Source organism: Pseudophryne corroboree, unplaced genomic scaffold (genome assembly GCF_028390025.1).
Source record: "Pseudophryne corroboree isolate aPseCor3 unplaced genomic scaffold, aPseCor3.hap2 scaffold_1325, whole genome shotgun sequence".
In the NCBI taxonomy this organism is placed as follows: domain Eukaryota; kingdom Metazoa; phylum Chordata; class Amphibia; order Anura; family Myobatrachidae; genus Pseudophryne; species Pseudophryne corroboree.
The window spans coordinates 14,454-86,542 of record NW_026967951.1 but is presented as its reverse complement, the minus strand read 5'-3'; the positions used below and the strand labels follow the sequence as shown (position 1 = coordinate 86,542).

Below are 72,089 nucleotides of genomic sequence, written 5' to 3'. Positions count from 1 at the left end.
CTCAGGAGCTGAAGATGGCGAGTGAGTCACTGTCCCCCCTTGCAAGCAGGGGGACAGTGTAAAGTGGGCAGCTAGAGGGTTAGGAGCGCGGAAGGCTCAGCGGTACCTTGGTGCTGCACTGGGAGGAGCAGGGGGTGAACATAATTTCATATCTGGACGATCTCCTGATCAAGGCGTCATCCAGGGAGAGGTTGTTGCGGTCCATCGCACTCACGACACAGCTGCTCAGGAAGCACGGTTGGATCCTGAATCTTCCGAAGTCTCATCTGGAGCCGACAAGGCGACTGTCTTTCCTGGGAATGATCCTCGACACGGAAGTGCAGAGGATTTTTCTCCTGGCAGAGAAAGCATTGGTGATTCAAACAATGATCCGGGATGTCCTACAGCCTACCCGGGTATCGGTTCATCAATGCATACGCCTTCTGGGGAAGATGGTTGCCGCCTACGAGGCTCTGCGGTACAGCAGGTTTCATGCTCGACCTTTTCAACTGGACCTCTTGGACCAGTGGTCGGGCTCTCACCTACACATGCACAAGAGGATACGCCTGTCTCTGAAAGCCAGGATTTCACTCACTTCCACACCTGGAAGGGAGAAGGTTCGGAATTCAAGACTGGATCCTGTTGACCACAGATGCAAGTCTAAAAGGTTGGGGAGCGGTCGCTCTGGGGGAAACCTTTCAAGGACAATGGTCGGTTCAAGAGTCACTTCTCCCAATAAACATCCTGGAACTCAGAACCGTTTACAATGCCCAAGTAGCACACCTTCTACAGGATCAGGCTGTTCAGGTGCAGTCTGACAACGTGACCACAGTGGCCTACATAAACCGACAAGACGGAACGAAGAGCAGAGCAGCCATGGCAGAGGTGTCAAAGTTCCTCGTCTGGGCAGAAAGGCACGTGGTGGCAATGTCTGCAATCTACACTCCGGGTGTAGACAACTGAGCAGACATGAACTCCATCCAGGGGAGTGAAGCCTCCATCCGAAGGTGTTCGAGGAAGTAACCAGTTGGTGGGGGGTTCCTCACATAGACATAGACATGATGGCCTCCCGCCTCAACAAGCTATGGAGGTACTGTTCCAGGTCAAGAGACCCACAGGCAGTGGCGGTGGACGCACTGGTGTCACCGTGGGTGTTCAAGTCAGTGTATGTGTTCCCTCCACTTCCTCTAATACCAAGAGATCTTCAACTTGTGAGAAGAAAGAAGGTTCTGGCAATCCTCATTGCTCCGGACTGGCCAAGGAGGGCTTGGTACACGGACATGCTGGATCTTCTGCTAGAAGATCCACGGCCTTTACCTCTTTGGGAGGATATACTTCTGCAGGGGCTGTTCGCTTATCAAGACTAACCGCGGCTTCGTTTGACGGCATGGCGGTTGAACGCCAGATCTTAGCTCAGAAGGGTATCCCAAGTGAGGTCATTCCTACCCTGATACAGGCCAGGAAGGGGGTAACGTCTAAGCATTACCATCGCATTTGGAAGAAATAGGTTTCTTGGTGTGAGGCCAAGAGGCGGTGGAGTTTCAACTTGGTAATTTTCTCCTTTTTCTGCAGGCAGGGGTGGATATGGGGCTGAGACTGGGCTCCATCAAGGTCCAGATCTCTGCTTTGTCCATCTTCTTCCAAAAACAGTTGGCTGTTCTCCTGAGGTTCAGACCTTTCTGAAAGGGGTTCTGCACATTCAGCCTCCCTTTGTGGCGCCTTCGGCTCCATTGGATCTGGATGTGGAGTTGCAGTTCCTACAATCTGCTTGGTTTGAGCCTCTACAGGAGGCTGATCTCAAGTTTCTCAAGTGGAAGGCGGTCACCTTGTTGGCCTTGGCTTCTGCGCGACGCATGTCGGAATTGGGGGCCTTATCTTGTAACAGCCCCTATCTGATCTTCCATGAAGACAGGGCGGAACTTAGGACTCGTCCACAGTTCCTGCCTAAGGTTGTGTCGACTTTCCACATCAACCAACCTATTGTGGTGCCAGTGGCTACTGACTCTTCAGCTAATTCAAAGGCTTTGGATGTAGTGAGGTCTTTGAAGATTTATGTGAAAAGGATGGCTCGTCATAGGAAAAGTGACTCGCTGTTTGTCCTCTATGATCCAAAGAAACTGGGATGTCCTTATTCTAAGCAGTCGATTTCACGCTGGATCAGGTTCACTATCCAGCATGCTTATTCCACGGCAGGATTGCCGTGTCCGAAATCCGTAAAGGACCACTCTACTCGTAGGGTGGGTTCTTCCTGGACGGCTGCCCGGGGTGTCTTGGCGATACAACTCTGCCGAGCAGCTACTTGGTCTGGGTCGAACACGTTTGTCAAGTTTTACAAGTTCGATACTTTGGCCTCTGATGACCTGAAGTTTGGTCAGGCAGTGTTGCAGGAGCCTCCGCGCTCTCCCTCCCGTACTGGGAGCTTTGGTACATCCCCATGGTACTAATATGGACCCCAGCATCCTCTAGGACGTTAGAGAAAATAGGATTTTGGTTACCTACCGGTAAATCCTTTTCTCGTAGCCTGTAAAGGATGCTGGGCGCCCGCCCAGCGCTTCGTTTCCTGCATTTGTTTTATAGTTCAGTGTTACCTGGTTCCTAGGTAAGTTCTCCATTATTTACTGTTTCAGATGTTGCTGAGTTGTTCCAGCATGTTGGCTGGATTTTCATGTTTGTTTGAGCTGGTGTGAATCTCGCAACTATCTGTGTAATTCCTTCTCTCGTCTCCTTGGGCACAGTTTCTAGACTGAGTCTGGTAGGAGGGGCATAGAGGGAGGAGCCAACCCACACTATTAAACTCTTAAAGTGCCAATGGCTCCTGGTGGACCCGTCTATACCCCATGGTACTAATATGGACCCCAGTATCCTCTACAGACTACGAGAAAAGGATTTACCGGTAGGTAACTAAAATCCTATTTTATATAATATATATATATGTATATATATATATATATACACACACACACACACACAGCAGAAGGGAATATGGAAATCAGAGGAAATCACATGATATAATTGCAGCTTCCTGCCAGGCCACTGCCCCCACTCCACATAAACGCACTGATATAAAATGTCTGCCACTATTTAGTTACACAGAGAGACCCCCCCCTGTAATGTCACCCACTATTCACATGAGCTGTCACAATCACACATAGCCACAATCACAAGTACATACAGTCACTATTGGTGGTTCTGGGCTCCGGACAGTTCAAGGGAAATCGCACAGTCACAATGGCAGCGTGTGTACCCACCTTTACACACCAGACGGGATATTTATACACAGTGACACTGATATTATGTGGACACAAAAGTAACAATACAATGACACAGTAACAGGAAATTGTTTCTGTCATCATAGCGACAATTATCTGGAAATAAGATAATACACAGACACATAAAAAGACTCAACGGAAATCTTTTGTTTTTACACGACTTTATTTCATATCTTTAATACACAGATTTTTCTCTATATTTTAAACTTACAAAATACTTTACTCTGCATAACAACCTATGGGGGTCATTCAGACCCAGCTGCAATAGCGTCCCGCAACAGTTTGCTGGTGGTGGTAAAATACACATGCACAGCGGCCACGCAGACACACACATTGCGGTCGCATCCCTGAGGGGTGAATGCGGGCGGGCCGGGACCATTTTCCAGGGGCTGCGTGATGTCACATCTGCGATCATCTCTGATTAGCCCCCTATAAGCTTCCAGAGTGCACCTCATATCTCATCTTTTCCAAGTTACTACAAATGATATGAGATCGGTAGCAGCACTACTTTCAGGATTATTACACAGAACACACATAAAGGCTGACACAGCAAATAACAGTAACACATACAAGGGATTAATTAGAAATAAGGAAACATATTCATCATTAAGTCTAATTATCAACTGGTTCTGTGTGGGACCCATACACCTCTTTACTGCCTCCAGCATCCCCTGGTACTGCACTGTGACCATCCACCCTGTCTCCCCCCACTACTGCCACCCGCCCCATATCACTCACTACTGCCACCCACCCCGTCTCCCCCCACTACTGCCACCACCCTGTCTCCTCCCACTACTGCCATCCGCCCCATCTTCCCCCATTACTGCCACCTGCCCTGTCTCCTTCTACTACTGTTACCGAACCTGTCTCCCCCCACTACTGCCAACAACCCTGTCTCCCCCTACTGCCACCTGCCCTGACTCCTACCACCCACCTGTCTCCCCCCTCTACTTCCACCGCCCTGTCTCCATCCACTATTGCCACCCACCCTGTCTCCCCCCACTACTGCCACCACCCTGTCTCTCCCTACTACTGCTACGTGCCATCCCCCCCACTACTGCCACCCACCCTGTTTCTCCCCTCACTACTGTGACCCACCATGTGTCCCCCATCTTTCACCTCAGCGCTGCTTGGGGACAATATTAGCCACAGTGCCTCCGGCATCCCCCCTTACAGCACTAGTGCCAACCACCCTGTCTACCCCCTGACATATCAGCACTGCTTGGGGATTTTTGGTATTGCTGGTAACAGACCTTCATCTGCAGATGGAAGTAACGAAGGCAGTAAGGAGGCAGAAGCTGTTTCTGGTACCATGGACCCTGGTCATGTAGGGCTGGGAGAGTCAGTAAGATTATGTAATACAGTCACCATCTTACAGGCAGCCGGTGGAGGGAGCAGAGAATGGGTGTTATGTGGCAGGAACGGGTTGGTTAGGTAACAGCCTGGCTGCTGCATTCTGTACATGCTGTAAGCGGTGCAATTCTTTTGCTGGGAGACCCAGGTAGAGGACATTGCAGTAGTCTATGTGTGATAATACAAGTGCATGTATGACTGTAGGTAGATCTTCTGAGGGAATAAAGTGCTGGAGTCTGGCTATGTTCCTCAGATGAGGATCTGATTGTGGCTGATACCTGATGTCTAAGTGTCACTCCACCATCCAGGACACCAAGATTCTGCACAGGATCAGCATTTTGTAACTCTGAATGCCCAAACGTAAGTCTGGTTGGTAACAAAGCTGAGCTGTAGCCCTGCCCTTTGTTGGTGAGCTACCATAAGGACCTGTTTCACCAGGACTGAGTCACAGCAAACTGGCATCACCCACACCTGGAGCTCAGCTAGACAACCATTTAGGATTGGTACAGGTTGAGTATCCCTTATCCAAAATGCTTGGGACCAGAGGTTTTTTGGATATCGGATTTTTCCGTATTTTAGAATAATTGCATACCATAATGAGATATCATGGTGATGGGACCTAAATATAAGCACAAAATGCATTTTGTTACATATACACCTTATACACAAAGCCTGAAGGTAATTTTAGACAATATTTTTTATAACATGCATTAAACAAAGTGTGTGTACATTGAGCCATCGAAAACAAAGGTTTCACTATATCAGTCTCACTCAAAAAAGTCTGTATTTGGGAAATATTTGGATATGGGATACTCAACCTGTATTAGGTTCTCAATACCCGGAGCAAAGGACAGGTCATCAGTATAACAGTGGTAGATGAGGGCATGACATCTGATTATTTCACCCAGTGGTAACATGTATATTGCAAAGCATAGGAGATAGGATAAGAACCTTGAAGAACAATGCATGGCAATGATAAGTATACTCCAGAAGATTAAAATGGTTTCTCACCTGAGTAATGTCTATTGTGTGCAACTTAGAGCTGATTTATTTGGCTTCTCACCTGTGTCTTTGCTGATGTATAACAAGATTTGATTTCTGTGTAAAACATTTCCCACACTCAGAACATGGAAATGGCTTCTCACCTGTATGACTTCTCTGATGTCTAACAAGATCTGATTTGTTTGCAAAACATTTCTCACACTCGGAACATGGAAATGGCTTCTCACCTCTGTGACTTCTCTGATGTATAACAAGTTGTGATTTTCGTGTAAAACATTTCCCACACTCAGAACATGGAAATGGCTTCTCACCTGTGTGACTTCTCTGATGTGTAAAAAGTTGTGATTTCTGTGAAAAACATTTCCCACACTCAGGACATGGAAATGGCTTCTCACCTGTGTGACTTCTCTGATGTCTAACAAGTTGTGATTTCTGTGTAAAATATTTCCAGCACTCAGCGCAAGAAAACTGCTTCTCACCTGTGTGACTTCTGTGATGTATAACAAGATCTGATTTCCATGTAAAATATTTCCCACATTTAGAGCATGGAAATGGCTTCGCACCTGTGTGACTTCTCAGATGTATAACAAGATCTGATTTATGTGCAAAACATTTCCCACACTCAGAACATGGAAATGGCTTCTCACCTGTGTGACTTCTCTGATGTGTAACAAGTTGTGATTTCCAGGTAAAACTTTTCCCACACTCAGAGCAAGAAAATGGCTTCGCACCTGTGTGACTTATCTGATGTATAACAAGATGTGATTTGTGTGCAAAACATTTCCCACACTCAGAACATGGAAATGGCTTCTCACCTGTGTGACTTCGCTGATGTGTAATAAGATGTGATTTCCGTGCAAAACATTTCCCACACTCAGAACAAGAAAATGGTCTCTCACCTGTATGACTTCTATGATGTATAACAAGATATGATTTGTGTGCAAAATATTTTCCACACTCAGAGCATGAATAAGACCTCTCACCTGTGTGACTTCTCTCATGTGTAACAAGATATGATTTTCCTGCAAAACATTTCCCACACTCGGAACATGGAAATGGTTTCTCACCTGTGTGACTTCTCAGATGTCTAACAAGTTCTGAATTGTATGTAAAACTTTTCTCACACTCAGAACATGGAAATGATCTCTCACCTGCCTTAGCTGGATGATGAGTAATAGGCTTTGTGTTCTGTGTAACACATTTGGCATCTATAGAACAGGGAAATACTGTATCTACTGTCAGAGCTGTAACAGATGCACCAATATCAGAGTGATCAGGAGAACATTTCTCAGGATCACAGGGATCAGCTGATAGAGCTGGATGTATAATTGGGGTAATGGGGTTAGCTCCTGGAGAATCCTGTCTACTGTCATTATCTTTTATGTCACAATCCGGGGATAACATTAGATGTCCTTCTGTGATATTCCTGCTTGTGTGTCCATCTGCTGGAAATAAAAACGAGATTTATGGTAAGAACTTACCGTTGTTAAATCTCTTTCTGCGAGGTACACTGGGCTCCACTAGGATAGACATTGGGGTGTAGAGTAGTATCTTGATCCGAAGCACCAACAGGCTCAAAAGCTTTGACCTTCTACCCAAGATGCATAGCGCTGCCTCCTCTATAACCCCGCCTCCGTGCACAGGAGCTCAGTTTTATTAACCAGCCCAATGCAGTAGCAAGTAAAAGAGACGACAACTGCAAGTTGCCACAAACACCAGAGTCTCCCGACAGGAGAAAGTGTCAGCGGCTATAGCCACACCAACCCAAAGCAGCTAAGTGCGTCAGGGTGGGCGCCTTGTGGAACCCAGTGTACCTCGCAGAAAGAGATTTAACAACGGTAAGTTCTTACCATAAATCTCATTTTCTGCTGCGGGGTACACTGGGCTCCACAAGGATAAACATTACGGATGTCCTAAAGCAGTTCCTTACGGGAGGGGATGCACTGTAGCGGGCACAAGAACCCCACGTCCAAAGGAAGCATTCTGGGAAGCGGCAGTATCGAAGGCAAAGAACCTTATGAACGAGTTCACTAAGGACCACGTAGCCGCCTTGCACAATTGTTCAAGGGTCGCACAACGGCGGGCCGCCCAAGAAGGTCCAACGGACCGAGTAGAATGGGCCGTAATGTGAGCAGAAGCTGACAGACCAGCCTTCACATAAGCATGTGCAATCACCATTCTAATCCATCTGGCCAAAGTCTGTTTGTGAGCAGGCCAGTCCCGTTTGTGAAATCCAAACAGAACAAAGAGAGAATCAGATTTCCTAATGGAAGCAGTTCTCTTCACACAGATATGGAGAGCCCGTACCACATCCAAAGACCGCTCTGTGGGAGACAGATCAGGAGAAACAAGTGCCGGAACCACAATCTCCTGGTTAAGGTGGAATGAAGAAACCACCGTAAGTAAATATCCGGGGCGAGTCCTAAGAACCGCCCGGTTACGGTGAAATATCAGATATGGGGAACTACAAGACAAGGCACCCAAATCCGACACTCTTCTAGCTGAGGCAATAGCCAGCAGAAACACCACCTTAAGGGAAAGCCACTTAAGATCAGCTGAACCAAGAGGTTCAAACGGAGACTCCTGCAATGCCTCCAAAACCACTGGCAAGTCCCAAGGAGCCACAGGCGGGACATAGGGAGGTTGGATACGCAACACGCCCTGAGTAAAGGTATGCACATCAGGTAAGGTCGCAATTTTTCTCTGAAACCACACCGACAAGGCAGAAATGTGAACCTTGAGGGAGGCCAGACGCAGGCCTAAATCCAGGCCCTGCTGAAGAAAAGCCAAAAACTTGGCTGTACTAAACTTGGAAGCATCATAATTGTTAGATGCGCACCAAAGTAAGAATGCCAGACGCTATGGTAAATCCGAGCAGAAGCCGGTTTCCGGGCCCGCAAGATAGTTTTAATGACTGCTTTAGAAAACCCCTTAGCCCTCAAGACGGGAGTCTCAAGAGCCACGCCGTCAAAGACAGCCGGGCCAGGTCCTGGTAGACACAGGAGCCCTGAACGAGGAGGTCTGGGCGTTATGGAAGTAGAATTGGACGCTCTGACGAGAGGCCCTGTAGGTCTGAAAACCAGTGCCGTCTGGGCCACGCTAGAGCTATGAGAAGCAAGAATCCTCCTTCCTGCTTGAACTTCCGAATTACCCTGGACAGGAGCGACAACGGAGGGAAAACGTCCGGCAGCCAAAACTTCCACGGCACCGCCAGCGCATCCACGAATGCTGCTTGAGGATCCCTTGTCCTTGCTCCGAAGACCGGAACCTTGTGATTGTGTCGAGATGCCATCAGATCTACGTCTGGAAGGCCCCACCTTTCCACTAGGAGTCAAAACACTTCTGGATGGAGGCCCCACTCTCCGGTGTGTACGTCCTGACGACTGAGAAAGTCCGCTTCCCAATTCAGGACTCCCGGAATGAATATCGCCGATATGGCCGGTAGATGGCGTTCTGCCCATTGAAGAATCTGTGAGACTTCCTTCATTGCCAAGCGGCTTCGAGTGCCGCCTTGATGATTTATGTAAGCCACCGTGGTGGCGTTGTCTGACTGTATTTGAACAGGACAGTTCTGAATTAAATGTTGGGCCAGGTACAATGAGTTGAAGACCACCCGCAATTCCAGAATGTTGATCGGGAGGAGAGACTCCTCCTTGGTCCACCTACCCTGAAGGGAGTGTTGCTCCAACACTGCACCCCAACCCCTTAGACTGGCATCTGTCGTCAACAGGACCCAGTCGGATATCCAGAAGGGACAGCCCCTGCACAATCGTTGGTCATGGAGCCACCAGTACAGCGACAGATGGACCTCCGGAGTCAATGAGATCATGTGAGACCTGATCCGGTGAGGCAGGCCGTCCCACTTGGCCAAATCAGCCTCTGGAGGGGGCGAGAATGGAATTGAGCATACTTCACCATGTCGAATGCTGACACCATGAGGCCCAGCACCTGCATCGACACTTGCGGACGAGAAAGGAAGCAACGAATCCTGTCCTGAAGCTTCAGGACTTTCTCCTGAGACAAGAACAACCGTTGGTTGTGAGTGTCCAATAGTGCTCCCAGGTGCACCATGCACTGAGCAGGGACCAGGGAGGATTTCTTCCAGTTAGTGAGCCACCCGTGGGCTTGCAGAAACCGGACAGTCAGATCTAGGTGACGTAGGAGAATTTTTGGGGAATTTGCCAGGATCAACAAGTCGTCCAGATACGGTAGGATCCTGACCCCTTGACAACGGAGTACCGTCGTCATTACCGCCATAACCTTGTTGAAGACTCGCAGAGCCATGGTTAAACCAAAAGGTAAAGCCCAAACTGATAATGGAGGTTACCAACCGCAAACCTCAGGTATTGCTGATGCGACACTGCTATAGGGATATGCAGGTAAGCATCCTGTATGGCCAGGGAGACCATATAATCCCCAGGTTCCAAGGCCCTCAATGAGGAGGACCCATTCGGTTTCGGGACTAGAAACAGCGGAGAATAATACCCCTGGCCCCTCTGAGCAAGAGGCACCTGTACTACCACTCATGTGTCCAGGAGGGTCTGTAACACCGAATGGTCTTTGCCTTTGTCTGGTCCGAAGGGACATCTGTAAGGCAAAATCGATGAGGGGGCGGTTTTTGAAGGTTATGGCGTAACCTTGAATGACGGCTTCCCGTTCCCAGGCATCTGAAGTGGTATTCAACCATTCCTGGGTATACCCTAGAAGCCGGCCCCCCACCCTGGGGTCCCCCAGGGGGAGGCCCGTCCCGTCATGCGGCAGGCTTATTGGTCTTGTAAGCTGGCTGACGGGCAGCCCAGGCTCTTTTGGGCTTTGGCTTACCAGGTTTGGAAGTGCGGGCCTGTTTGTGGTACGCCTGACCTTTTGCTTTACCTGAAGGACGAAAGGAAGTACTTTTAGCCTTCATCACAGTAGGAGCAGTACTTGGCAGACAGACTGTTTTGGCAGTAGCCAAATCAGCCACTATCTTATTTAAGTCCTCTCCGAACGGGATATTTCCCTTAAAAGGGAGTACCTCCAGGGTTCTTCTAGAATCCAGATCCACAGACCAGGATCTCAGCCACAATATCTGGCGAGCCAGGACTGACGTAGTAGAGGCCTTGGCTGCTAGGATACTGGCATCAGAAGCCGCCTCTTTAATATAGTGAGAAGCTGTGATAATATATGACAAGCATTGTCTAGCATGGTCAGACTAGATTTTAGCTTCCAACTCCTGTGCCCACGCTTCAATAGCTTCTGCAGCCCATGTTGCTGCAATAGTGGGCCTATGCGTAGCACCCGTGAGGGTGTAAATCGCTTTCAGACAACCCTCCACACGTTTATCCGTAGGCTCTTTCAGAGACGTGACGGTAGTGACAGGCAGAGCTGAGGAAACCACCATCCGTGCCACATGCGAGTCCACTGGAGGTGTCTCACAATTTTTAGACAGCTCTGGCGCGAGGGAATAGCGAGCAAGCAGCTTCTTGTGAGGTACAAACTTCTTACCTGGATTTTTCCCAGGATTCCTGACGTATATCAACCAGGTGATCAGAGTGAGGTAAAACTTGTTTAACCACCTTCTGACGCTTGAATCTATCTGGTTTCTTAGGAGGAACGGATGGCTTGGGATCATCCGTAATAGCCTCCAATAGATCAGGAACATCCACTTGTGAACTACTATCCCCATCAGTATTATCAGTGTCAGAATTTGTGGGGTCAGTGTAAACGCCATCCTCATCAGACGAGGTGTCAGTGACAGCAGTGGATTGTGAGGAAGTAATGGCCCGCTTAGAGGACTCCTTGGTCTTAGGAGGTCGAGGGTTAGACTTTTTAGTAGTCAGGGACTGGTTCATAACTAAGTAAACAATCTGCCGCGGGGACCATATACGGTTGGACCGGCATAGGAGGTCCCATAGGAGGCGTTAGGTTAGTAACTAGCGTATTCAGTAGCGTAGAGACGGTAGCCCACGGCAGGTCATTCTGGACCCCCGTTGCTATAGACCCCCAGAACCAGAGCCCTCAGCTGCTGTAATTTCCTCAAAAGTATCTGTGGCCTCAGCACCACTACCAGAGTGTTCAGCCCCAGAACCGTTACCCTCATAAGCAGACATGTTATAACGTGCAGTATAAGGTAACACAGTACAATATATCAGCAGCACAATACCTGACCCAAACCCCTGCGCAGTGTAGTCAGCACAAACAGGGATTCAGGAGAGATATGGAGATAAGGTGACTAAAATCACAGAGAAAAATACAATTACAGTATATCCTGTGAATATCCTATATTACAAAATTATAAACCTGACGTACCTATTATAGAATATAGGGATAGCAAGCTGAGTGAGAGACACGAAATGGAGGTCACACAGCAGGACAGTGCACACACAGATAGTCACCGTTTGTACAATGCAGAAGTTATGACAAGCAATAATACTGCACTGGACTAGCTTATATATATATATAGCTATGTAATCAATAGATATAACACTGCACAGTAAGAACTGGATGTATATCACAGGGTACTTGTAACAGATAGCCCTGACTAAATGCACTTTTTCTTAACACTGTCTAAGGCTGGGGAAATGGCGCCCAAACACTGACAGGGAGTGAAGGAGAGAGAGATATGCAGCTCCAGGGCGGGAACATTTACTGTAAATGGCAGCCTGGGGCTGGGGGAGGGGCTCCAGGTCTAAGCATTATCCCCTCTGCTGGCAAAACCACCTGGTACTGCGGGCTACTTGTAAAAAGGTTTAGAGAGAAAAACCTGACCTGCATCCATGCCCTGGTAATCTAGTGGGATAGCCTGTATGCCACAGTGTCCACCACCAGCGCGCGCGGCCCACCTACCACCGGCCGCGCCGGATCGCGATAAAGTGCGGGCCCCGCGAGCGGGACCTACTTACCTACTCCCGAAGTGCGGCCACTCAATCCTGGAGAACCCCAGCCCTGTGTGACTGACTTGGAAGAAAACCGGAGCCTCCTGCTGTAGGTACCCGGCAACCAGGGCGCGGGAGTGTACAGCGCCGCTGGGGGAGAGATGAAGCTGCAGCAGGCAATGTCTACTGACATCTAACACAATCTGTGCCTCTGCTGCAGCCCTTGTAGTCTTCTTTTTTTCTCAGAAAAAGCTTTTATAGAGCTGCTGTGAGCAACTCTTCCTGTTACAGGCTTGCACTGCAAGCACCAACTACAAACTGAGCTCCTGTGCACGGAGGCGGGGTGATATAGGAGGCGGCGCTATGCATCTTGGGAAGAAGGTCAAAGCTTTTGAGCCTGTTGGTGTTTCGGATCAAGATCCTACTCTAAACCCCAATGTCTATCCTTGTGGAGCCCAGTGTACCCCGCATCAGAAATACATTATGGAAATGTGACATTTTCTGTAACAATATTAATCTTGTAAACAATAGGAGAAGACGACTCTCTGGGACACTTAATTGTAAATGTGTGTATATAATAAAACATAACTTTTAATGAAGGGTTTATAATATTGTGTCTCAGACTATCATTGTGTCCACCCTGTGGTGTAGCCATCCTTTCTAATAGATCCTGCCCCTTTCACCTGGAAAGCAAGTGGGTGGATTGCAATGGTAGATATTTGATTCCAGTTGGGAAAATTCATTATAAATATGAATAGAAAAATAGCTAGCGAGCGAACAGATCGGAATTAGACCCATAATCCTCTAATTCAGAATTGGAGACCGAATCTGGTAAACCACAAATTTTAATATTGTTCCGCCTGGACCTGTCCTCCAAATCCGCAAACTTGTTTTTAAATGCGTCGAACTCAGTTTGTTGAAGATCATGGGAAGTTATGAGGTCATTATGTGAGGACACCAACTCCTCCATTTTCCTTTCCAAATGATCGGTACAGTCCCCAATAACTACCAGTTCAGTCTTAATATCCCGAAAAGCAGCTGTTAAATCTTTAGATAGGTCCTCTTTAAAGACCGAGAGAATATGGCAGAGTGATTTAACTGTGAGAGGAGCGTCCGAATCACAATCAACTCCCCTAACCGAAAGAGGACTTTTAGAGCTACTCAATGACGCACTTGCAGGTGAGGACGCACCAGATGGAGAAGAGGACGTACGTTTCATCTGCTGAGTAGGAGAAGACACACGAGGGGGAAGCACCCCTTTGGCTTTCTTAGGAGGCATGGTAACAACAGACAATTTCCAAACAAACTTCACCGCCTTGATGAGTAGAATGAAAAAACAGGCAACTATTAAAAAGGCGCATGCGATATGTTACATGGGTGGTGTATCTAGAATCATGACGTTACATTGCGTGCACAATGGAAAGGGTCCCCTTCACAGATGTGTCTTCAGCTGCCACACAGCCCATACCAGGGAGGCAGCCGCCAGATCCAAGATAGACGAGTGACACTTTGGCCACGTGTGTAAATTGCAGACACCCCAAATACGGTAACTAGGAATCTGCTGACTGTAACAATTGTGAACAGGAGGAGTAAGTGGAAACAGTAGCCAAGTAGTGGCATAGTGACAGGAGCTGGCCACAAGAGGGAGCCCCACCATCTAAAACATGGAGTGAGGACTTGGGTTGTAAAGAGCACACTGTAAATTCTAAGCTGACCCCATGTTACTGACAGTGCCTGGGAACACTAACAGGGGGGCGCCCTATCAGCTGAACAATGTGGGGAGAAATAAACAGGGAGAGCATGATCACAGCGGAGCGCTCAGGGGAGACTCACCACCGTCCTGCAGATATATACAGTGCGCCCGGTCAGAGGACAGGCGCGTGGACCAGCCTGCACGCTGCGTCTCAGGAGCCGGCCGGGGCTCAGAGGCAGCAGCCGCTGTAGACAGAGACCCGTAGAAGGAGAGAGGAGACAGCTATCTTCGGGTGCAGCACTTCTGGCCGCTGGCGCCGGGGATCGACGCCGCACCACTGCAGCAGCAGACAGTCGGGTCCACAGTCCAGTAGCCGAGGCAGCAGGTAAGAGAAGGCAGCGGCAGGTCCTCAGGGCAGGGGGAACGCCAGACTCCCGTGGTTAAGGGACACAGGAAACACCAAACACCAACACAAATCTAGCCCCCGGCGTCAACAGAGTGTACAGACCTCAACCTGCAGAGATGCAGGAGGCATCTCCCGGCTCCGAGAGCTGAAACACCTAATACGGGCAGGCTGTTTTGAAAAAAATATATAGGCGAACTGGAGTCTGCAACAACTCGTGCCCAGTGCAGAAAAAAAAAAAAATACATATATATATATATATATATATATCTCCCAAGATCCGGCACTCCACAAGATCAAATTTGTAGCTTTACCGGGTGCCCTCCAGAGAACATGTCAAATGGCATGTCTCATATAAACTCCCAACGGCGGCACTCCGGACAGGTGAAATAATTTCAAATAAACTGCATTTCTTTGCAACTTTTCAGCTCCTTTATTGAGCTTTTTTCAAGCAGGTAACATACAAAACTGTGGTGCATCTCAGTTAAATACCCTCCACCTGAGCACAAAAATGACGTCCAAAAGATTGGAGTAAAATAGTAATATCCTATATAGTCTATGTCAGTGTTGTTGTTTTAAAGTTTAGTTTGTATTTTTTGTTTTTCTTTCTGTATATTTTTTTATATGTATGTACAATGATTTAGCTATCCCAGGTGTTTGGGGCGGACTCAGGTACTGATTTTGAGGTATTTGGAGGCCGGAACCATTGTACTGACGTCATGTTTGTGCTCAGGTGGAGGGTATTTAACTGAGATGCACCACAGTTTTGTATGTTACCTGCTTGAAAAAAGCTCAATAAATGAGCTGAAACATTGCAAAGAAATGCAGTTTATTCGAAATTATTTCACCTGTCCGGAGTGCCGCCGTTGGGAGTATATATATATATATACACACACACATATATGCCGGCCGGCCGGGAGCTCTGAAAAAGCACGTCTGCACAAGTTGTCGTTAAGCCACGCCCCCATGGGGGTCATATTTTTAAGTACTTTTTAGATGCCATTTTGTCCACGGCTAACTCCATTTTGTATATGTATGACCTCATTGCTTTACATATGTACATTTTATTAGGATTTGTGCTTTAGGCACCAGTTAGAAATATAGTTTCATGCTAAGCTCCACAGTGGTCTTTCACCTTTGACCGAGTGTGAAGGACATAGGGCGTCATTTCAACCCGATTGCATGCATGCTGTCGTTACCTCATATCCCAATGTATATCCTGTGGATACTACTGTGGACCCTGGAGAAAAGGAGTGGTTTATATATAGATCGGCGTGTGCTAATAGTGACACTCTCAGGGAATACCTGGCATGTAATACCATAGGCAGAGGCACTGCTAGCACACAGTATGGCTGCTGGTGACACACAGTGACATGATGTGAGGGGGAAAGCAGGAGTATAGTATGGGCTGATGGCTCCTGATGTATGAGATACACCAGAGAGTGTGGGGAGGAGACTGGTCAGATCTCTGGGCTGGTAACACAGCGACATGATGTGAGGAGGAGAGCAGGAGTATAATAGGGGCTGATGGCTCCTGATGTATGAGATACACCAGAGAGTATGGGGAGGAGACTGGTCAGATCTCTGGGCTGGTAACACACAGTGACATGATGTGAGGGGGAGAGCAGGAGTATAATAGGGGCTGATGGCTCCTGAAGTATATGATACACCAGAGAGTGTGGGGAGGAGACTGGTCAGATATCTGGGCTGGTAACACAGTGACATGATGTGAGGGGGAGAGCAGGAGTATAGTATGGGCTGATGGCTCCTGATGTATGAGATACACCAGAGAGTGTGGGGAGGAGACTGGTCAGATCTCTGGGCTGGTAACACACAGTGACATGATGTGAGGGGGAGAGCAGGAGTATAATAGGGGCTGATGGATCCTGATGTATGAGATACACCAGAGAGTGTGGGGAGGAGACTGGTCAGATCTCTGGGATGGTAACACAGTGACATGATGTGAGGGGGGGAGAGCAGGAGTATAATAGTGGCTGATGGTTCCTGATGTATGAGATACACCAGAGAGTGTGGGGAGGAGACTGGTCAGAGCTCTGGGATGGTAACACAGTGACATGATGTGAGGGGGGGAGAGCAGGAGTATAATAGTGGCTGATGGCTGCTGATGTATGAGATATACCAGAGAGTGTGAGGAGGAGACTGGTCAGACCTCTGGGCTGGTATCACACAGTGACATGATGTGAGGGGAAGAGTAGGAGTATAATAGGTGCTGATGGCTCCTGATGTTTGAGATACACCAGAGAGTGTGGGAAGGAGACTGGTCAGATCTCTGGGCTGGTAATACACAGTGACCTGATGTGAGGGGAGAGCAGGAGTATAATAGGGGCTGATGGCTCCTGATGTATGAGATACACCAGAGAGTGTGGGGAGGAGACTGGTCAGAGCTCTGGGCTGGTAACACACAGTGACATGATGTGAGGGGAGAGCAGGAGTATAATAGGGGATGATGGCTGCGCAGTCCCTCACTGGGCAAATATATTTCCCTCATTAGTTTGTACTGACAGAGGAGGGTGTAGGATAAGAGATTGCTGTAACGAGTAACGAGAATATGTGACTCTTTTCTGTAATAAGTGTTTTTTACTCACCTGTGCTGGTATCTGTAGGGATTTCCTCCTCCTTACACTGCTGATCACCCCTCACATACGTCTCTTCTTCTCCCTCTATATCTTCTGCATTTATATCAATCACATATGTCTCTTCTTCTCCCTCTACATCTTCTGCTTTTATATCAGTCACATACGTCTCTTCTTCTCCCTTTATATCTTCTGCCTTTATATCAGTCACATACGTCTCTTCTTCTCCCGCTGTATCTTCTGCCTTCATATCAGTCACATATGTCTCTTCTCCCTCTGTATCTTCTGCCTTTATATCAGTCACATACGTCTCTTCTTCTCCCTCTATATCTTCTGCCTTTATATCAGTCACATACGTCTCTTCTTCTCCCGCTGTATCTTCTGCCTTTATATCAGTCACATATGTCTCTTCTTCTCCCTCTATATCTTCTGCCTTTATATCAGTCACATACGTCTCTTCTTCTCCCTCTGTATCGTCTTCCTTTATATCAGTCACTTCTTCTCCTTCTATGTCTTCTGTTTTAATATCAGACAGATGTTCTACCTAAAAACACAAAAAAAACCCACTATAATGACATTTGCATACAGTCAGATTAAACTGAGGTGAAAAATAATAGTTATGGATGCCTTACATATCTGTTTAGCTGAAGCACCACACTTTGTTGCCCATGATGGATCTACCTTACGAGTAGGGTGAGCAGAGACATTAGCCGGAATACGGTGATCAGCTTGAATATATGCTTGTGAAATCATCATCCGAAGCCACCTCGCCAGTGTCTGCTTGTCAGCAGGCCATCCTCTCTTGTAAAATCCGTACAGAACAAAGAGTGTGTCTGTCTTTCTGATGGCACTGATATGATCCACGTAGATCCTTAAGGCAAGCACTATGTCCAATAATGCATCTTTTGCAGAAAGGTCCGGCCCTTGGAAGGCTGGGACAACAATTTCTTCATTAAGGTGGAATTTAGACTCCACCTTAGGAAGATAACAAGATTTGGTTCTAAGATCCGCTGTATCTGGATGAAAAATCAGAATAAAAATGCCCTTATCTGAAACTCTTCTAGCTGAAGCAATAGCCAGTAGAAAGAGAGCTTTAGCTGTCCACCATTTAAAAACCACCTGCATTAGTGGTTCAAATGGAGCAACTTGAAGGTCCTTTAGGACTAAACTTAAATCCCAAGGCACTGCAGGGAGGTTGGATGTGAAGCGTTTCCTGGAAGAAAGTGCAAACATCCTGTAGGTTAGCAATTTTCTTTTGGAACCATACAGACAATGCTGACACCTGAACTCTCAAGGAAGCCACCCGTAGACCTTTATCCATTCCTGCCTAAAGGAATGTTAGGACTCTGGAAACTCTGAAAGACCTAGGGTCAAATTTCCGGTCACTGCACCATTGAATATAGACTTGCCATATTCGTTGATAAATACGAGCTGAGGAAGGTTTCCTTGCTTTAAGCATTGTTTGAATTAGCAGTTTTGAGAATCCTCTTGCTTTCAGAATGGAAGTCTCAAGAGCCACGCCGTCAAAGACAGTTGATCCAGGTGCTTGTAATAGCAAGGACCCTGAGACAGTAGATCTGGATGTTGAGGAAGTAGAAATGGAGCATCCATCGACATCCTCTGCAGATCTGTGTAGCAATGTCTTCTGTGCCAAGCAGGAGCTATTAGTATCATGGCGCCCTTTCCCTGTTTTGCCTATCGCATCACCCTAGGTAACAGGGCGATTGGTGGAAACACATAGGTCAGACAAAATTCCCATTTCACTGACATCCACAAAGGTCGTCCTGGGATCCTTTGTTCTTGACCCGTACGCGTGAACTTTATTCTTCTGACGGGATGCCATGAGATCTATCTCCGGTAACATCCACTTGTCTACCAGAATCTGGAACACCTCGGGGTGTAAGGCCCATTCGTTTGCATGAATGGCGTGTCGACTGAGAAAATCTGCTTCCCAATTTAGGACTCCCGGAAAAAACACTGCAGACAAGGCTGGATGATGAAGTTCTGCCCACCTTAACGTGCGGCTTACATCCTTCACTGCTTTTTGGCTACGACTTCCTCCTTGATGATTGTGGTACGCTACTATTGTTGCACTGTCCGAGCGAATTTCAACTGGTTTCCCTTAAAGAATGTCCTTTGCCTGAATGAGTGCTATACAAATGGCCCGAAGTTCCAATATATTTATTGTCAGGCAACTGTCTTTCTTGGTCCACTGCCCTTGGAAGCAACTTCTTCCTGACACTGCTCCCCAACCCTGAAGACAGGCATCTGTTGTCAGAATTTCCCAATATGATATCCAAAAGGGTCTCCCTTTGTCCAGATGGGTTGTCTGTAGCCACCGCGCTAATGACCTCCTTAATTCCAGAGGAAGGACCATAGTCTGAGTTTTTATTGTCTGATGAAAACCATTCCATTTGGAAAGGATCAGACGTTGTAGAGGCCTCAAATGGAACTGAGCATACTTCACCATGTCGAATGTCAACACCATCAAACCAATCACACGCATTGCTGCGTGAGTGGATACCCTTTGACTGTGTAGTAGCTCCTGAATCCTTTACTGAATTTTGTACATTTTGTTCAGAGGTAAAATTATTCTCTGAAGACCTGAATCCAACACAGCCCCCAAGTGAGTCATCTGCTGTGACGGAACCAGGGACGACTTTGCCCAATTTATGAGCCAACCGTGTCTCTGTAAACAAGCTATCGTCTGTTGCAGATGACACTGAAGCAATTCCTCAGATTGTGCCAGGATTAATAGGTTGTAGAGGTATGGAAAACTCCTTATCCCTTGTCGACGGAGATAAGCCGCCATTACCACCATAATTTTGCTGAATACTCTGGGAGCTGTGTCCAGTCCAAATGGCAGGGCCTGAAACTGAAAATATTGCTGGAGGATGGTAAACCTGAGATAGCACTGATAGGACAGTGCTATAGGAACATGCAGGTAATCATCCTGGATATCTAGAGATACCATAAATCCTTCAGCTCCATGGTCAAAATAATGGAACGTAAAGTTTCCATATGAAACCGAAGCACCCAAATGTACTTGTTCAGCATCTTGAGATTGAGTATGGTCAATCTCAATTTTCTGTTTCTGAACTAGAAACAGGTTGAAATAAAAAACTTGTCCTCGTTGTGCAGGGGAACTGGAATTATCACTCCCAGTCTTCCCAGATTTGTCAGATTGGGACTGTTTGCCATAACCCTTTCCTTTTCCTTGAGTCCAAAAGGGCAGAAAAGCTGGAAACCTAGGTTTGGATTTGTGTGTGGAAGGAAACTTCACTTTCTTGGAGTCTGCCTCTGACTACAAAATAATGTTTAATTCTTTACCAAAAAGAATATCTCCAGTAAAAGGCAAAGACTCTAGAACCTCCTTGGACTCTGAGACAGCTTCCCATGTACGTAGCCAGACCGCTCTGCGAGCTGCTACTGCTGAGGCTGATGCTTGAGAGACAATAGTACCCATGTCTAAGGCTGCTTCTTCCATAAACATAGCCGCCTGTTTAATATGTGCAATATGGGATTTTTGCTCTCTAGATGCCAATGAGAGATCATCCTCCAATGCATCAGCCCAGGCCGCCACGGCTTTTGCCATCCAGGCTGAAGCCATGGCTGGTCTTATGACTGCCTCAGACAGGAAGAAAATGGTTTTAAAAAAACCCATCTATTTTCCTATCCATGACATCATTTAATGATGTTGAAGGCAGAGGTCATGTAGATTTTCGCACCAGTTGAACGACGTGTATCAACTTTGAGAGCCACCTCTCTCTTTTAAACAGTCCCCACCTGGAAGAGGATAATGAGAATTCCTTTTCTTTGGAATTCTAAACTTCTTACTGGGTGTTACCCAAGCCTCTTGCATAATTTCCATCAGCTGCTCTGACCCAGGAAATTCGGTCCTGTTTTGGGACGTTTAAACACAGGTGCCTTGAATTTTAACAAAGGCTCTGCTGCTTCTTCTAAGGATAGAAAGGCCTTCATAGCAATAATTAGCTCAGGTTTGTACACTGAGCTGAGACCTTTATCCTCATCTCTGTATGCAGACCCGGAGTGCGATGAGTTCTCATCCTCCGAAGTATCCCCATCTGAAACATGTGTAGACTGTGAAGATGTTGTTTCATGTCTATGTGATTTACTTTCCATCAGCGTTTCAGCCTGTTTTTGTTGAAAGGCTGCAAATACCTGTACTGATATGATAAACCCCAGGTGGAATGTTGCATGTAAGGGTTAATAGGATAACCTAACCCTGGTATGGGAGATGGCATTATCTTCTCAGCTATACTGGGTAATGACTGTGCAAACAAAACACATGGGGGTTCCATTTCAACCTGTGCCTGCCTCGGATTATTTAAGAAGCTTTGGTGAGAGCTAAAACAATTTGCACATAATCCATTTTGAACCAAATCCTGAGAGGTTAACACAGCTTTACAAGACAAACATGAAATTAGTGTTGGTGCTGCTGTGGAGAGTGTATCCTCCTCACCCTTGCCTCTTTTAGACATGATAAACAAATCACACACCTGTACAGTGTTATCTACACAATTTGTGACTGAAGTCACTTTCAAACTTATTAAAGAGACATGCAATCCGATCCCTCCCTGCATTGCACCAGCATTGAGGATTGAAATACACAGAAAACTGACAGAATTATAGTAAAGTCAGCAATCATACAAGCAATCAGTCACAGGTTATACATTGGTATAGTAAGCAATATGAGCACATATTCAACTACAGATACATTTCAGGTATATAGGAGAAACATTACTGCATTACCTTATATAGGACTTTAAATGTATTCTAGAACAGCGAAAGAAACAGCAGCAATAATTTACAGACTCATATGCATCAATCACTTACAGTATCCAAATATTCGTACTCAAAGGTAGATAGAGACTCAGTGCTGTATCACCTGGCTCAGGAGAGTGGGATACAGGGAGACTTCACCCCGCTTCCAGGATCGATCAGTACGTTAGTGAACGCTAAGTGGATCTAGACGCTATTAGTGACCTACAGTGAACACAGACGCCCAAATGAACACCGACGCACAAGTCACACAGCCGCCTAAGCTGCAACTGGGTCCTTTAGATACACAGCGTCTCAGACGGAAGCAGGAAATCAATTCATGGTGGGAAACTCGGAGGAAACTGGTCATGAACCGGGGGAGCGTCTTACTCCCCACTGCTGACATCAACCCCAGGGATCCCGGCCTCATACTACTCCTGGAGCCTATAATCCCTGAGGCATAGCGCTGGTGCACCCAGGGTGGCAGCCGCGTCAGAGACTGCTTGGTAGTCTCCTCCCAAAACAGTGCGTCTGTGTCTCGCGTTTCCCCGCTTAACAGAACCGATGCCTTACCTTTTCCCTGTGCTCCGGCCACAGCCTGGTAACGCTCGTACATCCTACACAGACGCCCGCCAAAACAGCACTGTACTCACGGGTAAGTGTTCGTACATCCTACACAGACGCCCGCCAAAACAGCACTGTACTCACGGGTAAGTGTTTTTGCGACCCGGCGGGAATAGTTGGAGCGACTCTTTCTAAGGTACGAATCACTCAAAAAAGAGTAAGACTCTAAAAATAAAAAAACAGAAGCCCTCTGACCATGGTCCGGCTCCTGCCGCACCAAACAAAAAACTGATTTGCCTGAGCCAGGAGGCGGGGATATAGGAGATAGAATAGGATATAGGCCCATTGCATTTTGGAAGGCCAAAAGCTTTGATCATTGGTGCCAATCCGCTGTCACTACCTCATGTCCCAAAGTTATACTGTGGATAACCTGTGGACCCTGCTGGAGAAAGTATAACATCAGCGCATAATACACACACAGCGTCTTTACAGATCAGAGGGACAGTAACTTTGGTATATGGGTGAGACCCTAAATCCCACCTACCTGATCCTCCTGTGGGGTCCTGTGATTCTCCTCTGTACAATCCTGGGAATACAGAGGACGGGGACATCTCTCTGGGGTATCTCTGTTACTGGGCCCATCTGTAGGAGACACACAGTGACTGAGTACAGTATATATATATATATATATATATATATATATATATATATATATATATATATATATATATATATATACACACACAATACAATTTACCCGGCACTCCACCTGTGATAAAGCTGGTTCTGGTGCCCTCATAGAAAGAATGTAAACAGGCAAAGATGCGGCACTCACGAACTCTTGTGAAAATAAGTCACAGACCCAGTTCAGGTATGATCAACGTTTCAATCCTCTTTATGGATTTTCGTCAGGAACAAGCATAAAACATGTATAACAAAACTCACCTTATATCCCCATTCACCAATGACCCCCAGGTGGACGGCTGCTCGCTCCAGCGCGGGAGTCCGCAAGCATTGTCGCCGAGTGGTGACGTCATCGCGTATCCACGCGACGCACGTCCAAATGCTGCCATGGCAACTAGGCGGCTGTAAACAAAAGGGGAACGATAATAACCGCTGCCCCGCTGTGGTCTGTCAGCAAACTGCTAAAGAGAGCAATGTTGCCATGATAGCATGTGCAGATACATCAACAATATTCAATGAAGCTAAACAAATAATGCATCCCACTGTAATACGATGTAATAATCACTATATGGAAGTCTTAATCATACATAACAATGCTAAATACAGCATAAATACATCGTTATCGTGCAAGTTGATCGTTGCTATGGTAACGCAACACAACTCAGTAATACTAAGAAGAAACATCAGATAATAATAATAAAGATGGTAATAAAAATTCGGTAATAAAGAAAAAGCAAATACATAATCAGTATGAGCATCACTGACACCATAACCACCAAATTAATGTAGTGGTATCACATATTCCAACCTAACACATAAATAAACAAACAGATTCAAATGAATGTAGAAAAAGTGATGGCATCATTTAAACCCTTGGGACTGATCACATCAAGGCGAAAAATCCATTCAGCCTCACGTCTAAGTAGCATTGCATTACGATCGCCCCCCCTACGTGACGGGGGGATGTGATCGATCATTCTATATCTGAGGCTGTTTAAAGGGTGCTTGGCTAATAAAAAGTGTCGTGCCACTGGTTGCTCGCTAGAGCCATTATTAATGGCTAGACGGATGGCAGAGCGATGTGCCCCCATCCTTTCTTTGAATTTTCTCTGGGTTTTCCCAATATAGGACAAACCACAGGGACACAATAGTTGGTAAACAACATAGGAATTTTCGCACGTTAGATGAAAGCGGATCTTATATTTTGTACCCAGATGAGGGTGACAGAAGGTGCAAAGAAAGGATGGGGGCACATCGCTCTGCCATCCGTCTAGCCATTAATAATGGCTCTAGCGAGCAACCAGTGGCACGACACTTTTTATTAGCCAAGCACCCTTTAAACAGCCTCAGATATAGAATGATCGATCACATCCCCCCGTCACGTAGGGGGGGCGATCGTAATGCAATGCTACTTAGACGTGAGGCTGAATGGATTTTTCGCCTTGATGTGATCAGTCCCAAGGGTTTAAATGATGCCATCACTTTTTCTACATTCATTTGAATCTGTTTGTTTATTTATGTGTTAGGTTGGAATATGTGATACCACTACATTAATTTGGTGGTTATGGTGTCAGTGATGCTCATACTGATTATGTATTTGCTTTTTCTTTATTACCGAATTTTTATTACCATCTTTATTATTATTATCTGATGTTTCTTCTCAGTATTACTGAGTTGTGTTGCGTTACCATAGCAACGATCAACTTGCACGATAACGATGTATTTATGCTGTATTTAGCATTGTTATGTATGATTAAGACTTCCATATAGTGATTATTACATCGTATTACAGTGGGATGCATTATTTGTTTAGCTTCATTGAATATTGTTGATGTATCTGCACATGCTATCATGGCAACATTGCTCTCTTTAGCAGTTTGCTGACAGACCACAGCGGGGCAGCGGTTATTATCGTTCCCCTTTTGTTTACAGCCGCCTAGTTGCCATGGCAGCATTTGGACGTGCGTCGCGCGGATACGCGATGACGTCACCACTCGGCGACAATGCTTGCGGACTCCCGCGCTGGAGCGAGCAGCCGTCCACCTGGGGGTCATTGGTGAATGGGGATATAAGGTGAGTTTTGTTATACATGTTTTATGCTTGTTCCTGACGAAAATCCATAAAGAGGATTGAAACGTTGATCATACCTGAACTGGGTCTGTGACTTATTTTCACAAGAGTTCGTGAGTGCCGCATCTTTGCCTGTTTACATTCTTTCTATGAGGGCACCAGAACCAGCTTTATCACAGGTGGAGTGCCGGGTAAATTGTATTGTGAATATTGGTTTGTGTGTGATATATCATACAAACGAACCAGGGCACCCTCGCCATATATTTGTACTTGTATCCTTGGAACATTTGCTTTTGACTATTGACTTTCTTGAAAGGAGATAGGTGTGTGAGTCACACTGCACTTTATTTTGATTTGCACTACTTGCACGGATTGTGTAAATTTTTTTGGTTGGTGGAATTGACTGCAATTTGTGATTAAAATGGCAGAATCAGCCGACATTAATGAGGAACATTTTAACCCGCTGTTAGTTCCACTGCATGATACCTTTAGCTATTCTGAGACTGAAACAGAAGGTATTTTACATCAAGAACATATGGTGGATCAAACTGAGGGTTTACCCAATGAGATTATTTATCGGGAGCTATTAACACTTAAAAAGAAGGAGATTGACTTTCATCTCCATGCTGTTTCATTGAGTGACTATTTCCGTGCCAAACAGATTCCAAGGGGATTTAGAGTTCGGAATTGTCCCACAATAGGTCGCTTTGATCCCAGTTTCTGTAAGAAATGGATCAACATTTTGAATAAATGTTCATTCGACCTGATGCTACTAGTTGTGGAACAATCCAAGAAAGAACACTCTTATATCCAGAGTAAAATTGTGACCTTTGAGTCTAAACACTTACCTTGTCTGCAAACCGACCCGGATAATGACTGGTTAAACAAATTGGGTAATCAACTTGCCGTGTATAAGAGAGATGTGTTGAAATATAAACGTGAAAAACTATCTAAAGTTACCCTTGATTATGAACACCATCAGGTGTACAGATGGTTAACAGGGAACAACTCGAGGGGCCAGCAGAATACGGAACGCAGACCCTTCTTCCGCAGAAACCGGTACCCTAAAGGTAATTTAGATACAGAATCCTCACAAGAGGGAGGCAACAGCACGGCGAGTGAAGCTGATAAACCCAAATCATACCGCAGAAGAAATAAGGAATTCATCCCTTTAGCGGCAGCAACCAGGAACCGGGGAAGAAGAGAACCAGACGATTCAATAGGCGAGGGGGCCAAAACAGGAGACAAAAACCCTGGCACCAAACCACCTGTGCAACTCAAGAAGAAATAGTTTTTAATCTCTCATCGTACGATCTAAGTTCCAGTGAAACAAGCCTTCTCTCTAAAGGACTTTCTTTTATTCCATCTACTGGCTTTAATGCATTCGATTGGCAAATGGAGAAATATTGCCTTCAGAAACAATTAAAAGTCAAAGAATTCTTTCATAAAAAGGAGGCTCCTTCTATAACATCTATACAAAAGCCTATACCGCTACAACTCAAACGCCTACAAAAAGGCTCCAGTTTTGATCCACCCTCTAATAATGCATCCATAAAAACATTTATCAGGTTACTTGATCAAGATGTCATGTCACACTGTGACAAGGAGCAGAGTGAGCAGAATCTTCCACACTTAAATCTCACCAAATTAGAACGAGATGCCATCAAATCTCTCTCTTCCAACCAGCAATTGGTGATCCGTCCGGCGGATAAAGGGGGTGGCGTGGTCCTGCAGGACCTATATGATTATAAGTTGGAAATCTACCGCCAATTGGAGGACAGTCAAGTTTACCAACCACTTACCTATAATCCTACAACTGCCTATATGACGGAACTTCGGGAGGTGTTAATACATGCCAGAGATATCAAATTGATTGATGACAGGATCTTTGATATCTTATTGCCTAAATTTCCTATTACTCCGCTACTCTACACCTTGCCAAAGATCCACAAAGGTTTGACTCCTCCACCTGGTCGCCCTATTGTGTCGGCCAGGGGTTCCCTGTTCCAGCCCACGTCCATATTTCTGGACTCTGTTCTCCAACCGCTAGTTCAGCAGCACTGTAATTTTCTATTGGATACCACCTCTTTGCTGAACAAATTGGCAGCTGTGGGGTCTGTTCCACTGGGGGCTTGGCTTGTTACGGCTGATGTTTCCAGCCTCTACACAGTCATCCCCCATGTGGAAGGGATCGCTGCAGTGAGGGGCTTACTCCTGCAACATAATGTGCATCCTGACATCCATGTAGATTGTTTGCTGCAAATGCTAGAATTGGTGTTAAAGCGCAATTTTTTTATGTTTGACCATAAGTTTTTCCTTCAAATAACTGGGTGTGCCATGGGATCTTCCGTGGCCCCCAGTTATGCTAACACATACATGTTTGATGTAGAAAAATCATTATTCTTTGATAATCCGTCTGTGGCTGCTAAAATCTTGCTATATACCAGATTTATTGATGATCTGCTATTTATCTGGGTAGGCTCAGATACTGAGTTGAAATCATTACTGGAGGCTCACAATGCCTCTACTTCACCGGTTAAATTAACTTTTGAAATGAGCCAATCTAACATCAAGTTTCTGGATGTAAAAATTATGTTACAAGGGGATAATATTGTTACCACATTATTTTCTAAAGAGACAGATAGGAACTCACTCCTACATTTTCAGAGTTGTCATCCACTGAATTTAAAAATGGGGCTCCCCTTCTCTCAAATGGTACGCATTATTAGAATTAATAGTGACATATCCCAAGCATCCGACCAGATTGATTGGCTTATAGGTAAATTCCTTCATCGGGGTTATCATCTAAAATCTTTATTGCTAGCTAAAAATAAAGCAATGTCACTTGATAGACAAAAATTACTTCTTAAGCAGACACCTAAACAAAACTCTAATAGATTACATTGGGTCAATAAATTTCATACCCAATCTCCTAAGATTACTCATGCATCAAAAAAATTGTGGCCAATTATAACATCAGACCCAGATATAGGTCTGGCCAATACTGCATTAATGACGTGTTATTCACGACCAAAAAATTTGAGAGATCTATTGGTCAGAACAGATATTTCAATGCATAGCAGTAATGATAGCAGGAATTTCTTGGCTAAAAAACAGAATGGATGCTTTAAGTGTCCTTGCACTACCTGCAGCTTTCTTATTGCAGGTGACACCTTCTGTCACCCTCATCTGGGTACAAAATATAAGATCCGCTTTCATCTAACGTGCGAAAGTTCCTATGTTGTTTACCAACTATTGTGTCCCTGTGGTTTGTCCTATATTGGGAAAACCCAGAGAAAATTCAAAGAAAGGATGGGGGCACATCGCTCTGCCATCCGTCTAGCCATTAATAATGGCTCTAGCGAGCAACCAGTGGCACGACACTTTTTATTAGCCAAGCACCCTTTAAACAGCCTCAGATATAGAATGATCGATCACATCCCCCCGTTACGTAGGGGGGGCGATCGTAATGCAATGCTACTTAGACGTGAGGCTGAATGGATTTTTCGCCTTGATGTGATCAGTCCCAAGGGTTTAAATGATGCCATCACTTTTTCTACATTCATTTGAATCTGTTTGTTTATTTATGTGTTAGGTTGGAATATGTGATACCACTACATTAATTTGGTGGTTATGGTGTCAGTGATGCTCATACTGATTATGTATTTGCTTTTTCTTTATTACCGAATTTTTATTACCATCTTTATTATTATTATCTGATGTTTCTTCTCAGTATTACTGAGTTGTGTTGCGTTACCATAGCAACGATCAACTTGCACGATAACGATGTATTTATGCTGTATTTAGCATTGTTATGTATGATTAAGACTTCCATATAGTGATTATTACATCGTATTACAGTGGGATGCATTATTTGTTTAGCTTCATTGAATATTGTTGATGTATCTGCACATGCTATCATGGCAACATTGCTCTCTTTAGCAGTTTGCTGACAGACCACAGCGGGGCAGCGGTTATTATCGTTCCTTTTGTTTACAGCCGCCTAGTTGCCATGGCAGCATTTGGACGTGCGTCGCGCGGATACGCGATGACGTCACCACTCGGCGACAATGCTTGCGGACTCCCGCGCTGGAGCGAGCAGCCGTCCACCTGGGGGTCATTGGTGAATGGGGATATAAGGTGAGTTTTGTTATACATGTTTTATGCTTGTTCCTGACGAAAATCCATAAAGAGGATTGAAACGTTGATCATACCTGAACTGGGTCTGTGACTTATTTTCACAAGAGTTCGTGAGTGCCGCATCTTTGCCTGTTTATATATATATATATATATATGATTATCAGATGATGTGTGTATATAGGGACCCCCATACCTGCTCTCCCCTGTACAATACATGACAGTCTCCTCTTACCCAGTGATGTGAGGGGCCGGTGATTCTCCATCATCACGTCCTTGTACAGACCCCTATGTTCCTCTATATACTCCACCTCCTGCATGGAGACATAGACAGTGACATCCTGACACCTTATAGGAACCTGACACACACAGTGATACAGTCATCACCCAGACACATCCCCTGGTGTTACTGTATAATGTCCCATTCCCAGCAGTCATCTCTCCAGTCATCACCCAGACACATCCCCTGGTGTTACTTTATAATGTCCCATTCCCAGCAGTCACCTCTCCAGTCATCACCCAGACACGTCCCCTGGTGTTACTGTATAATGTCCCATTCCCAGCAGTCACCTCTCCAGTCATCACCCAGACACATCCCCTGGTGTTACTGTATATATCCCATTCCCAGCAGTCACCTCTCCAGTCATCACCCAGACACGTCCCCTGGTGTTACTGTATAATGTCCCATTCCCAGCAGTCACCTCTCCAGTCATCACCCAGACACATCCCCTGGTGTTACTGTATATATCCCATTCCCAGCAGTCACCTCTCCAGTCATCACCCGGACACATCCCCTGGTGTTACTGTATAATGTCCCATTCCCAGCAGTCACCTCTCCAGTCATCACCCAGACACGTCCCCGGTGTTACTGTATAATGCCCCATTCCCAGCAGTCACCTCTCCAGTCATCACCCAGACACATCCCCCGGTGTTACTGTATAATGTCCCATTCCCAGCAGTCACCTCTCCAGTCATCACCCAGGCACATCCCCTGGTGTTACTGTATAATGCCCCATTCCCAGCAGCCACCTCTCCAGTCATCACCCAGACACATCCTCTGGTGTTACTGTATAATGTCCCTTTCCCAGCAGTCACCTCTCCAGTTATCACCCAGACACATCCCCTGGTGTTACTGTATAATGTCCTATTCCCAGCAGTCACCTCCCCAGTCATCACCCAGAAACGTCCCCCGGTGTTACTGTATAATATCCTATTCCAAGCAGTCACCTCCCCAGTCATCACCCAGAAACGTCCCCCGGTGTTACTGTATAATGTCCCATTCCCAGCAGTCACCTCTCCAGTCATCACCCAGAAACGTCCCCCGGTGTTACTGTATAATATCCAATACCCAAAAGTCACCTCTCCAGTCAGCAACTGAATCGTCTTGTTGGTGAGTTCCAGGATCTTTTGGTTATTGTGTCTCATGTATCAGTGAGTGAGGTAGAGGCACCGTGATGGGGCTCTGGGTTCTGCTCAGTCCTCCTAACACAATGCGATCGGATGTCTTCTTTACCACTGTTTAACCCTGTGAAATAGGGGAGACATCAATATCACTGTAAATACTGCCAGATCCCCTCACCTCCCTGTATTATAACTATAGATATAAGTGATATCACTGTGATGCTCCCAGATCCCCTCACCTCCCCAGTCATGTCGCTGTATTATTACTATAGATGTAAGTGATGTCACTGTGACACTCCCAGATCCACTCACCTCCCCAGTCATGTCCCTGTATTATTACTATAGATATAAATGACGTCACAGTGACACTCCCAGGAGTGTGATATACATTTTCTTCCTACTGCTCCAATTATCATCTGTTACACATGCCAGGGATATTATGGTCTCTGTTTAATATATCCTAAAGTTTTAGCAAAATTTTCAATCCCCACAATTACATATAATAAAATTAATAGTAATAATAATAATAATGACACTAAAGGCTGCACCCCAGTATAAAAATAATAACAGATGTCTTTAAAAGCAGGACACCTCAGACCATTCTTCCTGTATTGTAGGACATCACCACCACTCCCAATGTATAATAACAATACCAGGACACCACAAGTTGCTGTCCCTGTATAATAATAACAGTACACAAAAACCTGCTCCCTCTGTATAACACTAATAACAGGACACCACATTCTGCTCTTCCTTAATAGTAATAATAAAATGACTCAATAGGCTGCTCCCCCTGTATAATAATAATAATAATAATAATAATAATAACAACAACAGGACACGACAGGCCGCTCCCTCTGTACAATACCAGGACACCACAGGCCGCTCCCCCTGTATAACAACAACAACAGGACACCACAGGCTGCAACCCATGCAAAATAATGATAATAATAGGACACCACAGGCTGCTCCCACTGTATAATACTTATAATAATAATAATAATATTAATAATAATAATATGACACAACAGGCTGCTCCATCTGTATAATAATAATAATATTAATAATAACAACAACAGGACACCATAAGCTGCTCCTCCTGCATAATAATAATAATAGGACACCACAGGCTGCTCACCCAGTATAATAATAACAGGACACCAAAGGCTACTCCTCCTGTATAACCATAACAGGACATCACAGGCTGCTTCTCCTTATTCATAATAACAGGATACCACAGGCTGCTCTTCCTGTATAATATTAATAATAAGAGGATACCACAGGCTGCTCGCTCTGTAAAATAATAATAAAAATAATAACAACAGGACACCACAGGATGCTCCTCCTGTATAATAATACTACACCACAGGCTACTCCTCCTGTAAAATAATACTAATAATAACTGGACACCACAGGCTGCTCCCCTTGTATAATAATATTAAGAGGACACCACAGGCTGCTCCCCCTGTACAATAATAATAACAATAATATTATTATTATTATTATTATTATACAGGAGGATCTGTGGTGTCCTGTTAAAAAACAACAACAACAGTACACCACAGACTGCTCCACCTGTAAAATAACAACAACAGGACACCACATGCTGCTCCCCCTGTATAATAATAATAATAATAGGACACTACATGCTACTCTTCCTGTATAATAACAATAATGACAGAACACCACAGGCTGCTCCCCCTGTACAAGAATTATAACATACAGGACACTACAGGCTTCTCCCCCTGTATATTAATAATAATAATCTCTACGGACAACGAGACCTGTGCGTGTATGGAATGGAATGCAGTGACCGGAAGTAAGGTGGAAAGCACAGGCAGGAAGTAGGGCATGATTGGCACGGGCTGCTTCCTGGTGACAGGCCCCTCCCCGCCCACACCCCGCCCACACCCCGCCCTTTGTAATGACTATAACAATACATGTCCTCAGTGCAGGAGGTCGGCGGCCATTTTCTTGTAGACAAGTCCAGCAGCAGTAATAGGTTCCCTGGCCAAGTAGTGACATCAGGAGCGGCGGCCATTTTCCCCTGGTCTGAGCTCCGCCTTCCTTCTATCAATCCCACAAGGCAGCAGGAGCAGAGAGCAGCCATTGCTGTGTCTGGCAGCAGGTAATGATATTATTATTATTATTATTCTATAGGCTGAGCAGCTCTGGTGTCAGGTTCTGTACTACAGGGGGAGCAGCCTCTGGTGCCTTGTTATAGTGCAGCTGGAGCAGCCTCTGGTGCTGCACTATCCCTGTACAGGTGACTGACACTCTAGTGTCCTATTACTGTAATACAGGTGGCGCAGACCCTGCCGTTACCGTAATACAAGTGGCGCAGACCCCGCCGTTACGTAATACAGGTGGCGCAGATCCCGCCGTTACCGTAATACAGGTGGTGCAGACCCCGCCGTTACCGTAATACAGGTGGCGCAGACCCCGCCATTACCGCAATACAGGTGGCGCCGACCGCGCCGTTAACGTTACCGCACACACGAGACATTCATTTGTTCTGTCCTGTGGCATTGTACTATACAGGGGTAGCGACCTGTATTGTCTTGCTATACAGAGATAGGGGCCTGTGTTTTATTACTATACAGAGGGAGTGGACTGTGTTGTTTTAATATACAGAGGAGCTGTTTAAATATACAGGGGAGCAGCATGTGTTTTCCTACTCTACAGGGGGAGTGGCCTGTGGCATCCTCCTATACAGGGGTAGTGGATTGTGACGTCCTGCTATACAGGGGGAGGGGGCTGTGGTGTCTTGTTACTAATATTATATAGTGTGAGTGGCATGTATTGTCTTTTTATACAGAAGGAGTGGCCTGTGTTGTCATAATATACAGGGGGAGCATCCTGTGCTGTCATAATATACACGGGGAGCGGCCAGTGTTGTCATAGTATACAGAGCGAGCGGCCTTTGTTGTTATAATATACAGGGGGAGTGGCCTGTACTATCATAATATACAGGGGTAGCATCCTGTGCTGTCATAGTAAACGGGGAGTGGCCTGTGCTGTCATAGTATACAGGGGTAGCAGCCTGTGTTGTCATAGTATACAGGGGGAGCGGCCTGTTTTGTCATAATATACAGGGGGAGTGGCCTGTGTTGTCATAATATACAGGGGTAGCATCTTGTGTTGTCATGGTATACCAGGGTAGCATCCTGTGTTGTCATAATTTACAAGGGTAGCATCCTGTGTTATAGTATACAGGGGGAGTGGCCTGTGTTGTCATAATATACAGGGGGAGCAGCCTGTGTTGTCATAATATACAGGGGTAGCATCCTGTGTTATAATAGAGAAGAGGAGAGGCATGTGCTGTCATAGTATACAGGGGGAGTGGGCTGTGTTGTCATAATAGACAGGAGGAGCAGCCTGTGGCATCCTACTCTACAGGGGGAGCGGCCTATGTTATAATATTCCTTTCTTTCCTCACACTCACTGCTTGACCCATTCCAGTCTGGCTTCCGTCCTCCCCACTCCAGTGAACTGCCCTTACAAAAGTCTGCAATGACCTCCATGCTGCTAAATCCTACTCTCTACTTGTTCTTCTTGACCTCTCTGCGGCTTTTGACACTGTGGACCACCCTCTCCTACTGCAAATCCTTCACTCCATTGGTCTGCGTGATACTGCCCTCTCCTGGCTGTCTTCCTGCCTCTCTGACCATTCTTTCTCTGTCTCCTCTCATGACTCCACCTCCCCCTCACTTCCACTAACTGTAGGTGTCCCCCAAGGTTCTGTCCTTGGTCCTCTTCTTTTCTCTCTCTATACGTCCTCACGAGGTAAGCTCATTCGTTCTTTTGATTTCCAATATCATCTCTATGCTGATGACACTCAAATCTATCTTTCCTCTCTCCGGACTTCTCTCCTGCTCTCCTTACTCGTATCTCCAACTGTCTCTGGATGTTCCAGCGCTTTATTACACCTAATATGTCTAAGTCCGTGCTGATCATCTTCCCTCCCTCCCGCATAACCTCACCTCCTACAGTCTCATTATCTATTGATGGCACTACTATCTCCTCTAGCCCCCAAGTGCGCTGTCTTGGAGTAATCCTTCCATCCTCCATCTCTCCTTCACACCACACATTCAGAATCTCTCACGGTGCTGCCGTTTTCATCTAAAAAATATTTCCAAGATTAGACCCTTTCTCACCCAGAATTCCACCAAGTCTCTGATCCTCTCACTGGTCATATCCGGACTGGACTACTGTAATCTCCTCCTGACTGGCACCCCTAACACATACATAACTCCACTCCAATCTACCCTCAATGCTGCTGCCTGGCTCATCTTCCTCACCAAATGTACTGCGTCCACCTCCCCTCTCCTACAAGCCCTTCACTGGCTCCCCTTCCCCTTCAGAATCCAATTCAAACTTCTCACACTAACTTACAAAGCCCTCACCCACTCCTCTCCCATTTACATCTCTGACCTTATCTCCCTTTACACCACCACCTGTCCTCTTCGCTCTGCTAATGCACGCCGCCTCTCCTGCCAACTGATTACCTCCTCCCACTCCTACCTACAAGATTTCTCACGTGTTGCTCTCTTTCTCTGGAATTCTCTACCTCTCCCCATCCGACTCTCCACCTTCCTACAAAACTTCAATTGGGCTCTCAAGACCCACTTCTTCACCAACCCCAGCCAACTATCCTCCTAACCGTCTTGTCCACGCTCACAGTCTACTCCTTCTATGTCACCCTGGTGTCTTACGCCTTCACCTTTTAGATTGTAAGATCGCAAGAGCAGGGCCTTCTCCATCATGTGCCTTGCCTTCTGTTACACTATCTTATACTCCATACTCCCTTTGATGGCACCTAACCCCCGGTTTTCTGTATATATCTTGTATTTTTCCTATATTGTCTCAAACTGTAAGTTTATTTTATTTTTGCTCATTTGTTTATGTACTGTGTAATGGGTGCTGTGGATCCCTTATGGCACCATATAAATACAGGATAATACTAAAAAGTTTTCTTTAACTTATACAATTTACCATTATTGTTTCTTTTAAATACTTTGTATCCATTTATTGTTGAAACATTAGTATCCAAGTGACATAACTGGGGAGGTTGAGGGGATCTGGGTGTATCACTGTGACGTTGCTTATATCTCTAGTAATAATACAGGGACACGACTGGGGAGGTCAAGGGATCTGGGAGTGTCAAAGTGACATCACCTATATCTATAGTAGTAATAAAGGGACATGATTGGGGAGGTGAGGGGATCTGGGACCATCACAGTGATGTCACTTATATTTATAATAATAATACAAGGACATGACTGGGGAGGTGAGGGGATCTGGGAATGTCACTGTGACATCACATATCTACAGTAATAATACAGGGACATGACTGTGGAGGTGAGGGGATCTGGTAATGTCACAGTGACATCACTTATATATGTAATAATTATAATACTGGGACATGACTGGGGAGGTGAGGGGATCTGGGAGTGCCACAGTGACATCACTTATATCTATAGTAATACAGGGACATGACTGGGGAGGTGAAGGGATCTGAGAGCGTCACAATGATGTCACTTATATTTATAGTAATAATACAAGATCATGGCTAGAGAGGTGGGGGAGTCTGGTAGTGTCACAGTGACATCACTTATATCTATAGTAATAATACAGAGACATGACTGGGGAGGTGAGGGGGTCTAGGAGTGTCACTGTGACATCACTCATATCTATAGTAATAATATAGGGACATGACTGGAGAGGTGAGGGGATCTGGGAGTGTCACAGTGACATCACTAATATCTATAATAATACAGGGACATGACTGGGGAGGTGAGGGGGTCTGGGAGCATCACAGTGACATCACTGATATCTATAATAATACAGGGACATGATTGGGGTGGTCAGTGAATCTGGCAGCATCACAGTGACATCATGTATATCTATAGTAATAATACAGGGACGTGACTGTGTTGGTGAGGGGGTCTGGGAACGTCACAATGACATCACTTATATCTATAGTAATAATTCGGGGACATGACTGGGGAGGTGAGGGGATCTGGGAGTGTCACAGTGACATCATTTATATCTATAGTAATAATTCGCGGACATGACTGGGGAGGTGAGGGGATCTGGAAGTGTCAAAGTGACAGCACTTATATCTATAGTAATAATACAGGGACATGACTGGGGAGGTGAGGGGATCTGGCAGCATCACAGTGACCACTTATATCTATAGTAATAATACAGGGACAAGACTGGGGAGGTAAGGGGATCTGTGAGTGTCACAGTGACATCACTTATATCTCTAGTAATAATACAAGGATATGACTGGGGAGGTGAGTGGGTCTGGGAGCATCATAGTGACATCACATTTTTATAATAATAATACAGGGACTTGACTGGGGAGGTGAGTCGCAGTGACATCACTTACTACTGTTTTAGTAATATAGGGACATGACTGGGGTGGTGAGGGGATCTGGGAGTGCCACAGTGACATCACTTATATCTATAGTAATAATACAGGGACATGACTGAGTAGGTGAAGGGATCTGGGAGCGTCACAATGATGTCACTTATATTTATAGTAATAATACGAGGACATGCTGGGGAGGCAGGGAAGTCTGGTAGTGTCACAATAACATCGCTTATATCTATAGTAATAATATAGGGACATGACTGGGGAAGTGAGGGGATCTGGTAGTATTTACAATGATATTGAATGGGCATTATACAGTAACACAAGGGGATGTGTCTGGGTGATGACTGGAGAGGTGACTGCTGGGAATGTGGCATTATACAGTAACACCAGGGGATGTGTCCGGGTGATGACTGGAGAGGTTACTGCTGGGAATGGGACATTATACAGTAACACCAAGGGATGTGTATGGGTGATGACTGGAGAGGTGACTGCTGGGAATCGTACATTATACAATAACACCAGGGGACGTGTCTGGGTGATGACTGGAGAGGTGACTGCTGGGAATGGGGCATTATACAGTAACACCAGGGGACGTGTCTGGGTGATGACTGGAGATGTGACTGCTGGGAATGGGACATTATACGGTAACACTAGGGGACGTGTCTGGGTGATGACTGGAGAGGTAACTGCTGGGAATGGGACATTATACAGTAACACCAGGGGACGTGTCTGGATGATGACTGGAGAGGTGACTGCTGGGAATGGGGCATTATACAGTAACACCAGGGGACGTGTCTAGGTGATGACTGGAGAGGTGACTGCTGGGAATGGGGCATTATACAGTAACACCAGAGGACGTGTCTGGGTGATGACTGGAGAGGTGACTGCTGGGAATGGGACATTATACGGTAACACCAGGGGATGTGTCTGGGTGATGACTGGAGAGGTGACTGCTGTTAATTACACATTATACAGTAACACCAGGGGACGTGTCTGGGTGATGACTGGAGAGGTGACTGCTGGGAATGGGACATTATACTGTAACACCAGGGGACGTGTCTGGGTGATGACTGGAGAGGTGACTGCTGGGAATGGGCCATTATACAGTAACACCAGGAGATGTGTCTGGGTAATGACTGGAGAGGTGACTGCTGGGAATGGGGCATTATACAGTAACACTAGGGGACGTGTCTGGGTGATGACTGGAGAGGTGACTGCTGGGAATGGGGCATTATACAGTAACACCAGGGGATGTGTCTGGGTGATGACTGTATCACTGTGTGTGTGTCAGGTTCCTATAAGGTGTCAGGATGTCACTGTCTATGTCTCCATGCAGGAGGAGGAGTATATAGAGGAACACAGGGGTCTGTACAACGACGTGATGATGGAGAATGACCGGCCCCTCACATCACTGGGTAAGAGGAGACTCTCATGTATTGTACAGGGGAGAGCAGGTATGGGGGCCCCTATATACACACATCATCTAATAATCACATATATACACTGTACTCAGTCACTGTGTGTCTCCTACAGATGGACCCAGTAACAGAGATACCCCAGAGAGATGTCCCCGTCCTCTGTATTCCCAGGATTGTACAGAGGAGAATCACAGGATCCCACAGGAGGATCAGGTAGGTGGGATTTAGGGTCTCCCCAATATACCAAAGTGACTATCACTATATGATCTGTAGAGAAGCTGTGTGTCTTATACACTGATATTATACTGTTTCACCTCAGTTTAATCTGACTGTATGCATTATAGTGTTTTTTTTTTCTTTTTAGGTACAACGTCTGTCTGATATTAAAACGGAATATATAGAGGGAGAAGAAGAGACGTATGTGACTGATATAAAGGCAGAAGATATGGAGGGAGAAGAAGAGACGTATGTGACTGATATAAAGGCAGAAGATATAGAGGGAGAAGAAGAGATGTATGTGACTGATATAAAGGCAGAAGATATAGAGGGAGAAGAAGAGACGTATGTGAGGGGTGATCAGCAGTGTAAGGAGGAGGAGATCCCTACAGATATCAGCACAGGTGAGTAATAAACATTTATTACAGAACAGAGTCACATATTTTCCTTCCTCAGTCACTACAACAATCTCTTATCCTACACCCTCCTCTGTCAGTACAAACTAATGAGGGAAATGTATCTGCCCTGTGAGGGAGTCAGGAGGCATCAGCCCCTCACATCATGTCACTGTGTGTTACCAGCCCAGAGATCTGACCAGTCTCCTCCCCACACTCTCTGGTGTATCTCATACATCAGGAGCCAGCAGCCCCTATTATACTCCTGCTCTCCCCCTCACATAATGTCACTGTGTGTTACCAGCCCAGAGATCTGACCAGTCTCCTCCCCACACTCTCTGGTATATCTCATACATCAGGACCCATCAGCCCCTATTATACTCCTGCTCTCCCCCTCACATCATGTCACTGTGTGTTACCTGCCCAGAGATCTGACCAGTCTCCTCCCCACACTCTCTGGTGTATCTCATACATCAGGAGCCATCAGACCCTATTATACTCCTGCTCTCCCCCTCACATCATGTCACTGTGTGTTACCCGCCCAGAGATCTGACCAGTCTCCTCCCCACACTCTCTGGTGTATCTCATACATCAGGAGCCATCAGCCCCTATAATACTCCTGCTCTCCCCCTCACATCATGTCACTGTGTGTTACCAGCCCAGAGATCTGACCAGTCTCCTCCCCACACTCTCTGGTGTATCTCATACATCAGGAGCCATCAGCCCCTATTATACTCCTGCTCTCCCCCTCACATCATGTCACTGTGTGTTACCAGCCCAGAGATCTGACCAGTCTCCCCACACTCTCTAGTGTATCTCATACATCAGGAGCCATCAGCCCCTATTATACTCCTGCTCTCCCCCTCACATCATGTCACTGTGTGTTACCAGCCCAGAGATCTGACCAGTCTCCTCCCTACACTCTCTGGTGTATCTCATACGTCAGGAGCCATCAGCCCCTATTATACTCCTGCTCTCCCCCTCACATCATGTCACTGTGTGTCACCAGCCCAGAGATCTGACCAGTCTTCTCCCCACACTCTCTGGTGTATCTCATACATCAGGAGCCATCAGCCCCTATTATGCACATGCTCTCCCCCTCACATCATGTCACTGTGTGTCACCAGCCCAGAGATCTGACCAGTCTCCTCCCCACACTCTCTGGTGTATCTCATACATCAGGAGGCATCAGCCTGTTATGATTCCTGTACTCCAGACCGGAGAAGATCTTATGACAGGGATCTGAGTACAGGAACAATATACTGGTTGTGGGAGCTGGAGAGCCTAGTAACCCCTGGCGCCCTAACTCCGTTGTCTCGCCCGTGTTATCAGAAATCCCCTGCGAGACTATGGTTGCTTGAGCCCATGGCAGCCGCGTTCGAAGGGCGGATTATGTCTGCCCAACCCCGATGCCCCCGCAGGTCTTAATGGGAGACAAGGGGAAGTCCGAGACAGGGTGATAACAAGGGGCCCTCTGACTAAACAACCAGGCCAGGGGTTACAAGCTAACTAACAAATTCAAAAGGTATGTGCGGACAAGCCGCCAGGGAAAAGGACAACCAAAGGTCCACTGATCCGACACTCCTATCCAGCACCGCCGGACACCAGAGTGGATCTTTTGGAAGCGGAATCCTCCGCAAAAGCTCCAGAACACAATAAAGCAAAATAATAAACAGTAGCGGACAAGCCGCAACACACGGCTGCGCCGCGACTCACGAACGCCACCAGATGTTAAGGTGCTCGGTCAGACTCCAGGAACAGATGGTAACTTCCGAGTACAGGATCACTGAGAACAGGAACAATCGAATAGACCGGGACTGGGAACTCTCTCTGCAGCAGACACAGGCAAACAGGAAGCTATCACCGGCGTCTGTGAGAAGTCCTGGGAGTGCTTATATTTGAGAGCCCTCCAATCCTGATCCAGACAGGGTAATTACATAATGATGCAGTGCAGCTGCATGCTGCACGGCCAAAACACACAAGCACTGATTTAATTAAGACCCAGCAACAGGGAACGCGGTCTGATCGTGGCGTCCCTGTTGCTTGGGTCTGAGCGGCTCCGTGCGCCCGGCGTCTAGGCGTTGCCAGGGAGCCGGCGGCTGAACGCGCCCGGCGTCCCTGGTTGCTAGGCGCCGGGCCGCACGGCCGAGCGGACCCCGGCGCCTAACAGTACCCCCCCCTTGAGAAGGGGTCAAGGAACCCCTAAATCCGGGTTTCTGAGGAAATTCTTGAAAAAATGCCCTTTTGAGCCTTGGGGCATGAAGGTCCTCATCTAGGACCCACGACCTTTCCTCAGGACCATAACCTCTCCAATGCACCAAAAAATAAAGCCGACCCCGGGACAACTTGGAATCGAGAACCTTCTCAACCAAGAACTCCTGCTGACCCTGTACATTAACTGGTGATCTCCCCTGAGATTTTTTACGAGGAAATCTGCTAGAAGAAACATATGGTTTGAGCAAAGAGCAATGGAAGGTATTTCCGATCCGTAAAGTTCTTGGTAACTGTAACCGGAAAGCAACTGGATTGACTTTTTTGATAATGAGAAATGGTCCAATAAATCTAGGACCCAATCTGGCTGAGGTTTGTCGAAGTTTGATATTGCGAGTCGACAACCACACCCTGTCTCCTACTTTAAAAGTGCACGGCCGCCGGAGCCTGTCAGAAAATCTTTTTTCCCTGAAAGCTGCTTTTCTGAGAGCCAGGTGCACTTTTTTCCAAATAAGTTTAAGATGAGAGGTCAGGGCCAGAGAGGAGACAGAGGAATGTTGAAAAAATGAATTAGCTCTGGGGTGGAAACCAAAAACTGCAAAAAATGGGGACACATTGGTGGAGGAATGACAGGCATTATTATAAGCAAACTCCGCCAATGGAAGAAACTCAGACCAGTCATTTTGGAGTTTGGCCGAGTACAAACGCAAATATTGTTTTAGGGATTGGTTCACTCGCTCAGTCTGTCCATTGGATTGTGGATGATAACCGGAGGTTAATGATAATTTCATCTTAAACGAAGCACAAAAAGACTTCCAAAATTGTGCAATGAATTGTGGACCCCTGTCAGAAACAATATCAGTGGGTAACCCATGGAGTCTGAAAACATGACGGAGGAACAAGACTGCCAATCCCTGGGCAGATGGCAATCGGGGAAGAGCAATAAAATGGGCCATCTTACTAAAACGGTCCACTACCACCCATATGACTCGGCATCCAGCTGACAGAGGGAGATCCACCACAAAATCCATGGAGATATGCGACCATGGCCTAAGAGGAACATTCAAGGGCATAAGTTGACCAATAGGCAAAGAACGGGGAACTTTATGCTGTGCACAGACCTGACACGAAAAAACAAACTCTTTAATGTCTTTAGAAAGACCAGGCCACCACACTGAGCGGGATACCAATTCCAAAGTTTTAGCGACTCCCAGATGCCCTGCAACTTTGCTATCATGAAATTCCTCCAAAACAGTTGCTCTCAAAAACTCAGGAACAAAAAGACGACCAGCAGGAGTATTTCCCGGAGCTTGATGTTGAAGCAGCTTCAATTGGGAAAAAACATCCTGTGTGAGACCTGCCTGAATGAATGAAGGCGGAAGTATGGGAGTAACAGGACTGTTGTCTTGAACGGGAAGAAAACTGCGTGAGAGGGCATCTGCCTTGGTATTCTTGGAACCAGGTCTGAAGGTGATAATGAATTTGAAACGAGTAAAAAATAAAGCCCAACGAGCCTGTCGGGCATTCAGTCGCTTAGCTGATTCAATGTATTGAAGATTTTTGTGATCAGTCAAAACTGAAATGGTATGGGTCGCTCCTTCAAGCCAATGTCTCCACTCCTCAAAAGCCCATTTAATAGCCAGCAACTCCCGGTTACCAACATCGTAGTTGGATTCTGCAGATGAGAATTTCCTGGACATAAAGGCACAAGGATGTAACTCAAGGGAATCTGGATCCTTCTGAGAAAGGATAGCCCCTACTCCAACCTCCGAGGCATCAACCTCAACAATGAAAGGCAATTCTGGGTTGGGATGTCTAAGGACAGGGGCTGAGACAAAGGCTTGTTTCAAGGCCTGAAAAGATACTTTAGCTTCACATGACCAATTGGTAGGATCTGCTCCCTTCTTAGTAAGTGCCACAATGGGAGCAACTAGGTCAGAGAAAGAGTGAATAAACCTTCTATAGTAGTTTGCAAACCCTAAAAAGCGCTAAATTGCTTTTAAGTTGGTGGGTTGCGCCCAACTAAGGATGGCTTGGAGCTTCTTTGGTTCCATTCGGAATCCCCGAGGGGAAATAATGTACCCTAAAAAGGATACCTCCGTGACATGAAATTCACACTTCTCCAGCTTGGCATATAAGTGATTTTCACGTAATTTCTTTAGCACCTGACGCACCTGGGTAACATGTTGTTCTACAGAGTCAGAATATATCAAAATGTCGTCTAAATAGACCACGACGAATCTTCCCAGAAACTCACGGAGCACATCATTAATGAGATCCTGAAAAACTGCCGGAGCGTTAGATAGGCCGAATGGCATGACCAGATACTCATAGTGGCCTGACTGAGTACTGAATGCCGTTTTCCACTCATCCCCTGACCTGATTCTAATGAGGTTATATGCTCCTCTCAGATCAATCTTAGAAAAAATAACAGCCGAACGTAGCTGATCAAAGAGGACAGAGATCAGCGGCAGGGGGTAAGTATTCTTTACTGAGATCTTATTCAACGCTCTAAAGTCAATGCAGGGTCTGAGGGAACCATCTTTCTTCTCTACGAAGAAGAAACCTGCACTTAAAGGGGATTTAGATGGCCTGATAAACCCTTTCTCAAGACTTTCTTTCACATACTCATTCATGGCCACAGTTTCAGGACCAGACAATGCATATAACCTTCCTTTAGGCAACGTGGCACCAGGAATTAACTCTATGGTACAATCATAAGGCCTATGGGGAGGCAAAATATCCGCATTGCCCTTGGAAAACACATCAAAAAAATCCTGGTATTCTCCAGGAATATGTGCGGACCCGGCCGCAGCTACTCGGATAGGAAGCGTAATACATTCTTTATCACAGATGGTACCCCATTGTAGGATCTCCCCAGACTGCCAATCTATGATGGGATTATGAAAGGCCAGCCAAGGGTGACCCAGAACCACAGGAACTGCTGGACAATGGGTAAGAAAAAACTCAATCTTTTCAGAATGCAGAGCTCCCACCGAGAGCAAAACAGGAGGAGTACATAGAGAAATAACCCCATTGGATAAGGGACTCCCATCTAAACCATGCATGGTGATACACCTACCTAAGGTTAGCTGAGGAATACCTAAGGCCTTGGCCCATGTTAAATCCATAAAGTTTCCTGCAGCTCCACTGTCCACAAAAGCAGAGACCGAGGAACAGAGGCTGTCATAAGAAACTTTAGCTGGAACCAACAGTGAATTATTTGAGGAGATGAGCTGTAGACCAAAGTGAACCCCCTCACTATTCACTTGGTCAGGAAGTTTCCCGACTTGTTTGGACAACTACGGGCAAAATGTACCTCCGCAGTATAAACACAGACCAGAATTTTGCCTCCTGGTTCTTTCTTCCGGAGACAATTTGGAGAGACCAATCTGCATAGGTTCCTCCATGTCTACAGGAACGGAAGGAACACAGGGAAAAGAAACTACAGATGCCCCTTTTTCAGCCCTCCGCTCTCTGAGCCGACGATCTATTTTAATAGAGAGCTCCATGAGTTTATCAAGGGTCTCAGGAGCGGGATACTGAAGGAGACTGTCTTTTATAGATTCAGATAAGCCGAGGCGAAACTGACTGCGCAGGGCAGGGTCATTCCAGCCACAGTCGTTCGACCAACGGCGAAACTCCGTACAATAATTCTCTGCAGGATTCCTACCCTGTCTAAGAGCACGCAACTGACTTTCTGCGGACGCCTCTCTATCAGGGTCGTCGTACAATAGCCCTAAAGATTTTAAAAAGGCGTCTACAGACGATAAGGCCGGATCGTCTGTCTTTAAACCAAAAGCCCAGGTCTGAGGATCCCCCTGAAGCAGAGAAATTATAATTCCAACCCGCTGAGCCTCCGTACCTGAGGAGACTGGTCTTAACCGAAAATAAAGTTTACAAGACTCTTTAAAATTAAAAAACTGTTTTCTATCCCCAGAAAAACGGTCAGGCAGATGCATTTTTGGTTCAGGGATGACCCTCGGGGAAGTCCGTAACAGATCTTCCTGTGAGCTCACCCGGAGGGACAGATCCTGAACCATCTGAGTAAGTTCTTGAATCTGACTAACTAGAAACTGGCCAGGATTTGGCCCAACACCGGTGGGATTCATGAGACCGACAAAATTCTCCCAACTGAATAAGTGAAAAAATTAACTCTTGTTAAAAAATTTTCTTTTGTCGGGCCGGTGATAATGTTATGATTCCTGTACTCCAGACCGGAGAAGATCTTATGACAGGGATCTGAGTACAGGAACAATATACTGGTTGTGGGAGCTGGAGAGCCTAGTAACCCCTGGTGCCCTAACTCCGTTGTCTCGCCCGTGTTATCAGAAATCCCCTGCGAGACTATGGTTGCTTGAGCCCATGGCAGCCGCGTTCGAAGGGCGGATTATGTCTGCCCAACCCCGATGCCCCCGCAGGTCTTAATGGGAGACAAGGGGAAGTCCGAGACAGGGTGATAACAAGGGGCCCTCTGACTAAACAACCAGGCCAGGGGTTACAAGCTAACTAACAAATTCAAAAGGTATGTGCGGACAAGCCGCCAGGGAAAAGGACAACCAAAGGTCCACTGATCCGACACTCCTATCCAGCACCGCCGGACACCAGAGTGGATCTTGTGGAAGCGGAATCCTCCGCAAAAGCTCCAGAACACAATAAAGCAAAATAATAAACAGTAGCGGACAAGCCGCAACACACGGCTGCGCCGCGACTCACGAACGCCACCAGATGTTAAGGTGCTCGGTCAGACTCCAGGAACAGATGGTAACTTCCGAGTACAGGATCACTGAGAACAGGAACAATCGAATAGACCGGGACTGGGAACTCTCTCTGCAGCAGACACAGCAAACAGGAAGCTATCACCGGCGTCTGTGAGAAGTCCTGGGAGTGCTTATATTTGAGAGCCCTCCAATCCTGATCCAGACAGGGTAATTACATAATGATGCCGTGCAGCTGCATGCTGCACGGCCAAAACACACAAGCACTGATTTAATTAAGACCCAGCAACAGGGAACGCGGTCTGATCGTGGCGTCCCTGTTGCTAGGGTCTGAGCGGCTCCGTGCGCCCGGCGTCTAGGCGTTGCCAGGGAGCCGGCGGCTGAACGCGCCCGGCGTCCCTGATTGCTAGGCGCCGGGCCGCACGGCCGAGCGGACCCCGGCGCCTAACACAGCCCCTATTATACTCCTGCTCTCCCCCTCACATCATGTCACTGTGTGTTACCAGCCCAGAGATCTAACCAGTCTCCCCACACTCTCTGGTGTATCTCATACATCAGGAGCCATCAGCCCCTATTATACTCCTGCTCTCCCCCTCACATCATGTCACTGTGTGTTACCAGCCCAGAGATCTAACCAGTCTCCTCCCCACACTCTCTGGTGTATCTCATACATCAGGAGCCATCAGCCCCTATTATACTCCTGCTCTCCCCCTCACATCATGTCACTGTGTATTACCAGCCCAGAGATCTGACCAGTCTACTCCCCACACTCTCTGGTGTATCTCATACATCAGGAGCCATCAGCCCCTATTATACTCCTGCTCTCCCCCTCACATCATGTCATTGTGTGTTACCAGCCCTGAGATCTGACCAGTCTCCTCCCCACACTCTCTGGTGTATCTCATACATCAGGAGCCATCAGCCCCTATTATGCACATGCTCTCCCCCTCACATCATGTCACTGTGTGTCACCAGCCCAGAGATCTGACCAGTCTCCTCCCCACACTCTCTGGTGTATCTCATACATCAGGAGGCATCAGCCCCTATTATACTCCTGCTCTCCCCTCACATCATGTCACTGTGTGTCACCAGCCCAGAGATCTGACCAGTCTCCTCCCCACACTCTCTGGTGTATCTCATACATCAGGAGGCATCAGCCCCTATTATACACCTGCTCTCCCCCTCACATCATGTCACTGTGTGTTACCAGCCCAGAGATCTAACCAGTCTCCCCACACTCTCTGGTGTATCTCATACATCAGGAGCCATCAGCCCCTATTATACTCCTGCTCTCCCCCTCACATCATGTCATTGTGTGTTACCAGCCCAGAGATCTGACCAGTCTCCTCCCCACACTCTCTGGTGTATCTCATACGTCAGGAGCCATCAGCCCCTATTATACTCCTGTTCTCCCCCTCACATCATATCACTGTGTGTTACAGGACGATAGTATAAGGTATATAGTTACGGGAAGAGAAGCGTCATATAAATGTAATGTAAGTCAGAGCAGTATGGACAGTATATCAATGTGTCCATCAGTAGTTACTGGAGAAGCGTCTCCGAGTATTCTCAGACAGCGGGTGTGCCAGGAAAGCAATGGTAGAGGTGGGAAAGATGATATATTGTGTAGAGAGAGTCACCTCACGTGTTCCATGTATCAGGCTAGGAGTATACAGTGGCCGAATAGCTGAGACTGAGACAGGATGTTCCAAGGGACTGGTCCCTACATCAGGAAGTCTTCCAGCTACTGATAGAAAGATTTGGGCTTCTTCAAGTAGACATTATGGCAGCAGCTCATGTCACCTGTAGTAATCCCACATGATCTCTCAGTGTTATACTCCAGTCCAATCATCCTAGTTTAAAAAAAAAAAAACATAACCGCAATGCTTACAGGTAATAATGTCATTTATATTATTATATATTATACACCCTGGTCTCGTCTACTCATTTTATAGTAAACAGACATTTTTCATTATAATCTTTACAAGATTAATGTTACAGGAAAATGTCACATTTCCATAATGTATTTTATTTCCAGCAGATGGACACACAAGCAGGAATATCTCAGAAGGACATCTAATGTTATCCCCGGATTGTGACATAAAAGATAATGACAGTAGACAGGATTCTCCAGGAGATAATCCCATTACCCCAATTATACATCCAGCTCTCTCAGCTGATCCCTCTGATCCTGGGAAATGTTCTCCTGATCACTCTGATATTGGTGCATCTGTTACAGCTCTGACAGTAGATACAGAGTTTCCCTGTTCTATAGATGCCAAATGTTTTACACAGAACACAAAGCTTATTATCCATCAGCCAGCTAAGGCAGGACAGAGGCCATTTCCATGTTCTGAGTGTGGGAAATGTTTTACATACAAATCACTTCTTGTAAGACATGAGAGAAGTCACACAGGTGAGAAGCCATTTCCATGTTCTGAGTGTGGAAAATGTTTTATACAAAAATCAGCTCTTGTTATACATGAGAGAAGTCACACAGGTGAGAAACCATTTCCATGTTCCGAGTGTGGGAAATGTTTTACACTGACATCACATCTTCTTAGACATGTGAAAATCCATACAGGTGATAGGCCATTTCCATGTTCTGAGTGTGGGAAATGTTTTATAGATAAGTCACATCTTGTTAGACACGAGAGAAGTCATACAGGTGAGAAACCATTTCCATGTTCTGAGTGTGGAAAATGTTTTATAGATAAGTCACATCTTGTTAGACATGAGAGAAGTCATACAGGTGAGAAACCATTTCCATGTTCTGAGTGTGGGAAATGTTTTCTAGAGAAATCACATCTTGTTATGCATGAGAGAAAACACACCAGTGAGAAACCATTTCAATGTTCTGAGTGTGGGAAATGTTTTGTACAGAAATCATATCTTGTTACACATCACAGAAGTCACACAGGTGAGCAGCCATTTCCATGTTCTGAGTGTGGGAAATGTTTTGTACAGAAATCATATCTTGTTACACATCACAGAAGTCACACAGGTGAGAAGCCATTTCCATGTTCTGAGTGTGGGAAATGTTTTATACATAAGTCACAACTTGTTAGACATGAGATAAGTCACACAGGTGAGAAGCCATTTCGATGTTCTGAGTGTGGGAAATGTTTTATAGTTAAGCCACAACTTGTTAGACATGAGAGATGTCACACAGGTGAGAAACCATTTCCATGTTCTGAGTGTGGGAAATGTTTTGTACAGAAATCAGAACTTGTTACACATGGGAGAATACACACAGGTGAGAAACCATTTCCATGTTCTGAGTGTGGGAAATGTTTTATACAAAAATCAAATCTTGTTCGACATGAGAGAAGTCACACCTACAAAGGGCAAGGCGTTACCAACCAACATGGGGGAAGCTTTCTCTCTGACCTCTCATTACACAACGTATCCTGATCCCGGCTCTATGTGACCTCTCACATCTATCACTTGTGTCACATTACATCTTATACCTGTAGTTTTATGTTTCTGTTGTTTCCCTGTTACCTGTTCTGTAAGATCACCTGCTCTCATTGTGTGGATGGGGGAGAGGGGGTCACTTTCTAGCATGAGTGGTAGTTTCTGGAACTGGATTGCCCAGAGGAGTGTGGGAGTACCAGCCTAGAGGTGACGGGGGTGAGCGCTTATTACCTAATGATAGGGATAGGGTCTGACTGTCATGTCCTTGCTACACCTCCGCTCTGCCAAATAATGAGTGCCACTTTACATATGGGCAGCTGTGCCAGTGTCGCCCCACATCTGCATCTCACAGGCTGTCACATAAGCCCCTATATCTGTTGTATATGCAGTAATCAGCCTTGGGCACAATTATATAAATAAGTCAATTTGTGGCAGCACTCCCACGACATGAGTTAAAGTCCGGTACCCGTGCAGCGACGCGACAAACATACAAAGCAATGGGCGGCACTCAGGTCACTGAGAATATAAACAGACATACCTTATATCCCCCCTCATGTGCAATGAATTTCGGCGTGGTGGCAGCGTTCTGACGCCCACAGATGACGTCATCATGCCACCCCGCCTACCGGAGATTTCATAATAGATACAAACTGAAACATAGAAACAAGAATTGTTATACACAAAACAATTGAAACAAACCAGGAACAAGTAGAGATGCCATGTAATAAATACAGATCATATATGTAGATACATACTTCTAGATGATTATGACCACATCTATACATCATTATAAAAAGCAATGAAGACCAAGAGACTCGTTAAGGCCTTTGGGAGAAAGAGTTTGCAGCTCATGAATCCATCTGGATTCTTTCTGCAATAAAGTGATCTATTCCCACCCCTCAGATTCGCAGGTTCGTGATCTATAATGATATATTTTAAACAGGCAATGTTATGTTTGGCTAGGGCAAAGTGCCGATCGACCGGCTGGTCGCTAGTCCCACTTTGTATGGCCTTTCGAATGGCCAATTTGTGATTAGCCATACGTTCCCTTAGTGTACAGTCGGTTTCACCGACATAATGCAATCCGCATGGGCAGCTGATAAGATATATAATAAATCTAGTAGTGCACGTGACCCTATGCTTAATGGTGTATTTTCTTCCACTGAACGGATGCCTGAACGTGCTCCCGGTAAGGAGAGATCTACATGTGGTGCAATCAAGGCATCTAAAGCAACCTTTTCGTAAAGACAAAAAGATGTTTTGTTCACTCTGTTTGGAGTGCAGACCAGTCACATCAGATCTGACTAGCCAGTCACGTAAATTACAACCTCTCGTGTATGTGGGCATGATGGCTGTTCCCGTAAGATTCAGATCCTTGTCAGTCTGTACCATGGGCCACCGGGATTTGGTAGTTTTGGCAATTGCCCTACTGTTAACATTATAGTGATTAACCCATGGAAACCGGGTGCTGCCAATTTTTTTCTCTTTTTTGGCCAATAAAGTATCCCGATTCATATTGAGAGCTTTGTTCTTAGCCGCAAACGTTTCAAGAGGGTATCCCCTCTGTCTAAATTTGCTAATCATGTTGTCAATTTGTATGGTAGCTTCGGATTTATCACTGCAAATCCTCACCGCCCACAGGAACTGAGAATAGGGTAAAGCCAATTTGCATGAGAGGGGGTGAAAACTTTCAAAGTGAAGCAGCGTATTGCGGCCAGTGTTTTTGTGATACAGGTCGGTGGACAAAATGCCCTCCTTACACTGTACTAGTACATCAAGGACATTGACACACTCTTTGCTGATATTAAAGGTAAATTTGATCGGATGTTCTGTAGAGTTATGAAAATTTATAAATTCCCGGAACATCTCCTCTGACTGTGACCAAATGACAAACACGTCATCTATGTACCGTAAGTACATGATGATGGATTCCGAGACAGACCTGTCACTAAAAAAGATATCTTGCTCTGCAGAGAACATGTAAGCATTTGCATATGACAGGCCACAGGGGACCCCATCGCACAACCTGCTGTCCGCAGGTAAAACCTGCCATCGAAAATGAAATAATTATATGTTAGCGTCATAGTTAGAAGATCTAGTACAAACTCAATATCTGGACCAACATATAATGGGTTGCCTGTCAGTAATTTTTGTACAGCGCATATACCAGCCTCACTGGGAATGACGGTGTACAGACTGGCAATATCTATACTGCATACAATATAGGAATGTTCTAATTGGACAATCTGGAATCGTGCAACAAACCAAAAATGAAGCAGCCCAGAGGTAAAACAAACCCTGCGGAGTCTTTCTCCAGATAACGCGAAAGTAACAAGGGTATATATGGCTGGTGGGGATGTATCACCTCAGGCGCTAATGATGAGCGTAACTTATTAGAGTGACTAAGTGAAATTACAAATCCAGCATAATAGTGAACAAGGTGAAGCAATAAAATAATTTCTTATCTTGAAAATAGATAGCCAGGAGTAATTTTTCCTCAATATTTTCAATTCACAGGTTCACATGTGAAAAAGAGAGAGGAATATCATGTGTAGCACAGTAACAACACTTTAATACTGACATACAAACATGACATAGATATGCAAATATAACAAGAAAGGACTAGCATAGTCTCTGTATGAGGGGAGTCAGAAAAATTACCAGCAGGTCTGAGAACCAATAAAATAGTTCTCAAACAAGTTCTTAAAATGTCCAATCTCCTCTCCGGATAAGCTGACCGGACTCCGTTCTTGGCAAAAGTTCTGCAACCCAAATGTACCACAGAAGCTGCAAGGTCCACTGCTGATCCCTCAATAACCAACGCGTTTCCACCTGCTTTGCTGCAGGTCTTTGATCCAGAATTTAAACATGTTCAGCCAATCCTCGTTTTTGTGCAATTATTTTGAACAGCTGTGTGTTCCCATAGTTACAATCTCCTCCAATCATATTAAGGGGCTGATCATGATTGCGTTGTGTCACTTCCGGGGAGGCTGTGGAGGCCAACCGCATCTATCGAAATTACTATTTCTTTCCCTTATTGGTGGTCTAGTCCCCGCTTCCGCCAACCTCCCCTGTACATGTTCGCCAACCGGAAGTCTCGGGCACCGGCTTCCGTCAGCCCCGCCGATGGTATCCATGGTGAACTGAGGCTGGATGATCCCGGCCGTTCACTTCCGCCCGCCTTGTTGCGCCAACCAAGGCCGGAAGTGCTGTGGTTTAGATGATCCCTGCTTCCGCCAACCATTCTGGGAGCAGGATTGCCAACCAAACCCGGAAGTGGCTCTTCACAATCATATCAGCCCTCGTAGATCATACATCCAAAATTAAAACGGGACTGTAAGAGAGTTTCTTCTTGGCTTCTGTCCAGATAGGCTAGAATTTAAAAGACATACAGAAATATCCAGAAATAAATGCATAAAAATAAATTTTATTAAAAAATTATAAAAACCATTTCAATTCAAAATCATTATTCAGTCCAGATGGGTGTAGTGTATTAAGTTCATATATAGCCTGCATTTAATTTTTCGCTAAAATCAACATAATATCCCTTTGTCTGTTGGTGCATTTAATTAATTTAAAACCCGCAAATCTAATGATGTGTTTTAGAGATTTGTTGTGATGGATTTTAAAGTGGTTAGACAGAGCGTGTGTAGTCAATCCATTTTTTATATTTCTGCAATGTTCGCTTATTCGTACTTTGAGTGGTCTGGTGGTACGGCCAATATAAAATAAATGACAAGAGCACTCAATAAAATATAAAACATTCTTAACATTGTAAGTTATAAAATCATGTATTTTGGCAGTTTTCCCATTAATGCATATTGAATCTAATTTCTTGGAACCGTCATTTTTTATTTCCCTACACCCGATGCAAATCCCACATCGGTGAAACCCTTTTGTTAAAATCCTGCCTTCTGTCCTTTTTGGTGGGAGATAACTTCTTACCAAGGAGTTTTTCAGATTCAGGGTTTTTTTATCAATAAAAATAGGGTGGTCTGGAATTACATCCCCAACTATTGGGTCCTTTTTTTAGGATGTTCCAATTTTTTCTAAAAGACCTTTCTAGTAACTTATGTTGTGTGTTAAAACTTGTAAGGAAAGCCCATTCATAATTTCCTTTCTTATGATGTTTTATATCATTACCTAATAGAGGTTTTCTGTCCAGTACCTCTACATCACCCAGTGCTGGCTCAATTCTCTTACTGTCATAGCCACTTTTTTCCAATCTACACTTTAACTGCTCAGCTTGTTGTTGATAAGACTGTTACAATCACTTACCCTTATAATTCTGTGAACAGGGATGATTTCCTGGGGTTAATATATATTTAGTGAATGGTATACCAATGACAAGCTCTAGTGGTCATATTGTAGACTGAATAGATATTTTGTAGCATCACACCATCAAGTCATTTGAATATTTACAACATAGCTAAATAATTTTGTGAAATCGGTACAGCAAAGAATCACACGTGGACACGTTTTTTAATCTTTCACAATTTTTTATTTTTTTCTATTCACATACATGTTTGTTTTGTGATTTTAAACCTTATGTTTCACTGCGAGTTTGGGATAAACATATTAACGTATGTCTCATTTTAATGTATATCTAATAAAGGTTATTTCTTATGATATAATTGGTTCTGTCCAAGTGCATCAACGGAACAGATGACTTCTTATTTTTCCTCCCCAATTCTAATTTATTAAGTCTCCACAAGATGGAAAAGAGGAAATACAATTGTTACAGATCTGCAGCACAGTTACCAGCTGAAATGTAGACGTGAAGTCAGCCAGCCCCAGAACCTGTGTAATCCATGTGTGAGGCAGGAAAAGGGTTCATATGGTCACCGTAAAGGATCATTATGGTGGGAATGTTGTTTTATGGAACACACACAAATGTAGTAATCAACCGCAGAAAGAGGGCCTTCCAAATAACAAACAGTTGTGTGTATTGTATTCAATTGCTTGTCAAACAACACATGTTGTACATGTGCACTACACATGTAATATTTGGAAACAAATGTGTATAGATTGTGTTGCACATGTGTGTTGCAGGGTGTGTTGCATACCTCTGTTAGGGTCTCCTGCCCTGTGCTGCCACGTCGTCATGGCAACCAGGAGACAAGTGCTAGTGGAGTAACCTGAGCGCAGCTGATACTCCGGTTCGGGTCTTTTGCTGTGCAGTGGTTATAGGCTCTGTGCACGGCAGGGGATCCGGTGCTGGTTTTTGTGCTCACAGTCTGTGAGGTCTGAGTGGGGCGTGGACAGCACCTGCTTTATAAGGCCTCTTTTCAGAGTAAGCAGATGCTGCTGAATCTTTGTTGGTTAGTCAGTTCATGAAAGTTAGCCAGTACTGTGTAGCTTTGTATTTGTTTGTTGCTTACTGCAAATAGGCCTGGGGATTTGGTATTACACTCTGCCAATCCAGACCTAGCAGTAAGACTGGAGTCAGTCGTTTAGCTTGCTGGAGTTCTGTTACTACTCTGTGAACCTAGCAAGTTTGCGGCTGTATTCTAAGACTTGCCTGTCTAATCCTGTCTCACTGTGCTAGGTGTCAGGGGTCAGTTTAGTGGCAGTAAGCTAAAACCTGTGCACTGCAAGTGAGAAATAGGATTGTGGAGACTCTCCTTGTGTCTATCATTCCATCTCTGACCAAGGAGTTTACTGCCACACCCGTTGGTAACCCTTTAGGGTTTTGCTGTTGCCCTTAGCAACAGCATTTCGGGTTCTCTACGTATTAAAACACAACATCTTGCTTTTTACATCTGAGCAGTTCTAATACAAGGGAGATACCCAGTTCCTTAGCCTCTGGGCTTCCCTGTTCACCTTGTGTGTATTTTGTTACCCTATCACCTTCTGTGTACGTTATGTCATATTCCCCAGTTTGTCTGAGTCCATTTGTTTTGCATAACAGTTCAAACACCAGTACATTCCTGCAGACACTGGAGTGCATAACAGTTCTGACACCAGTACTTTCCTGCAGGCACTGGTGTGCATAACAACCTCACAACTTTTCCCATCTGCAAAGAGGGATACACGCGCGGCGAAGCCGTGCACGCCCCCTAAAAGGGGGCGAGGCCTAAGAAAAGGGGTGTGGCTTCGCGGGAGGACCCACGATCGCGAGCCACGCCCCTGTTTTCGTCACTGAGGGGTCATGGCCAGCGCTCTGTGAGCCGCTGGCATGCCCCCTCTCCCTCAGTCTCCAATGAATAGACGCTGTGCGCACAGCGTCTATTCACCGCTGCTCTGCTATGCAGGGCAGCGACAGACAGAGCCTCCCAACTGCCCCCCCACCCCCACTGCGGGACACTGCGGCCCACGGGTAGGACAGTGGGACAGTCCCCATAAAACGGGACTGTCCCGCGAAAATCGGGACAGTTGGGAGGTATGGTGTTGTATTGCAGATTGTGTGTTACACGTGTGTGTTGCAGGGTGTGGTGTGTGTTGCACATGTGTGTTGCAGGGTGTGGTGTGTGTTGCACATGTCTGTTGCAGGGTGTGTTGCAGATTGTGTGTTGCAGGGTGTGGTGTGTGTGTTGCACGTGTGTGTTGCAGGGTGTGTTGTGTGTGTTGCAGATTGTGTGTTGCAGGGTTTCATAACCTACATACCATCTCAGAGGGAGCTGGAGGTGAAATGAGCTGTGGAGGCAGATGAATTGCATACAGGTGTGTGTGATTTGCAACTAATCGCTGGATGATGCTGGACAGTACACCCGCGCTGAGCGTTTGCAAGTTGTGCGCAGCCCAAGACTTACCAGCTGTGAACGCCCAGTGTGCACTAACAGCGATTTGCTTTGCAGCTGTTCACACCCCTTCACTATCCTGCAAAGCCATGCCCCCGCACCGCCTTCACCACGCCTCTTTGTCATTGCCTGACAGCAAATAGAAAAGCACATTCATCACACAGCGAGGCAGCACATGTGCACTTCTGGCTTCGCGCGTGCACATTTGGCTAAGACCGCCATGTCACAACTGAGGGCCTGAGCTGACGGGAGGCAGCCTCAGTTGTAGGGGCTGAGATGTACCGGAACCTGGGAGGTTGTATCAGACCCCTGGACATGTAAGTAACATGAGGAATAACCGCCCGAAGGCGTGACCACGACAACTTGAATAAAAGTCAATGATGTTTATTTATGACAAACTCCATGCATCACAGTAGCAGTAAAAGAAACATAAAATCAGCAGAGAAATAATACAGTTCCTGGGTACTACAGGGTGGCAGGGGCCACAGAGCTCTGGTAGTATGAGACAGTTCTTATTATCTGTGAGTTGGAAAGTCCTTACCAGGCCCGACTGTAGCAATGAAGAAAGCCCAGGATCGTACCAGCTGGTGTTCCAGGGAAAGCTGGACTGCTGTAAATAAAATAGCTGCTGTGAGTTCTGGTTGGAACCAGACAGATGTTGGCACGGAGTGGGTACTGGCTGGAACCAGTAAAATAATAAATGAAGCTTGAGAGCGATGCAATATGAATGAAATGTAGAGCTTGAGAGCGAAGAAATAATAATACCGGTGGAGAGTGGTAAACTGTAGAAAGGACACCGGCCCTTTAAGAGAAGCTGTACTCTGCTGGAAGCTGGGCTGGAAGCAGGTAATGTTGTAGCTGGAAACAGATGAATCCAAAATGGAGCAGAGAGTCAGGCTACACCGCAGGTGGAATGCTGGTGCGGGTCTCTATGGTGGAAGTCTTGAGACAGGAGCTGGAACCTGGAAGACAATCACAGGAGAGAGACAAACAGGAACTAGGTTTGACAACCAAAGCACTGACGCCTTCCTTGCTCAGGTACAACATACTTATACCCGCAGCAAGGAAGGGATTGGCTAGGCAATTATGCAGATTATCAATACTGAGAACAGATTGGTGGAAATAATCAGCTGACAGAATCCAAGATGGCTGCGCCCATGCAGACACTTGGAGGGAAGTTTGGTTTGTAATCCATGTGGAAATGAAAACAGCAATGGCGGCGCCAACCACCGGAGACAGGAGGCGCCAGGCTGACAGGTGCACATCCAACCACGCGGACACAGCGGAGGCCGCGGCTGACGTAATCGCCACTCAGACACTCTGCATGCAGAAGCTCAGGGACGGCGGCGGAGGCCGCGGGAGACGCCATGCCAGGTGTAATATGGCGTTTACTGTGACAGCGTCTCAGAGTGACAGGAGAGGATACAGGCATGTAAACATCAGGATAACAGATGGGATCCGGTCCTGGAGCGCTGAGCCAGCCTTAGGAGGCATCTGATGGGTAAGAAATGGCGTCCAGATACCCGGATCGTGACAGCACCCCCCCTCCCCCTTTAGGAGTGGCCCCAGGTCACTTCTTTGGCTTTTGAGGAAACTTGGAATGGAATCTCCGGACCAAGGCAGGAGCATGGACATCAGAAGCATTGGTCCATGAACGTTCCTCAGGGCCATAACCCTTCCAGTCAATAAGATATTGTAGTTGACCGTAACGGTGACGTGAGTCCAGGATCTTGGCCACTTCATACTCAACGCCTCGTTGAGTTTGGACTTTCGGAGTTGGAGGAAGTGAGGAATGAAACCGATTCAAGATCAGCGGTTTCAACAAGGAAACATGGAATGTCCTGGGTATTTTTAAGAAGGGAGGCAACTGGAGTCTGTAAGCAACAGGATTGATGACTTGTTCAATCTTGAAAGGACCGATATAGCGAGGTGTAAACTTCATACTGGGAACTCTTAACCTCAAATTCTTCGTGGATAACCATACCCGATCACCCACCTTGAGAGCAGGAACTGCTCAACGCTTCTTATCCGCAAACTTCTTGTACCTGAACGATGCCTTGAGCAGAGCTGATCGTACGCTCTTCCAGATATTGGCAAACTGATGCAAGGTGATATCCACTGCGGGAACAGAAGTTGCTGGAAGCGGTTGGAACTCAGGGACTTTAGGGTGGAATCCAAAGTTAGTGAAGAATGGTGTTGAAGCAGATGAAGAATGATACTGGTTGTTATGACAGAACTCGGCCCAGGGAAGTAATTGAACCCAGTCATCTTGAGAGGAGGACACATAGATGCGGAGGAAGGCCTCCAAGTCCTGATTCACCCTCTCGGTTTGACCATTGGTCTGAGGATGGTAAGCTGTGGAAAACTTTAGCTTGACTTGGAGGACTTGACATAAACTTCGCCAGAATTTGGCTGTGAATTGAACTCCTCGATCTGAGATAATTTCTTCAGGAAGACCGTGGAGTCGGAAGATCTCTTGTATAAATACTTGAGCCAACTTGGAAGCTGACGGAAGACCGGTGAGAGGAATGAAGTGTGCCATCTTGGTGAACCGGTCAACTACCACCCAGATGGTATTGAACTTGTTGCACATGGGTAAATCTGTAATAAAATCTATCGACAAATGGGTCCAAGGTCGACGGGGAACAGATAGTGGAACCAGTTGCCCCGCAGGCGACTGGCGGGATACCTTATGTTGAGTACACTTTGGGCAAGATGCAATAAACTCCAAGACGTCCTTTTTCAGAGTTGGCCACCAATAGGACCTAGAGATAAACTCCAGGGTTTTTTGGATACCTGTATGTCCGGCAAAACGGGAAGCATGGGCCCAATGCATGAGCTTCTTCCTTAGCATCGGTTTCACAAAACTTTTCCCTGATGGGGGCGTAGAGTCCATCCCTACCGTGGAGAATGCCAACGGATTTATAATAGGATGCTTGTCTGAAGACTCTGACTCATTTTCTTGCTCCCATGAGCGGGAAAGGGCATTGGCCTTGCGATTCTGAGAGCCCGGACAGAACTGGAGCTTAAAGTCGAACCTGGAAAAGAAAAGTGCCCATCTGGCCTGACGAGGGTTGAGACATTGTGCGCCTTTCAGATATAAAAGGTTCTTGTGGTCTGTAAGTATGGTGATAGAATGAGAAGCTCCCTCCAACAGATATCTCCACTCTTCTAGAGCGAGCTTGATGGCTAGCAACTCCTGGTCGCCAATGGCATAGTTGCGCTCAGCTGGGGAGAACTTCCGGGAGAAGAAACTGCAAGGGTGTAAATGGCCATCTTTAGTCCTCTGAGATAACACCGCTCCTACTCCAACGGAGGAGGCATCCACCTCTAAGATGAAAGGAGAGTCGATGTCAGGCTGTTTCAGAACAGGCGCAGAGATGAACCTTTGTTTTAAAAGATGAAATGCTTGCATGGCTTCTTCAGACCACTTGGACGGGTTAGCACCCTTCTTAGTGAAAGCAGTAATAGGCGCCACAATGGTGGAAAAGTCTCGTATAAACTTTCGGTAATAGTTGGCGAACCCTAAGAACCTCTGGACCCCTTTGAGGGTTAAGGGTACCGGCCAATTTTGGATTGCTTGTAGTTTCTCAGGATCCATCTCTAGTCCGGAACCGGACACAATGTACCCTAGAAACGGAATGGATTTGACTTCAAAGACGCATTTCTCTAATTTGCAATAGAGATGATTGACACGGAGACGGGACAGAACCTCTTTAACCCAAAAACGATGTTCCTCTAAATCGTTGGCAAAAATGAGGATATCGTCAAGATAGACCACGACATGACGGTATAGAATGTCTCTGAAGATCTCATTGACAAAATGCTGGAAGACAGCTGGAGCATTGCTCAATCCGAAGGGCATGACGAGGTACTCATAATGTCCGTCACGGGTGTTAAAGGCGGTCTTCCACTCGTCACCCTCACGGATCCGGATGAGATTGTATGCACCTCTCAAGTCCAGCTTTGTAAAGATGGTAGCTCCGCTAACTCTGTCAAAGAGCTCAGTAATCAGGGGTAAAGGATAACGGTTCTTGATGGTAATGTCGTTCAAACCTCTGTAGTCGATGCACGGCCGCAGACCACCATCTTTCTTCTTTACAAAAAAGAAGCCTGCGCCGGCTGGAGAAGAAGAAGCTCGAATGAACCCCTTTGCTAGGTTCTCTTTAATGTATTCCTCCATAGAATGCATCTCAGGCAGAGACAACGGATAAGTTCGGCCTCGAGGTGGAACCTTCCCTGGAACGAGATCAATCGGGCAGTCCCATTCTCTATGAGGAGGAAGGATATCGGCAGAAGCTTTACTGAACACATCCGTGAAATCTTGATATGGAGGAGGTGGAACATCAGACGACCCGGGGGAGGAAGAACAGACAGGCAATACTTTAAACAAACATGTCTCAGCACAGGAGGAACCCCATGCCAGGATTTGCGTAGTTGTCCAATCAATTGTAGGATTGTGAAGACGGAGCCATGGGAGGCCCAGGACCACAGGATGCGTGGCTCTTGGAATCACTAAAAAAGAAATTAGTTCGGAATGAAGAACTCCCACTCTCAGACGAACTGGTAGAGTCCTTAAAGAAATAACTGCATCAAAAATGTTGCTGCCATCCACGGCAGTTAAAGAAATGGACGAAGGAAGTCTCTCGGTGGGTAGGGACCACCGTTTAACATAGGCTTCGGTAATAAAGTTCCCAGCTGCTCCGGAATCAAGGAGGGCAATAACGTTCCGATAACGTTGAGCAACTTGAAGTGAGACTGGGAGATTACAATCTTGAGGAGATGGAGAGGAGATCATTACTCCTAGCCGGCCCTCTCCTTGGCGAGCTAGGTTTGGAGTTTCCCGGACGTTTGGGACAGGCATTAATGGTGTGAGACGGAGCTGCACAATAAAGACAGAGAGACTCGGAGAGACGTCTTCAGCGCTCAGCAGGAGTTAAACGGGAACGACCAATTTGCATGGGCTCATCTTTAGTTGGTGACAGTTGGCGAGGAGGAGGAGCAGAAGATTTTGGAGCAGATGATCTTCCACGCTCAGTTGCTCTCTCTCTGAAACGTAAATCAACTTTCGTGCAGAGTGAGATTAGCTCATCTAACTTAGAAGGTAAGTCTCTGGTAGCTAACTCATCTTTAATACGCTCAGATAAGCCATGCCAGAATGCAGCATACAGGGCCTCGTCGTTCCATGCCAGTTCGGATGCCAGGATCTGGAACTGTATCAGATATTGTCCTACAGTACGTGACCCCTGGCGTAAACGGAGAATCTCGGATGAAGCTGAGGTTACCCGGCCTGGCTCGTCGAAGATGCGCCTGAATGTTGACACGAATGCAGTATAAGAAGATAGCAGGGTGTCAGACCTCTCCCATAACGGTGATGCCCAATCAAGGGCTGAGCCACTGAGAAGAGAAATAATGTAGGCAATTTTTGTACGGTCACTGGGAAAATTGCCAGGTTGTAGCTCAAACTGAATCTCACACTGGTTGAGAAATCCCCTGCAGAATCTTGGAGATCCGTCAAATTTTGCTGGCGTTGGAAGATGAAGACGTGGAGCAGAAATGGGTAAGGTGGGTGGGGTTATAGCTGGAGTCACTGTGGTTGACGCACCAGACGCACCTGATCCACGGAGAGTTGTCTGAATCCCATCCAGCCGAGTAAAGAGATCCTGGAGACAGCGGATGATGTGGCCCTGTGCAGCCTCCTGATATTCTAGTCGGGCTGCCAGTTCTTGCATCGGCCTGGCCGCTTGATCCTGGTCTCCGGCTGGATTCATTAGGTCAGTGCTTACTGTCACAACTGAGGGCCTGAGCTGACGGGAGGCAGCCTCAGTTGTAGGGGCTGAGATGTACCGGAACCTGGGAGGTTGTATCAGACCCCTGGACATGTAAGTAACACGAGGAATAACCGCCCAAAGGCGTGACCACGACAACTTGAATAAAAGTCAATGATGTTTATTTATGACAAACTCCATGCATCACAGTAGCAGTAAAAGAAACATAAAATCAGCAGAGAAATAATACAGTTCCTGGGTACTACAGGGTGGCAGGGGCCACAGAGCTCTGGTAGTATGAGACAGTTCTTATTATCTGTGAGTTGGAAAGTCCTTACCAGGCCCGACTGTAGCAATGAAGAAAGCCCAGGATCGTACCAGCTGGTGTTCCAGGGAAAGCTGGACTGCTGTAAATAAAATAGCTGCTGTGAGTTCTGGTTGGAACCAGACAGATGTTGGCACGGAGTGGGTACTGGCTGGAACCAGTAAAATAATAAATGAAGCTTGAGAGCGATGCAATATGAATGAAATGTAGAGCTTGAGAGCGAAGAAATAATAATACCGGTGGAGAGTGGTAAACTGTAGAAAGGACACCGGCCCTTTAAGAGAAGCTGTACTCTGCTGGAAGCTGGGCTGGAAGCAGGTAATGTTGTAGCTGGAAACAGATGAATCCAAAATGGAGCAGAGAGTCAGGCTACACCGCAGGTGGAATGCTGGTGCGGGTCTCTATGGTGGAAGTCTTGAGACAGGAGCTGGAACCTGGAAGACAATCACAGGAGAGAGACAAACAGGAACTAGGTTTGACAACCAAAGCACTGATGCCTTCCTTACTCAGGTACAACATACTTATACCCGCAGCAAGGAAGGGATTGGCTAGGCAATTATGCAGATTATCAATACTGAGAACAGATTGGTGGAAATAATCAGCTGACAGAATCCAAGATGGCTGCGCCCATGCAGACACTTGGAGGGAAGTTTGGTTTGTAATCCATGTGGAAATTAAAACAGTAATGGCGGCGCCGACCACCGGAGACAGGAGGCGCCAGGCTGACAGGTGCACATCCAACCACGCGGACACAGCGGAGGCCGCGGCTGACGTAATCGCCACTCAGACACTCTGCATGCAGAAGCTCAGGGACGGCGGCGGAGGCCGCGGGAGACGCCATGCCAGGTGTAATATGTCGTTTACTGTGACAGCGTCTCAGAGTGACAGGAGAGGATACAGGCATGTAAACATCAGGATAACAGATGGGATCCGGTCCTGGAGCGCTGAGCCAGCCTTAGGAGGCATCTGATGGGTAAGAAATGGCGTCCAGATACCCGGATCGTGACAGCACCCCCCCTTTAGGAGTGGCCCCAGGACACTTCTTTGGCTTTTGAGGAAACTTGGAATGGAATCTCAGGACCAAGGCAGGAGCATGGACATCAGAAGCATTGGTCCATGAACGTTCCTCAGGGCCATAACCCTTCCAGTCAATAAGATATTGTAGTTGACCGTAACGGTGACGTGAGTCCAGGATCTTGGCCACTTCATACTCAACGCCTCGTTGAGTTTGGACTTTCGGAGTTGGAGGAAGTGAGGAATGAAACCGATTCAAGATCAGCGGTTTCAACAAGGAAACATGGAATGTCCTGGGTATTTTTAAGAAGGGAGGCAACTGGAGTCTGTAAGCAACAGGATTGATGACTTGTTCAATCTTGAAAGGACCGATATAGCGAGGTGCAAACTTCATACTGGGAACTCTTAACCTCAAATTCTTCGTGGATAACCATACCCGATCACCCACCTTGAGAGCAGGAACTGCTCGACGCTTCTTATCCGCAAACTTCTTGTACCTGAACGATGCCTTGAGCAGAGCTGATCGTACGCTCTTCCAGATATTGGCAAACTGATGCAAGGTGATATCCACTGCGGGAACAGAAGTTGCTGGAAGCGGTTGGAACTCAGGGACTTTAGGCTGGAATCCAAAGTTAGTGAAGAATGGTGTTGAAGCAGATGAAGAATGATACTGGTTGTTATGACAGAACTCGGCCCAGGGAAGTAATTGAACCCAGTCATCTTGAGAGGAGGACACATAGATGCGGAGGAAGGCCTCCAAGTCCTGATTCACCCTCTCGGTTTGACCATTGGTCTGAGGATGGTAAGCCGTGGAAAACTTTAGCTTGACTTGGAGGACTTGACATAAACTTCGCCAGAATTTGGCTGTGAATTGAACTCCTCGATCTGAGATAATTTCTTCAGGAAGACCGTGGAGTTGGAAGATCTCTTGTATAAATACTTGAGCCAACTTGGAAGCTGACGGAAGACCGGTGAGAGGAATGAAGTGTGCCATCTTGGTGAACCGGTCAACTACCACCCAGATGGTATTGAACTTGTTGCACATGGGTAAATCTGTAATAAAATCTATCGACAAATGGGTCCAAGGTCGACGGGGAACAGATAGTGGAACCAGTTGCCCCGCAGGCGACTGGCGGGATACCTTATGTTGAGCACACTTTGGGCAAGATGCAATAAACTCCAAGATGTCCTTTTTCAGAGTTGGCCACCAATAGGACCTAGAGATAAACTCCAGGGTTTTTTGGATACCTGTATGTCCGGCAAAACGGGAAGCATGGGCCCAATGCATGAGCTTCTTCCTTAGCATCGGTTTCACAAAACTTTTCCCTGATGGGGGCGTAGAGTCCATCCCTACCGTGGAGAATGCCAACGGATTTATAATAGGATGCTTGTCTGAAGACTCTGACTCATTTTCTTGCTCCCATGAGCGGGAAAGGGCATCGGCCTTGCGATTCTGAGAGCCCGGACAGAACTGGAGCTTAAAGTCGAACCTGGAAAAGAAAAGTGCCCATCTGGCCTGACGAGGGTTGAGACATTGTGCGCCTTTCAGATATAAAAGGTTCTTGTGGTCTGTAAGTATGGTGATAGAATGAGAAGCTCCCTCCAACAGATATCTCCACTCTTCTAGAGCGAGCTTGATGGCATGCAGAAGCTCAGGGACGGCGGCGGAGGCCGCGGGAGACGCCATGCCAGGTGTAATATGGCGTTTACTGTGACAGCGTCTCAGAGTGACAGGAGAGGATACAGGCATGTAAACATCAGGATAACAGATGGGATCCGGTCCTGGAGCGCTGAGCCAGCCTTAGGAGGCATCTGATGGGTAAGAAATGGCGTTCAGATACCCGGATCGTGACACGCCATTTGCGATTCGAATCAAAGCAGCGACCAGGTCTGAATTACCCCCAATATGCTCACATTTACCATATTGAAAACACCCATGACAATCTAAGGGCTTCCTTGTCTCTCTTGTAGTGACCTTACTAGGAGCCAAAACGTCCTTAAAATTCTGAGCCCTTCTGAAGACCACCTGAGGTTCATGTGGTAATACACCTCCAAGTCCGGGGTCTAGGAGTAAAATATTCCAATGCTTTTTCAGGACCTCTTTGATGTGCTTGTCATAAGTGTTATATCTCGCAATGAATAATAAAGTGTCTTTCCCTTCTGGTCTATTATCAGGTTTACTTTTATATTCTAATAATTCCTCCCTGTTCAGACTTAGGGCCTCTTTTAATGCTTGTTCAACTACGGTTTTTGTATAACAATTTTCTAAAAAGCATTTGCCATAAAATTCTATTTGTTTCTGACTTTTGGTTATCTCACTACAATTTCTATGAATCCTACGATACCCACATGCATAAGTTCAGTTGATTGGCAACTCTGTAGACCTTCCCTTTTTTGGTGAGCTTCTACCATAATGACCTCTGTTTCACCAGGACTGAGTCACAGACAACTGGTATCACCCACGCCTGGAGCTCAGCTAGACAGCCATTTAAGATTGGTATTTGGTTCTCAATACCTGGAGCAACAGACAGATCATCTACACAGCAGTGGTAGACAAGGGCATGAAGTCTGATTGTTTCACCTAGTGGCAGCAGGTATATTGCAAAAAGCATAGGAGATAGGACAGGACTTTGAGGAACATTGCATAGCAATGGTGATGAGATTAAAAAGGTTCCTCACCTGTGTGATATCTATTGTGTGCAACAGAGCTGATTTTTTTCTCATACTTTCGAGAATGGAAATGGTTTCTCACCTGTGTGACTTCTCTCATGTTTAATAAGATCTGATTTGAGTGCAAAACATTTCCCACACTCAGAACATGGAAATGGCTTCTCACCCGTGTGACTTCGCTGATGTGTAATAAGATCTGATTTCCATGCAAAATATTTCCCACACTCAGAACATGGAAATTGAGATGTACCTGTGTGATTTCTTTTATGTTCATCAACAGTTGTTTTGTATGTAAAACATTTCCCACACTCAGAACAGGAATATGGTTTCTCACCTGTATGTGTTCGCTTATGTATTACAAGAAGTGATTTGTATGTAAAACATTTCCCACACTCAGAACATGGAAATGCCTTCTCACCTGTGTCACTTCTCTGATGTGTAAATTGATCTGATTTCCGTATAAAACATTTCCCACACTCAGAACATGGAAATGGCCTCTCACTTGCCTTACCTCTCTGATGGGTAATAAGCTTTGTGTACTGTGTAAAACATTTGGCATCTATAGAACAGGGAAACTCTGTATCTACTCTCAGAGCTGTAACAGATGCACCAATATCAGAGTGAACAGGAAAACATTTCCCAGGATCAGAGGTATCAACTGATAAAGCTGGATGTAAAATTGGGGTAATGGGGTTATCTCCTGGAGAATCCTGTCTACTGTCATCTTTTATTTCACAATCTGGGGGTTACCATTAGATGTCCTTCTGAAATATTCCTGCTTGTGTGTCCATCTGCTGGAAATAAAATACATTATGCAAATATGAATTTTCATGAAACAAATTAAATATTGTATAGGTTATGTTCAAAAATGGAAAATTACTATAAATGAGTAGAGAAGACCCAGGATGTTACATGGTACATTGTATAATTCTGTAACTGACATTAACCAGTACTATAGTTCTGGCATTGCTTTTATGTTTAATGAAAAATACTATGAAGGTTGGAATGGAGTATAACATACAATGAAAGAGTGTGGGGAGGAAGCTGGCCAGATCTCTGGGCTGGTGGCACACAGTGACATGTGAGGGAGAGAGCAGGAGTATAATAGGGGCTGATGGCTCCTGATGTATGAGATACACCAGAGAGTGTGGGGAGGAGACTGGTCAGATCTCTAGGCTGGTAACACACAGTGACATGATGTGAGGGGGAGTGCAGGAGTATAATAGGGGCTGATGGCTCCTGATGTACGAGATACACAAGAGAGTGTGGGGAGGAGACTGGCCAGATATCTGGGCTGGTAACACACAGTGACATGATGTGAGGAGGAGAGCAGGAGTATAATAGGGGCTGATGGCTCCTGATGTATGAGATACACCAGAGAGTGTGGGGAGGAGACTGGTCAGATCTCTGGGCTGGTGACACACAGTGACATGATGTGAGGGGGGAGAGCAGGAGTATAATAGGGGCTGATGGCTCCTGATGTATGAGATACACCAGAGAGTGTGGGGAGGAGACTGGTCAGATCTCTGGGCTGGTAACACACAGTGACATGATGTGAGGGAGAGAGCAGGAGTATAATAGGGGCTGATGGCTCTGATGTATGAGATACACCAGAGAGTGTGGGGAGGAGATTGGTCAGATCTCTGGGCTGGTAACACACAGTGACATGATGTGAGGGGAGAGCAGGAGTATAATAGGGGCTGATGGCTCCTGATGTATGAGATACACCAGAGAATGTGGAGAGGAGACTGGTCAGATCTCTGAGCTGGTAACACACAGTGACATGATGTGAGGGGGAGAGCAGGAGTATAATAGGGGCTGATGGCTCCTGATGTATGAGATACACCAGAGAGTGTGGGGAGGAGACTGGTCAGATCTCTGGGCTGGTAACACACAGTGACATGATGTGAGGGGGGAGAACAGGAGTATAATAGGAGCTGATAACTCCTGATGTATGAGATACACCAGAGAGTGTGGGGAGGAGACTGGTCAGATCTATGGGCTGGTAACACACAGTGACATGATGTGAGGGGAGACAGGAGTATAATAGGGGCTGATGGCTCCTGATGTATGAGATACACCAGAGAGTGTCGGGAGGAGACTGGTCAGATCTCTGGGCTGGTAAAACACAGTGAGATGATGTGAGGGGGAGAGCAGGAGTATAATAGGGGCTGATGGCTGCTGATGTATGAGATACACCAGAGAGTGTGGGGAGGAGACTGGTCAGATCTCTGGGCTGGTAACACACAGTGACATGATGTGAGGAGGAGAGCAGGAGTATAATAGGGGCTGATGGCTCCTGATGTATGAGATACACCAGAGAGTGTGGGGAGGAGACTGGTCAGATCTCTGGGCTGGTAACACACAGTGACATGATGTGAGGGGGAGAGCAGGAGTATAACAGGGGCTGATGGCTCCTGATGTATGAGATACACAAGAGAGTGTGGGGAGGAGACTGGTCAGATATCTGGGCTGGTAACACACAGTGACATGATGTGAGGAGGAGAGCAGGAGTATAATAGGGGCTGATGTCTCCTGATGTATGAGATACACCAGAGAGTGTGGGAAGAGACTGGTCAGATCTCTGGGCAGGTAACACACAGTGACATGATGTGAGGGGGAGAGCAGGAGTATAATAGGGGCTGATGGCTCTGATGTATGAGATACACCAGGGATTGTGGGAAGGAGACTGGTCAGATCTCTGGGCAGGTAACACACAGTGACATGATGTGAAGTGGAGAGCAGGAGTATAATAGGGGCTGATGGCTCCTGATGTATGAGATACACCAGGGATTGTGAGAAGGAGACTGGTCAGATCTCTGGGCTGGTAACACACAGTGACATGATGTGAGGGGGAGAGAAGGAGTATAATAGAGGCTGATGGTTCCTGATGTATGAGATACACCAGAGAGTGTGGGGAGGAGACTGGTCAGATATCTGGGCTGGTAACACACAGTGACATGATGTGAGGGAGAGAGCAGGAGTATAATAGGGGCTGATGTCTCCTGACTCCTCCACTGGGCAGATACATTTCTGTAAATGCTGATTTACATACAGGACTAAAAGCAACACTTTAAAAAGACATTCAATACACTTTAAATGGAGCTGCTGCGGCCACTGTAATTAATCCTTAGCCTACGTACTTTTTATATTAATTGCGTACAAGGCCCCGTACTAACGCCACGCTGGCTGTACAAAGTACACGCAGCGCGTACACACCCAAAGACACGCCGTGAGCACTTAGCAGCTACACGTGTGACTAAAATACACTTTATAACCTTAGCAGGGAAAGGAGACACGACACCAGATTGTATTTAAAATGCCGGGTTCCAACACACCAACTTATAATTACTGAAAGGGGGGTTACAAAAACAACTGTCAGAGAAATTTGGACCCCTTATACTGGGACTGAATGCTTATAGTGTTAAAAGCTTGATGTATCAATATATTCCTAGGTGCAGAAACATATATTCTGAACCATGTATAAAAAAGTGTTCTTTTGTCTGCACCTGCTTTTTGCTAATTGTGCTTTATGTGTATGTATCTACTGATAAGGGCCACTTTCTGTCATTAGGGGGCTGAGAGTGGTGTATAGTGCTTTATTACTAACTCGTGGCCCCTAAGTGACTGCCCGGGGTCATTCCTGGCCCATAATTATGAATAAGTATTGTATTTGGATGACTGTAATAAAGACGAACTGTGTTCCCGGTCACGTAAGCCATTTCTGATGTTATGTGTATTGTATGCTATATAAGCTGTAATGACTGTAACGCAAATTGTCTCACTGAGCCTGCGTGCTCTGATGACACCCATCTGGGCCTAGATGCACAATAAACCATATATGCTTTTTCATCTGATCCTGGCGTATCTCCTCGATTGATTGCTATCACAATTTGGTGTTTCCGCCCGGTTGGACGATTCGCTTCGCATACGGGACGACACGACTGCTGGGTCTTCTGCCGCAGAAAATAAACAGCGCTGTAAGGTGAGAAACTTTCATCGCACCTTCCTTTTTCTGCGGCATAGTGATACAGCACGTCTGTCCCGTGTGTGCAGTGCTCGCTCCAAAAAGAACATCGTTCCTGAGGTAAGGAATAGACGAAAAAGCATATTTTTCTGTGTCTATAGATATGTATGAAATGTATGAATAATACTTCTCTTTCTAGAACTAACATCTAACACCATTCTTTCCAGAAAGCATTACTATTTCTATTTACTGCAATACTCAATCTTGTGCATATATTGCTTTATATATTGCTTTTACCTTATTTTCAGGTTCTAACCTTATTTTTTCCATCAATAATATAAAAGGTATACATTGTATAACTTACAGTTGTGTTAATAAGCATTGAAGGTTGGAAATGTATAGGGTTAAACCGATGCAATAGCTGCTACAAGTATTTTGTGTTGCGATGTGTGTATGTAAGAGATGAATGACGCTGAGTACATGTGTATAAACTGAACTCTGTACCCGTGCCAGGGACGGAGAAAAGGTAAAGCTTCTCATATCTGCCTTTATAACGCAGGGGGGAAAGAGATATATTTGTGTGACTTTTTCTTGCCCAAGGTATGATGAAGGTATAAGGAAAATTGTGGGACCCTCTCTCATAGCAGGCATTGTGAGTACTTGATAGGAAATAGAGCTGTGTGATCATTTTTGTTGAGAAACTTATAACAGCCTGAGGAGAGAGAGGTTTAGCACTCTTGTCAGACGTGACACTTGTGGGTATACTTTACTGTATTGAAAATAATTGATTCATCTCCCTGCTGTGGCACGAGACTCCATTTGCTTGTGAGAGACGGTTTTTGAGATAAAATTGTGTACCCTAGTGGTAAGGCAAATGGGGCAGAATCAGTCCACAAAGAGTGATTCCCTCTGAGTGCACCGGTTAGTGTTAGGAGTTGCGAGTATGGTGATATTGCGGTGAAATCCTTGAAAGAATGGAATAAGAGAACACAGAATTATCTAACCTTTCCTTTTACAGGTACCTTTGATGCAAATGTTTTGAATAATTTAGGAAATAAGTTGATAAGTTGCAATGAATGTAAATCTTATTGTTTGTGGGTAGCTGATGCACTTTTATTGTCACCTCCAATACAAAACCCTCTGCCTTATGCAGCAAAAATATGGTCTTAATAACACACAGTTAAGGAAATTAGAGAAAGGGAGGAGGCATTATACCCCCATTTGCATCAGATTATCGAGAACCCACAGAGTTAAGGGACACTGGCAATAGACACTTCCCTGATCATTGCCTCTGCTGCTTCCTCTATAAGAAGAGTAGAGGGTGAAAGGTCCATAGAAACCCCTTAAGTTGCTGCTGCCATTTCTTCCCTCCCATGACAATCTAAGGGCTTCCTTGTCTCTCTTGTAGTGACCTTACTAGGAGCCAAAACGTCCTTAAAATTCTGAGCCCTTCTGAAGACCACCTGAGGTTCATGTGGAAATACACCTCCAAGTCCGGGGTCTAGGAGTAAAATATTCCAATGCTTTTTCAGGACCTCTTTGATGTGCTTTTCATAAGTGTTATATCTCGCAATGAATAATAAAGTGTATTTCCCTTCTGGTCTATTATCAGGTTTACTTTTATATTCTAATAATTCCTCCCTGTTCAGACTTAGGGCCTTTTTTAATGCTTGTTCAACTACGGTTTTTGTATAACAATTTTCTAAAAAGCATTTGCCATAAAATTCTATTTGTTTCTGACTTTTGGTTATCTCACTACAATTTCTATGAATCCTACGATACCCACATGCATAAGTTCAGTTGATTGGCAACTCTGTAGACCTTCCCTTTTTTGGTGAGCTTCTACCATAATGACCTGTTTCACCAGGACTGAGTCACAGACAACTGGTATCACCCACACCTGGAGCTCAGCTAGACAGCCATTTAAGATTGGTATTTGGTTCTCAATACCTGGAGCAACAGACAGATCATCTACACAGCAGTGGTAGACAAGGGCATGAAGTCTGATTGTTTCACCTAGTGGCAGCAGGTATATTAACGGGTGTAGTAGTGTATGGGGC

General features: G+C 45.9%; 2 protein-coding genes and 1 long non-coding RNA gene across 3 annotated transcripts in view; 1 reads left to right on the top strand and 2 right to left on the bottom strand.

The window, feature by feature from the left end:
• Nucleotides 1-23,039: 23,039 nt before the first annotated feature.
• On the bottom strand, nucleotides 23,040-32,619 carry LOC134994798 (uncharacterized). Its single transcript, XR_010197756.1, has 4 exons — nucleotides 32,570-32,619; nucleotides 30,744-30,909; nucleotides 29,620-29,698; nucleotides 23,040-23,135 (listed from the first exon to the last, which is right to left on the bottom strand). It is a non-coding gene; the product is annotated as an uncharacterized LOC134994798 (long non-coding RNA).
• A 15,105-nt stretch (nucleotides 32,620-47,724) lies between these two features.
• On the top strand, nucleotides 47,725-56,180 carry LOC134994797 (oocyte zinc finger protein XlCOF6.1-like). Its single transcript, XM_063951007.1, has 4 exons — nucleotides 47,725-47,733; nucleotides 48,616-48,787; nucleotides 48,881-49,039; nucleotides 56,119-56,180. The coding sequence occupies exons 1-4, from the start codon at nucleotides 47,725-47,727 to the stop codon at nucleotides 56,178-56,180; spliced, it is 402 nt and encodes a 133-aa protein (XP_063807077.1).
• A 9,932-nt stretch (nucleotides 56,181-66,112) lies between these two features.
• The window catches only part of LOC134994799 (oocyte zinc finger protein XlCOF19-like), a gene marked incomplete at its 5' end in the record, with an annotated part of 12,260 nt that continues 6,283 nt past the window's right edge, over nucleotides 66,113-72,089 (bottom strand). Inside the window, 3 exons of the mRNA XM_063951009.1 lie at nucleotides 66,113-66,174; nucleotides 66,238-66,396; nucleotides 66,481-66,657. Coding sequence (XP_063807079.1) covers nucleotides 66,113-66,174; nucleotides 66,238-66,396; nucleotides 66,481-66,657 — 398 coding nt within the window. The remainder of the gene's footprint in view (nucleotides 66,175-66,237; nucleotides 66,397-66,480; nucleotides 66,658-72,089) is intronic.

Bases quoted from the DNA above. Each gene is read 5' to 3' on its own strand.
- LOC134994797 (XM_063951007.1), top strand. The intron at 48,788-48,880 runs GTCATACAGGTG...GAAGTCATACAG, and splicing joins TCTTGTTAGACACGAGAGAA to GTGAGAAACCATTTCCATGT. The intron at 49,040-56,118 runs GTCACACAGGTG...TGTGTGTTGCAG, and splicing joins TCTTGTTACACATCACAGAA to ATTGTGTGTTGCAGGGTTTC.